Here is a 61,397-nt window from a genome sequence, read left to right on the forward strand (position 1 = left end):
GGTGGGATGACTCTTCTTCGGAAGTAACATCTTCCGAAGTGGTATTTCGCTTGAGCGATTTTCCTCCTGCCGTTTGCACAACTGAAGGGGTGTTATATCAGGAAACTCTCTTCCCCCTTCTGCCATGATTATGCGGCAGTTAAAAAAACAATTTTTTTTTCAAATCTTAAAACTATCCAATCTTAAAAACTAATAATTCTTAAATACCTAAACGCACCCACCGGTGCAGCTGAACTTGTCGCTCGGTTGATCGCGTGCTGGGCGCTCGGCACAAGAGAGATCGTAATCCAACACCACCACTACCAAGAAGTGCTTCTTCACGTTTTCGTCAGTGAGCGACGAATCACACTGATTGATCACTGGTATCCGATGCCAATAGTAATGGCGATGATTTGGTGAAAACCAAAATTCAGCTGATTTGATAGTCTTAGCTGAGGGGAGCTTTTCTTCTGCTTATGCTATCGCGGAAACTATTTTTAATTCACGCGCGACACCAATAAGCACCAATGCGGGAAAAAACAACTGCACTAATGGTATCCGATCACGCTAACGGGAACGTACACAGAGCGCGTGTGACTTCTCAAAGCTGTCGGCGTGGAATGAAAAAAAAAATATTTTGGATAAAAAAAAGAAACCATACAAACCATGACATACATACATACATTCATATGCAATGGTGCTTTCGATAATGCTTCTCATCTATCAATAGCACAGGCTATGTCTCCCAACAGGCTATGAAGATGACTATATAGTAAAATGGATCCAAGACATGCTCACAAATAGGCAAATTACCTCGGAGTTGGGCGGGTCTCAAAAGGACTTCCCCTTTGATCCCTCGTAGACCTTCTGAGAAGCTTAGAGGCAAAAGGTTTCAAAGTCGTGGGCTTTGCCGATTATCTAGTCGTAATCGTACGTGGCAAATTTAAGTACGTGGCATAATATGAATGACCCTCTTAAAAGCATAGTATTATGTTTGCTTCCGATTGTGAGAACATTTTTGAAAGAAAAATGTGGTTTTTTAGCAGCGTTCATTTCCCTCGATGCCTGATTCAGTGCAAGAGGTCAAGGATTTGACCACTGTAATACAGTGGAATTGCAGAAGCATCATACCTAAACTAGATCTATTTAAATTTTTAGTTCATAGTTCTAACTGTGATGTATTTTCCCTCTGTGAAACATGGCTTTCTTCAGCCGACGAGCTGAATTTCCACGATTTCAACGTTATTCGCCTCGATCGAAATGACTCGTTTGGTGGCGTACTATTGGGGATCAAAAAATGTCACTCCTTCTATAGAGTCACTCTCCCATCGATCACAGGCATTGAAGTTGTCTTTTGCCAGACCCAAATCAATGGCAAAGACTTCTGCATTGCCTCGATATATATTCCTCCAAGAACCATGGTCGGCTGCCATCAGTTTTTTGATATCATGGAGGCATTGCCGGAGCCGTGGCTAATCTCAGGTGACCTCAACTCCCATGGAACAGCATGGGGGTCACACTACGATGACAGAAGTGCCACGTTGATTTATGATCTGTGCGACAACTTCAACATGACAGTTTTAAATACAGGGGAAGCAACTAGGATAGCCAACCCTCCTGCACGGGCATGTATGCTAGACTTTGCTCTTCTTCGTTATCCCTGGAGTGCACGTGGAAGGTAATCCAAGATACCCACGGTAGTGATCACCTGCCAATAATTTTATCGATCGCCAATGAATCAGGTTCTCGTGAGTCAGTCGATATTGCGTATGACCTCACGAAAAATATTGACTGGAGAAAATTTGCAGAAATAATATCTGAAGCACTTGTTTCAATGCATGAACTTCCTCCACTCGAAAAGTATAACATTATATCGAGTTTGATTTACGAAAGCGCACTTCAAGCTCAAAAGAAACGTGTTTCTGCTACCACTTTCCGACGTCGTCCTCCATCACTTTGGTGGGACAAGGAGTGTTCAAAGGTCTACCTTGAAAAATCATCCGCTTTCAAAAAATTCAGGAAAACTGGATTAGTGGAATGGTTTCGAAAGTACCAAGCTCTAGAAGTCAAACTAAAAGGTCTGATTAAAGCAAAAAAGCGTGGATATTGGCGGAAGTTCGTCAATGGTTTGTCAAGGGATGCAGCTATGAGCACTCTTTGGAATACGGCTAGGAGAATGCGTGGCTGGAACCATACAAATGAAAGTGAGGAATACTCTGACCGTTGGATTTTCAAATTTGCAAGAAAGGTTCGTCCCGATTCCGTTCCTGCACAAAACGTCGACATTCCGCTCCAAGGCGATTATGAGAATTTTTCGATGGTAGAATTCTCAATTGCCCTCCTCTCATGTAACAATTCAGCTCCGGGGTCGGACAAGATTAAATTCAACTTGTTGAAGAATCTTCCCGACTTGGCGAAACAGCGTTTTCTGAACTTGTTCAACAAGTTTCTAGAGCTGAATATAGTCCCACACGACTGGAGACAAGTGAGAGTGATAGTCATACGAAAACCCAACAAGCCGGCTTGCGATCACAATTCGTATAGGCCGATTGCAATGTTATCCTGTATTCGTAAATTGTTAGAGAAAATGATACTACTTCGTTTGGACAAGTGGGTCGAAACGAACAATTTCCTGTCAAATACGCAGTTTGGCTTCCGCCGGGGTAAAGGGACGAATGATTGTCTCGCGTTGCTATCTTCTGAAATCCAAATCGCATTTGCTCGTAAAGAACAAATGGCTTCCGTTTTTCTCGATATCAAAGAGGCATTTGATTCAGTTTCCATGGAAATTCTCTCAGAGAAACTTCATAATCGTGGACTTTCGCCAATTCTGAATAATTTCCTGTACAATTTACTCTCAGAAAAGCACATGTTTTTCAATCATGGCAGCTTGAAATCTTGTCGATACAGTTTTATGGGCCTACCACAAGGCTCCTGCCTAAGCCCCCTCTTGTATAGTTTTTACGTCAATTATATGGATGATTATCTAACTAGAAACTGCACGCTGAGACAACTTTCAGACGATGGAGTTATTTCCATCACGGGTACTAATCCCGCCGTTCTGCAAAAATCCTTGCAAGATACCCTGAACAACCTGTTCACGTGGGCTCTCAAGCTGGGTATCGAATTCTCTACGGAGAAAACCGAAATGGTCGTTTTTTCTAGGAAGCACGAACCCGCCCAATTCCAGCTTCACCTATCCGGCAAAGCGATCAGGCACTCGATGTTTTTCAAATACCTTGGAGTATATTTTGACTCTAAATGTACCTGGGGAATACACATTGCGTATTTGAAACAGAAATGCCAGCAAAGAATCAATTTTCTCCAAACAATAACCGGAACATGGTGGGGTGCCATCCAGGAGACCTCATTCAGTTGTACAAAACAACGATATTATCAGTGTTAGAATATGGCAGTTTTTGCTTCCGATCAGCTGCCAGGATTCATATTCTCAAGCTGGACAGGATAAAATATCGTTGCTTGCGTATAGCCATGGGGTGTTTGCATTCGACACATACGATGAGTCTCGAAGTCTTGGCAGGAGTACCCCAGCTTACTCTTCGGTTCACAAAATTATCCTACAGATTTTTCATTCGTTGCAAGATCATGAATCCATTGGTGATTGATAACTTCGAAAATCTGCTCCAACTGACTCCTCAGTCAAGTTTTATGTCTTTGTACCATGATTTCCTTACCCATGAAGTGCACCCTTCACCGAGCATCTCCAACCAAGTTTGCTTCCCATACTTTTGCAATTCCTCTGTCAATTTTGATCTGTCCATGCGACAAAAAATCCATGGAATTCCAGATCATCTACGCTCCGATTCTATTCCGCCGATATTTTCGGCAGAATATGGGAAAGTTAGATCTGATAAAATGTTCTTTACTGACGGTTCATGCATAAACGGGTCCACTGGCTTCGGCATCTTCAATGAGAATTCCAGTGCCTCTTTCAAACTCAAAGATCCTTTTTCCGTGTATGTCGCTGAACTGGGTGCGATATACTACGTACTAGGGATCATTGAAACATTGCCTATCGACCATTATTTTATTTTTTCAGACAGTCTCAGCTCAATAGAGGCAATCCGCTCAATGAAAGTTGATAAACGCTCATCTTATTTCCTAACAAGAATAAGACTTTCAACTTTCACTGTTTTTTCGACACTGTATCGTTGTCATCGCGGATACAATTCATTTCGTTTTCACCGTGAAGTGTATACAGGAATAAGGCTTTATAATTGAACTTTGATATCGTTCAAACACTAACAGTACTGAAATATTGATAAAATAATATATTTCCAAAATATAACATAGCGTTTATTCAGGTTTTTATTTGTTGGTATGTATGTTTTATTCAGGTACCAACATGATTCTATTGTTTTCGAGTGTTGAGTGTTTTGGTCGAAAAATTATTCAAGATTACCATTGCTCGATTCCGGGGAATGAGAAAGCGGACTCGCTAGCTAAGGTGGGCGCTTCAGAAGGCACACTTTTTGAAAGACAAATTGCCTATAACGAATTTTTTCACATTCCTCGTCAGGACACACTCGTTAGTTGGCAACGCATGTGGAGTGAAGATGAGTTCGGTCGCTGGTTACACACGATTATCCCTAAGGTTTCGACGAAAGCTTGGTTTAAGGGATTGAATGTAGGTCGTGATTTCATTCGCGTGATATCTCGGCTTATGTCCAATCACTACAACCTAATCGCGCATCTATATCGCATTGGGCTCACAGCAAACAATCTATGTGATTGTGGCGATGGCTACCACGACATCGAGCATATTATCTGGTCGTGTATCCGATTCCATGCTGCTCGCTCTCAGCTCTCTAGAGCACTGAGAGTAAAAGGCAGACAATCGGATATCCCCGTCCGGAATATCTTAGGTAGCCGTGATCCTGATCTTCAGCTTCATCTATACCTGTTCCTCAGAAACGCCGATGTCAACGTTTAATAATGTTTCCTTCGTTGTGTCCCTGTTTCATATCCCTCCTATCCGATCTATAAACTTTTACTTAGTCGCGGCAATACATACACACACTCTTTACAGATACACGGGCCAAAGGTTGTGCAGTCCACTGATCATTCAACAAGAGCCAAAGGTTGTACCGCTCATGACAACTCTACACGAGCTGATCTAAGACAAGACGTGACAACTGGCTTCTTACTCTTCTTTCTGCATTTTCGTCGACCAAGTGCTAGATAACAGGAAAGCGAGATGTGAAATGTTATAAAAGGCGAGGTTGCCAAATGTTATAAAATTTCGGAAGATTATTTTCCCATGAAAAACATGTGTTCTTCGTATCATGTATTTTCTGAGCTGCACATTTTTTTTGTATTAATTGTTCAACCGAATGTCACATATTTCAAACAATAAGTACTTTCCTGTTATTTTGGTATGCAAAAAAATAAATGTGAAAAATTAAATAGAAAACGTAGATTTGATAGTTGGAGTATGATATTTTATTTATCAAGAGATTATGGGACTTACCGTTTACACTTCACGATGAAATCGAAATGAACGACACGCCATTAAATTTCGTTTCACGAATTAAAGAAAATGATGAGTTTTCAGGTGGAATTGAACCTTTTCAAATAGAAATTATGAATAAAAATTAACTTTTTTCGTATCAAATTAGTGTTCAATGTGAATGAAAAACTTTGCTTGCTTCATTTGGTAAAATAATCTCGTACAAAAATTGTATCTGAAGATAATTTTATATTATAATGATAAGTTTTAGTGAGAATTTCGGAAAGTGTATAGAAAATTGCTCAAGTTAGGGTAAGAAAGACGTGCTTCAAGTAAATAAATAACGCCAAGTAAAAATTTTCATTCAGATTTTAACAATTTAAAAGTGCCTTCGGGCCGAGTAGTTAGACTTGTTAAAAACCAATTTCGTATCCATATGTCGACACTGTATCGTTGTCATCGCGGATACAATTCATTTCGTTTTCACCGTGAAGTGTATACAGGAATAAGGCTTTATAATTGAACTTTGATATCGTTCAAACACTAACAGTACTGAAATATTGATAAAATAATATATTTCCAAAATATAACATAGCGTTTATTCAGGTTTTTATTTGTTGGTATGTATGTTTTATTCAGGTACCAACATGATTTATGCTTTACGGTTGGAAAATAATTGAATGTTCATCTCTGCTAGGCCGCTGCTATTATGCTATGCTAGAATGCAAGAGAATCACAAAAAGATGTAGGGTGGAAATTCCGATGCAATGTTTCCCTCTTCAGGAACTGAACACCGGACGTAATAGAAACGAAAACTTACAAAGAATCCATAATAGAAATTTTCGCTAAAATGAAATGTGAATGCAACTATTATTCAATTTTGAATATATTTGGCAACACTGTGAAAATGTTGGAAATCCCATTTCTGTATATTTATCTTTGTCAATTATTTTCCTCGTCAACTAATCAGAAGCCGAGTTGCAAGTGGTCCGAGTTTGACAGACATGGTGGTCCGGAATCGGCCCCTATTGTCATGTCTCGTCTCAGAAGCTGATGTTTGCGCCGGCTAGTGACCATTCTATCCTGGATTCCTCGAGTCGAGAAGACGCACCACGCTAGATATGGGATACAGACTAGGGGGGCGTTGCTGATTAATGGTCAGCTGCATCCCAATAGGAAGTATCCCGTGTCGGGCACACGTACAGAGCATTGAAGACAGCAACATCACAATTACGAAAACACTTGTAATACTAACCTCGAGCCAACCGCGAGTAATCGGTTACATATTACTAACATAGTTATAAGGCAAACATTGTCGAAATATTGAACTCCCGGCCCCGTCAGGTTGACGCCATATGAGCCTTAATAAAAATATATATTTTGGATAAAAAATAATAAAAAAAGTCTTTGACTGTTATCAAGACACACCGAAGATTGTGCAGGCCACTGATCATTCACCAAGAGCTGAGGATTGTACCGCTCATGACAACTCTACACGAGCTGATGATTGTCCCAGATAATGATCATACCACAGACTAGGAGGGCGTTGCTGCGTCCCAATAGGAAGTATCTAGTGTCGGACACACACTACACGTACAGAGCATTGGAGACTTCAATATCTTAATTATGAGAACGCTTTGTAATACCAACCTCGAACCAACCGCGAGTAATCGGTTATATATTACTGATATAGATGATAAGAAAAATTGTCAAAATATTGAACTCCCGGCCCCGTCAGGCTAACTCTTGAATACAGCTTTTTTGATTTTTAACTTTTGTTTTTGACCATCTTGTAACTATTCTAATTTTGAATATTTTTCCCGTGTATTCCTTGTTGTATTGTTAAAACATAAAGAAACGAAGCGTGAAATAATGGACAGTGAAAATATTCCTTGCTCATTTGTTCAGAGTTCGTAAAAACGCCCGAAATTTGTTCACTTTGAGAGGGTGACACCCGGGGCGGACCTCAACACCTTCCTCAACGTTGGAGGGCGCTTCCTAATCGGCTCACGTCTCAGGTTAGAAACCCCGCGAGTGTGGCTGTGACGGGTTGCGCGTCAAGTTGGAGGGCAATTCCTAATCGGTACACGCCTCGACGGGTAAACGAATACTGACGAGATGGAAAGAAAACGGCGTGGAGAACAACATAATGCCTGCTTGGCAACCCCTGATCTTGGCCTGGGTGAAGGAACACTGCTAACTGTGAGCGAGTGCACGTCATTCCTAATGGAGGGCACTACTAAATCGGCGCTCCATTGGGAAGAGAAATTCCGCGAGGGTTGCTGTGACGGATTGCGTGTTACGTTGGAGGGCAATCCGTCACGACGGGTCTTTGAACCAACATATTCAGCTAGAGGCTAAGAAAAGTGCTCTAAAGCTTAAAAGATGGAACAAAATATTACACGGGAACAAAATTGGTCTATTAAGCATCCTGAATCTCTTACCCGTAGGATTATCCTCAGAGATGAACAGTGGTTGGATGGAACCTAGAGCAAATTACAACATTCCATATAGTGTAATCGAACCTTTTTGTTCAGTATGGGATGGAGGTGGTCCCAGTGTTCATAATGGTTCAATCATTTTCTACACTGATGGGTCGAAAATGGGAATCAAAACAGGTGCCGAAGTGTATGGTCCCAGAACAAACATTTCTTCAGCTATGGGAAACTGGCCAACACTTTTCCAGGCAGAAATAGCTGCCTAAGAGAATGTTTAAAAGTCTGCCTCAAAAAAAAAAAATAAATAAATAAAAATAAAGATATGCCAACATCTGTATATTCTCAGACAGTCAAGCGGCACTTAAAGCTCTTAATGCTTTTAAATATTTTTTCGAAAATTGTCTGGAAATGCATTTGTCTTTTATGGCAACTAAGTCAGATAAGTTCGGCACAACTGTACTGGATTCCTGGCCATTGCGGTATAGAATGAAATGAACAAGCAGATGAACTTGCCAGAAGTGGCTCAAGTTCACCCTCAACTGATCCAGAGTGAGCTGAAGAAATGGGAAGACCGGGACCGGGCACCTTTTTCGCTGTAGCTTTTAGTCTACTCCTTGATCAATAAGTCGTAGATAAGCAACTATCAAACATCAAAATAATACCGAAAGCGTTCATAAAGTGTTTACAAAAGTGAATTTTATTAAAGAATATTAAGTTCACAAAGCAATGAAATGAAAAACCTTCGCGAACCTTTGATTTTACTCCACTCATCAAATTCTGAACAGTAGTTTTTGTGCACTTACTGGACGCTGAAGACCAATCTTCTTGAACTGTGACATATTTTTAGACATTGTCCCTTCCTTCTTGAATTTGGCCTGGACAATTGCCCAGTAACGTTCAATTGGCCGCAGCTAGGGACAGTTAAGTGGGTTGAGGTCTTTTTCGACGAACATGATGTTGTTCATAAAAAATCATTCCAAATCCATTGTAGAGTGGATTTGGCATAATTTGCCAAGGCCAAATCCGGCCAGAATAAAGGAGGAACCTCGAGCTTTCTATAAATTGAAAGCAATCTTTTCTTCAAGCATTCTTCCACATTCCACATTTATATTCCTTTTTGTGAAAAAAGTTGACGATCGCATGCCACACGTGCAAATGGCTTGCCAAACGATTTGGTATAAAATTGAGGTCCCGGCAGGTTCTGGAATCTTCTTTGACGTATATTTCGTCATCCATGAGAATGCACTGGTTGGGATTGTTCAAAATACGCTCATATAGCTTTCGAGCTCGTGTTTTAGCGCAATCTTGATGCTCTGTAACTCTAAGGATGGGAACAAGGTTCTTGCGTCACTTATTCAGCAATCGGTTGCCTTAGAATATTTTCCTCACTCGCAAACTTTGATACGAGTTACACTGCCAGGGGATCTCACGCACCTATAGGTGCCACCTACTGTACCCACACGCTGAATTCACTCAATTGCCGTGCAGTGCTAACATACGCACTTTTGGCCGATTGAGAACGAGGGCTGATGACTCCTTTCGAGTCCGGAGGTCGACTACAATAAAGGGATAGTAGTATAAGTATAAGTATAAGTATAAGTAGTATAGTATAAGAGCACGGTTATGTTTTTTTATATGTACAATGTTTCTTCTCTCTTTATTTTTCTATTCTCTATTTCTTTTCACATGTCCCTATTTCCTCTTTCTCCTTACTATTTGTGACGTCACAATCTTTCAACAGTTTGCATGCGAATACTTGCGGTAACTATGACTTAGGTTTTTCTTTCTCTCTCCGTGTTCTGGTACACCGTCTCCAATGCTTAACCTTCCAGCTGCCCCTTGCAACATCATCGGGGACTTCTGCGCTTTTAGCATCTCTTCTGCGCGATGGCGGAAACGGAATTCAGACTTCCAACAAAATGGATGGCTGAGCTGTTGCTGGAAATAAATCAGCACGTAAAATAAAGGGCCCGCTGGACGGACCGGTCCTGCGTATTAGTATTCGGGCTAGTTTTGCGTGAGAGACCAGACCAGATTACCTTTTCTCCCACTTTTTCAGCTCTCCTCTTTCTACTTTCCTTATCCTTCTATTGTCCTTTAATCCTGTTTTCTGTGAACCGGAACTAAACTTTACTAACATTGTTTTCCCATTTCAAATTTTCAACGAACCTTACGTAGATTCTATTCGTTTTCCGCTACAACCTTTATTCACCTTTTTCCAATAATTCAATTTTAAATTTAATTTTCCGTCGTGCACTTTTGACTTCCTGAAACGGTTGAAGTCGTTCGCCGGCACTGCTTATTCACCGAGCTTTTCTTTTTTCCCAGCTTTTGTGTGGTGAAACAATTCATTTTTCTTTCTCTGTCCAGTTGGTAGATCCTTTTGATGACGGTAGATCAACTGGATAGTGTGTCAATGACAAGACTCAAACCGTCTGTGAATTTATGAAAATCATCCAGTGACCGACGGTTTGGAATAAGTATATGAAAAATTATTTTTAATACATTTATTTGAATTTGGTTGGAGCAAAAATTGCGCTTTTAACCAACGGTTACAGCTCCGGTTTTTGTTTGACCAATTTTTGTTTTTTATAGGCAAAAATGGCTCTGTTTATCTGTGGCTCTGTTTAATCCGGTAAATCAACACTGGTTTTGAACTTCCTGGCCAAATCACGAATAGATGCAGACCTGTTCTGAATATAATTTACAACTTTTCGGTCCAATTCGGGATTATTTGGTCTGGAGTTTCGTCCACTTTTGCTGAAATCCTCGGAAGAACAGTCATTACCGAACTTTGCGATGATTCGTTTAACACTTTCTGGACAAACTTTGATTCTTTTTGGTATTTTGTGGTATGTAACACCCGGTGCACCAATTGTGCAGAATTTTCTTTTTAGTTTCCAAATCAATCCACGACATTTTGAAAACAACTTTATGACCGCTACTAAATGACTTGTATTTCGATTTTTGACATGTAAACAAAGCGTGCTCTGATTATACGACTAAAAAAAGTTCACCCGTTTGTGTGTAATAACGTGTTAAAGTTTTAAGGCTTTTCGATACACTTCTTAGTAGAAAAAAATGAGGCATACCACAATAGTTCAAAATGATGAACACAGTGGTTTACACTGTGAAAGATAAAACTATAATTTTTTTATTTCCCCCTTTTCTTAAAATGAAAAATTTGGTCTGTCAACTAACACTAGTGTCTTATCCTTGGGAGGGAAAAAATTGTAATGGGTTGCATCTGTGTGGCACCATAAGCTATTATAATAACCTTGCCGATATCGCCTATTACACTGGAGAAATAGTTTAGTAAAAGCAGCTATCAAATCTTTAGTAGCCAAAACATTGATAAAATATACAAATGTTTTGTAAATATTACCAAAATTGCGTAAAAGCGATGTCAGACGCAATGAACGTTCCTACCAGAGATTCGTAGATTTTACTTCATACCATTAGTAACTTTGTTTTTTTGTCATACCTAACATCTGTGATGTGCGCACTTTGCAATCGCCATTTCTATTTTGGAGATGAAGCGATTCGGAGGTAAGCATTTTGTTGATGTTACGTTTCATTACATATATACATATTTAATATTATTAACATATGTACTTGGAGGCGATCTGGCGTAGTGGTCACATCCATACCTCTCACGCAGAGATCACGAGTTCAATTCTCACTCCCGACATTCTTCCAAAAATGGAAGTAAAAGTGACGAACCAGCCGAAATGTGCTGAAAATCACTATAATAGAGAAAAAAAAACATATGTACTTCTTTTCTTCATAGAGATATGAGAGAACAAAATGCGAATGAAACGTGCTGGTGCTACCGACACTCCCTAAATAATGCAAACTAGAGCGATGCAGCAGGAAGAGGGAACTTTCCTCGTGTACGCTGCTCATAGAATAAGTTATATATTATTATTATTATGTATTCTAAGTATGTGAAGTTAAATGTAATCAAATAGAATTTTTTAAATTAAAAATAATTATTAAAAAACATTTTTACTATCCCTGATGATTATCTCTCCCAAATGAGAAGCAAAATTTTCACTGTTATTGCACCAATGTTGGACCAACAAATCGAAGTTTGTTTGACGTTTGTGCCTACCAATTTCTTTCGTAATATGTACCAATGATTAGTAGGGTAGAAAATGACTAGAGAATTGGTAACATGTACCAAAGAATTCGTCATATTTTCTAAATTTTGCTCTCAGTGAACATGGCTGAAAGTGCATTTCATATGATTGTTTCACCTGGTATATATATAGAGATCCTTGGTCCATACATTCCCGTCTTATGGCGGGTTTACATTAGGGAGATCTATAACTATAGATGGATTTATTCACCCGAACATAGATGTAAATGGGTGAGAATATATATGATACACTTCTCCGAGGTATATATGTATACGATGCATAGAATAAATTCAGGCATATGTAAACGCAGGTGAATTTCTCACTGGTGAGAAATCACTTAAGTTGGATGCAGTTCTACTTCAGGTGAATAAATTCACCAAAAATATGAATATATTCATTATATAAGTTCGCGCTAGTGTAAACGGTTAATGCGATTTCTATAAATCTCATCATATTTCTTCACACGAATATATCACTAGTCTAAACTCACCCTTAGAGGCGAATGATCTGAAAAGTTTAAAGCCTCTTAAATCATCATCATTCCCGACATTTATACTGAAACTTTCAATTATAAAATTGTTTTCAAAAACAATTTTCGTATGAGATTTTTTAATCGCCTGCAAAAAAAGTGTTTTTCATTTGAATATAATACTAATTTGATACAGAGAGTTAATTTTCATTCATAATTTTAATTTTAAAAGTGTGTTCATTCCGCCAGAAAATCAATTATTATTTTTGACGCTCCCCTAAATTCGTAGACGAAACTCAATGCCATCAATGCGAATTGACATATGTTTTCTTGCTTTTATTGCTATTAGAACCCCTCTCATTTATAGGTCTCTAGAGAAACAGGGTGACAACAATTCTCGGTGGAGATATTTTGTCCCCCTATCTTTTGTTTTGATGAATTCTCGTCCGAAACCAGATAGAAGTCGCTGAAAGTGATATGCTTCGAACTTGTTGTTGGTAGGAGTGTTTGTTTGAATAAACGTGGAATGAATGCGCACGGCAAGCGCCTAACAAATATTGTCAAAAATTTTCATTCATGCAGTGTCTGGTCTGCAAAGCAGATTGTTTCATTCGTGTACGAGTTGATTGGATGTTCCGCGAGTGAAAGTAGATGTAACATTAAGCTCCGTTTTCCAATGAATCACTATTATCAGACGCATTGTGTTTTACTTGGCCCCGATGTCACAAAAATGTGGAGATCCTTTTATTAATCTGAAGCATTACTCCAGTGCAAGATTAGCTACCGCGGCACATTTACGTGAAAAAATGGCAAACGAGTTAAGTGTTATTAACTGGACGAGAGAGAATGTGGTGGAATGGGCCCGAAAAGATAGCCTGAGTCGAATAGTGATCGAATGCATAGTGAAGGAAGACATCGACGGGAAATGTTTGTTGACATTGTGTGAAAATGATATCAAAAATCTGAGAGAGAAATACGCGTATACCCTTACGCTTGGGGATATGAAACGATTCTGGTTTTCGGTACGCGTCATTCAAAAGCAAAACGCTACGACATTGGCGTATTTGGGAATACTATCGGTCGGTAGTGGTACAAATGGAACGGAAGGATTGTGTTCAACAGTGGGACATCATCACCACCCACTGTTGTCGAGTTTAGGGACCAGTTATGCATCCGCGGACATAAACTACAGTGATATCGAGAGGATTTCACCGCCAATGTCCATCGATGGAAGGGCGACCTGCATTCAGCCGGAGTTCTTCAAAACTATGATAAGTTTAGGTAGGTTGATACCAAAATTCAGATGAATTAAATTTTACCAGAATATTTGAACTGCAGTTTACAGTCATCCTTGAAATATAGATTTTTGTTGTATTTTTGGATTGTTTTCGTGATGACGTGAAATATGTTCTTGTTTTCTGTGATGCAATATTCTCGAGTTTTCACACAGTGGCTTTGTTTACATTCGGCATGTACGGTATTTGATGTGAAAGCATCGAAATGTATTGTATTGCGTTCTAAATATAATGGAATTCTTAATCATTAATGAGATCCCCTGAATCGAAAATATCTTTGCATATTTTCGAAGTCGCCCTGTTTTATTGATTCAAGGGTAAATACTTTTATTCAATGTAATGAACTATATAAAAACCCACAACACGTCGCGCTGTTTATGCGAAAACGCTGAAAAGAAATGCGATCTTACGTTTGAATTGTCTCGGTGTCATCCTTAGCAATAGGGCACTTAAATGATACAATGTAATGCGGTTATTCTGTCGTCGATTCCGCAAGTTTAAAAAGTTGATGTAGCGGTTGATGAAACCCAAGTGCTTTCTTCTATCGATTTCGGGACCAAGACCATGGCTGAGATAAAACAGGACAACTGGTTTCTTTGTTTAGTCACTACTTTTCTCCATCTTTGTGACGATTTACGGATTCCGTCTCGAAAGAAGCATTCATCTTTTGAATCCAAAAATGAATCCAGTCTATTTTCGATACCCTGTTCTGAAGTAAAGCGTACTCAAAGCGTGTTGCACCGATCGCAACAAATTATATCTGGAAGGGCCAAAGTCTGGGCTATAAGGTGGATGAACCAGAAGTTCCTATCCACTATTTTTCCAAATTCAGCGGTTGTCCGCTAACTGGGCGGAGATCAGAGCCCAGCTAGGGACTGTCCACATACCACGTGGACAGAAAAAGCACGATTTTAGACACCCCCTCCCCCTGCGTGGACAAGCGTGAACATTTTCTATACCTCTACCTCTGTTGTCCACGTAGACATTTTTAAAATATAAATCGGGAAAGTAATTGAACTGTGGGTAAATTCCCTTTTAAGTTTGTTTCTATTTTCTATGCTATGTTTTAACATTGATAAAAATAGTTTAATAATAGTAGCGGTTTGTACACATATCATCACGCTGTACAAGATAATAAAATGCTATGTTGTGTTATGTGATCGTTTGCGCAACTTGAAAATTCCATCATCGTTGAACTTCTTTTTTTTGTCCAAAGACTGCGCAACGTGCTTCTCATTATATCCAATAAGTCGAAGTTCTTGTCGTTTCATTATTTTTTCCACCTGCCTGGATAAATGATAATCTGTAGATGAAGATGAAGATGCAATATCTGGGAAATACAGTGGGTGAAAAATCCCATCGCAGCCAAACTCCTAAAATTTTTCGGGCTTTTAAAGAGACATGAGGTTTGGCATTATTCTGATGGAACAGGACGCCTATCATGATGGCTAATCACTGGATCGCTAATTTTGATTCTTCTAGTTGCGAACTGTGCTTGTTGGAATCTATCGACTGGTTGCTTGGTAGGAACCCATAATACAGAATTTCTTTCCAATAACTCAGACACAAAGATTTACTTTCTCCTGGTTAAGACAGACTTTGCGGAGCTAACGGAGTTTATTTGACTGGCCTAAAGATTTTTTTTCACATTGCTGTGAAGGCTTAGATTTTGCATCACCAGTTGTAAGCGTGCGAACGAAGCAGCAAACTCGGTTGCGCGAAGGAATCAATCGTTATGAGTTTGGCTTGCACGTTACAGATTTCGAAGTAGAGTGTTGTGTGAATTTATCAAGAATAAACTGCATAGACCGCCTTCGCACTAATTCCCTACGGAACGCGTAACGAACGGAGGTCGATCAATCTATCGAAATTATTCCCTCAACAAGTTGATTCAACTGCCTTCGCACTAATTCCTTACGGAACGCGTGACGAACGGGAGTTTGAACAATTTGTTGGAATCTACTAAGCGGGAGGATCAACGAGAACAAGATCTTCACGAACTCCGAGCGTAAATTATACAACTATTGCATCGAACGTTGGAAGTCTGGACGCTGCTGATCTCTCGTTAGCGGACTAAAGACTGTGGTATATTCAAGGTACAACACGGGTCTCAATTCTACTTAAGAGAACTTCTGGTTGCAGAATGCAGCCTAATACTACTTACTTTATTTAATTTTGGTCGAGTTTTTATACAGAACTAGCTGACCCGACAAACTTCGTCCCGCCCAAAATTTGTTTTTTGTTATCAATACCTTCAAACATTCACGTTTTCTTGCTATGAGCAAGTTCATGGGCCCAATCGCAGAACTGTTCATTGATTGATCTTCTAATCGACCCCGTTGAATTTACCTTTTACTATAAAATTCCCAGTATTTCTAACAAAATTTATCATTATAATATCAGATTATTTTCAGACACAGTTCTCAATTGTCATTGTCATGTTTGGTTGAAATATGTGTAATATGATTGTTGTTGATTGTTGCGTGGACGTAGTTATTCTGTAACAACACAAAGATGGTCAAAGAGGGCCCCGAGTTTTGAACTCACAATCGATCGCTTACTAAGCGAACGCGCAACCAATATGGCTACGGGCTACGGAGACCCCCTAGTCTTGTTTCGAAAAATATCGTTTCGGGACCACGGGCGCAATATTTTTTTAATATTTTTCATGAAAGCTGAGGTTTTTTCACATAATATATCCAAATACCAGAGGTGTTATTTTTTTTTTTTTTTTTTTTTTACAACAAGGCAACAACATAAGAAAAGATAGCTTAGTACCCGTGCGGAAAATCAAATTGCTATCTATAGAATTTTGGCTTCGGTAACGTTAATACGTAAGTACTTGATTTAATCAACATGTTCATGCGACTCACAAACTGCAACAGCCTGATATGCATATATGATTTCGTATAGATCGATTTTACGATGGTGTATATCATAAAAACGATGTTTGTTATACCGATTTAAGCCCTAATCTGTAGTGATAAATAAGATAGTAGTTTTCGCATTTTAAATATACACATCGACATTGTATACGATTTTAATTCGATCTCACTTTATATGCGACTTTTAATATGCCAAGTTATGCGATTTAATGTTTGCTGGGGTATGTAAAATTAATGTCAGATTCAATGGACATGCCTTACGGAGGTTGGTATATTTTACTCGAAAGCATAAGTGAACTTGAATCATATCTGAAGATATTCGGCTCACGAATTATGATGCTTGGCATATATATTTACCAATTTCTCCTCGTAAACAATAATAAAAATAAATATATATATATATATATATATATATATATATATATATATAAATTACGTCCCGAGGGTTTTCGAAGGGTTTTTTAAAAAAAAGAACACGCGATGTAATCACTACTTGGTTGGAAAAAGAACTAACTCTAATTTATTTTTCACACGTTTATATATGGGTAGCTAATCTAAATGGAACTTATTGATAAAGCACTTTCTGGGATTCCTAGGTGTTATGTTCGGCTCGCCGTCGCTCGTGTATGTCGAGTCTGCATTCTTGGTGCCGGTGCTGGTTCTGGCGTCGGGTTACGGAGTGCAGAATTGTGTGTCTGTTGACTTGTTGCCTGATTCTAACGATGCCAATGATGTCGCTATCTGTTGTTGTTGTTGTTGTATTTGCTCGAGCCTTTGCGATATGTGTTGTTCCTGGGATTTAGGGTTGAAGTCGGTTGCCTCGGTAACTGGTCTCTCCCTAAGTGAGGATCGTCCCGATCCGTTTGCTCTATTCTTGAAGTAAATTTTGATGATCATGAGAACAATGAATAGAGAAGTAATGCTGGTTAATGAGAATCCGCCGAATAAGGTCCAAACTTTCAGATTCAAGCTATGTTGTTGTAAGTAGACATGTTCCAATTCCTTCCGGTTTTTTGATGTTTCATTACCAATTGTTGATATGTCGAAATAGTGATGTTTGTTCCAGGTCGTTCTGACGTTATGGAGTGCCCCGTGGATGACGTCCATTTCGTGTACTACTTCGTTGTTCTGGAATGATTGGTTGTTCAAGTTGATAGTACAATTTGAAAATGTTATTAAGAAATTTCCAACTAAAGTGCGATCATCTGGTCCGCAGTTGCTTCGTAGGAGGTTGTCTTTTGCGTTTTGAATCAAGAGCGTACCTTCGGTGATTAACTCTTGAGTTGTTCTGTCATAAAACGTAGAGTTGCACTCGGATTTCTTACCAAAAATCAGTGGGTAAATGCAAGCGTCGTTTATTGCTTTCAAATATGCTGCTTTCTGAACGAACTGCTGCGGATTGCTAGTAGCGTAAAGGGTGTTTCCGATTTTGACGACATGCTCCGGATAGTTGTTGATGATTTGGTTCCTGTGTACTAAGGGGTGCAGCTGAATAACGGAGGATGTCTTGTTGTCCAGTCGAGGAACATGAAGGATGTACAGAAGGGTCCCTTGGTTTACTGCAAATTTGGGAATTACATGTTGAAAGGCGTCGTCTGGGAGGTCTATTGTCACGCCTTGATTTTGTAATAATGACTTTATAAAAGAGATTTCTTGAATCGAAAGTATTTTATTTGTTGATATTGACGTCTTAGATAGGATGATGGCCTCTTGAATGTCTTCTAATAGTTTATTGATGATATCGATATTAATTATCGTGATTATTGATGTGATCTCGTTGGTTAATAATTCATTCGTTTTCATGTTCTCGATGATTCTGTTGATGGTCCCCGTCAGGTTTGAAATCCTTTCGTTGATATGATTGTTTACTTCAAACTGTTGGTTGTTCTGTGTGATTAACTCATTGAGCGTGGAGTTTATAATGCGGAGGTCCTGCGCGTCCGGCGACCCTGCGATCCATTTCCATGTTGCACCCAGCGTATCCCATCTTCTAAGTCGGTGATGTTGGAGTGGTTTTATTTGGAGGAAATTGTTATAAAGTTTCTTCACTTTTAGTTTAACTACATCTCCTAATGGATTTCTAATATCTACTTTATCATAAAAGGAAGTGGTTAGGTAGTCTATAGACTCCTGAATGTGGGTCAGATTTATGGGATGTATGATTTTTAAGGTTCCTGTTTGGATTTTACAATTTCCTACGTTTAGTAGTAACAAGGGGTCTTCGTTGAGATTTCTCATCGAAAGAAAGGATGCTGTTGTCGGAATAGGGATCGTAGTGAATATCAGGAAAAGGATCTGGAAAAGGGGTTTACAATGTTAGGTGCTTCTATGCTGGCGTAAAACTAGTGATATATAATAGAATATATTTTTTTTTTTTATAATGGTCATTCATGTTTCCTTTTCCTTTTGATTTTTGATTTGTGTAGTTTTATGTCTCTGTAATCTACAAAGGTTTTTCTTCTATTGCGTTTTACTGTTTGGGACTTATATCTCGGTTTTTTCTTGTTTCTTATACCCTGAATTCTGTTGTAAATAACTTCTCCTCTTGAGAAATTCGGTTCGTTTTCTCTATTTTTATTTCTGGTTTCCAATGTTTTTTCCTGATTTGTTTTAGTTTTTGTGATTATCTCGTCAAAGATTTTGTTCCTGTTTTCGAGGATTGTTTCCAAATTCAAGGGTCTTTCTTCCCCTTCTTTAATACCGAAAAATATTTCGATGGGTTTCATTTTCGTAACGCTGTGTATGGTCGAATTGTATAGACTTGTTGCAATTTTGTAAATTTCTTTATGCGAAAGGTCGTTATATTTAGCCTTTATACAGAGAAATATTTCCGACAGGGTTGAGTGAAAACGCTCTACCATGCCGTTAGTTTCGCTATGGTTAGAGGGGGTAAAATACATTTCTGCTCCTACTCTTTGGAGCAGTCCTCTAATTTCTATAGAACGGAATGCCACTTCATTATCGCAAACGAGTAGGTTTGGAGTTCCATAAGTCGAAATCAATTTCACTATGCCTCGCTTGACATCGGGAATTGACCTGGACTTAATTGGAATAAGCATTGCGTATTTCGATAGTTTATCTATCGCCGAAATAAAGAGATTTGGGGAAGATATAAAAATATCTACATGAAGAATGTTAAGTGGCTTTTCTGGGATAGGAGTCTCTGCAAATTTAATTTTATAGGGACTCCTTTCGTATTTGTTCTGAAGACAGGTATCGCATAAGTTGATAAAAAGTTGAATTTTCTTACGCATTTGGGGGAAATAGTGTCTCCTGATGACTTCAGCATGATTTTCCTCTGCGCCTCGGTGAGCTCTTCCATGGACCTCTTCGATCAGGGCGTTCTGTTCCTCAAGTGTTCTGACGTCCTGCAGAAGAGTTTGCGTTAGTTTAATTTTAAAAGATTTGTTGCGGGAAAAATGATTTTTGTATGTGATCTGTAAAGTATTAATCCATCTCTCGGGACAGAGTATACAGTTGATCTTACTGGGGTGCATGTAATCTCTCAGTATCCTTATCGCCAGTGGTACTCCAAATGCGAACCTGGTTATTGTACGACGTGTGACACCTGGAAAGATCTCATCAAACTCTTCAGAATTTTCGTCTCCTATTTTAATTATTATTTGGTTCTTGAAAAAATTTAGTAGGTGCTCTGTCATTTGTATAAGTTCCTCGGCATCCGAGTCTGCCGAATGGGCGGCTTCAGTATCAGAAGATGATTCCTGTTCATTATTGTTAATTTCGGGTAAAATTCTTGACAAACCGTCGGCAACAACGTTTTGTTTGCCGGGTCGATATTTGATATCATAGTCAAACTCTTCCAATCTCAATTTCCATCGGATTAGGCGGTCATTCGGAGTTTTTAAACTCAAAGCGTAAGTTAACGGCTTATGATCCGTAAACAGAGTAAATTTTCGGCCATACAAATATGGACGGAAATATTTACAACCCCAATCGATAGCAAGGAGTTCCTTTTCTATCGTGGAGTATTTCTCCTCTGTTTTGGTCAGCGTTCGGGATGCATAGGCAATGGGTTTATCATGTCCGATAGGGCCCTGTGATAAAACCGCGCCTAATGCGAAATTGGATGCATCAGTAGTAAGGACGAATCGCTTATCAAAGTCTGGGTACTGCAGTATTTGACTGCTGCTCAGTATACTCTTGCATTTTTCAAAGGCCGAAATGAATTCCTTTGTATGCTTTATAGTTTCTTCCTTCCGTAGCTGTTGAGTTAGGGGTTTGGCAATTTTTGCAAAGTCCTTAATGAACTTCCTGTAGTAGCCAATAACTCCCAAAAACCCTCTTAGCTCTTTCTCATTTTTAGGCAATGGCCATTTTCTTATAGCATCTATCTTTTCCGGGTTAGGTTTTACTCCTTCGGGTGTAACTACATGCCCTAGGAACGCAACTTCCTTCCGGAGAAACTCACACTTGTCGAGTTGTACCTTCATATTATAATTTTTTAACGTTTCTAAAATCAATTTTAAATTAATTATATGCTCTTGAAGGCTAGTCGAAAAGATGATAATATCATCCATATAGACTAGACATCTCACTCCAATATGTTCCCTGAGAATGTTATCCATTACTCTCTGGAACGTGGCTGGAGCATTCTTGAGGCCGAAAGGCATTCTGATGAACTCGTAGTGTCCCCCGTCGACACTGAACGCAGTTTTCTGGATGTCTTTCTTTTGGACCTCTATCTGGTGAAACCCTGAAGCAAGGTCAAGGGTTGAAAAATATTGGCATTTTCCTAATTTATCGAGTATATCCGTTATATTAGGAATAGGGTATCGATCATCTGCGGTCTTATGATTTAATTTGCGATAATCAATAACGAGCCGCCATTTCTTCGTGCCGGAAGCATCAATCTTCTTCGGTACGATCCAGATTGGTGATGACCAAGGACTCTGGGACGGTCGAATAATGCCTTGGTTGAGCATTTTAGTTATTTGTCGCTGGACCTCTTCTCTATGACAGAAGGGGTAGCGGTAATTTTTGGAGTAAATAGGTACATCGTCCTTTGTATTAATTTTGTGTCTCACAGCATTTGTGAATGTTAATTCCTCATCGTCGCTATAAAAAGCTTCAGGAAATAGTTTTAAAACACTAAGAAGTTTCTCTTTTTCTTCCGTGTTTAGGTGATCGGTTCTAATGCACCGTCCTAGTTCAATTTTGGCTTTATCCCGTTTCTCATTTGTGAGAAAAGATTCGGGAGAAACCTCTTCAAAATTATGAAGCTCTGTAAATAAGGCTTCTTTGTCTATGCAGACCGTTACTGGTTTATCGCCAGTGTTTATTAAAAGAAAAGTGGTCACACCATCTCGAGCACTGTATACCCCGCTAGGTATGACGACATCTTGTCCGATCACAATATCGTGTTCTATTAGGAAGTCTCCCTCCTGAAGCCGTACTGGAAACTGCTTCACAAGGGTTTCATTTTGGTGGAAATTCAATTGCTCCTTATCGGGGAATTTTTTCTTCAGCGGTATTCTAGTACCATTGATGGTGATTGTGTTGAATACCGTATCAATTATGGCCCCTATAGATCTCAATGATTCAAAACCAATGAGTCCATCAAAGTAATCATGAAATCGGAATAGAAAGAATTTTTGACTTGGCACACCTTTGGTAGTATTAAGGAAAGGATTCAAATACGTGAATTGATTAATAAAATGGGCGCCACTCACATTTTTTATTTTATGTTGTGGCCCTGATGCAATGCCTTTTGTGGGGACTAACTCAGGGGTTATATAATTTTTGTTGGCCCCCGTGTCTATTAAAAATTTCAATGGTCTACCTGATTTTCTCGGGACCTCTAAATACGGGAGGAAATTGTTCCCTACTCCATTATTTGTTGGTCTGGGACCATACAAAAATTTAACTCTTCGTGAGTTTCTTCTACTACGGGTGGCAATATTATTTCTTCATGATTTTGTTCCGGGGCACAGGCGTCCTGTGTTTGCTCCCAAAACTGTTCATAATTTTCGTCTGATGTTGCCTCACAATTATTCACTTGTGCTTCTCGTCTCTGGAAAGGCACCATTTGTTTCAAATGACCTGAGGGGTCGGGTTTAATGTAGGGTGCTGTCGGTTTTTGGAATTGGGGGTTTTGTTGGAGAGGTTTTTGGTAATAGGTGCTTTGGAAAGGTGGTCTTTGGTATGGGGGATTTTGTGCAGGTTGTCTTAGGAGTGGAGGATTTTGCGGCTGAATAGGCCTAGGGTAGGGGAACGATGGTTTGAAACTTGTGTGCACAATTGGTTTTTGTGGAGGCGTTAAAATTTTTGGGAATTTTTCCCGTCTACGCTGGGTAGCGTTATACTGATCCAATGCCCATTGAAATGCCATCAAAAGCGTATTTGGGCGAGATGTCCTTGTTAAAGTGGAGTAAGGCTCATTTAGCCCATCCACAAAAGAGTTCAATATCATGTCCTCGTAACTCTTAGAGAGAACTTTTAAACATGATTTAGTTTCATCGTCCAATAATAATTTTGCCACGATATCGGACAGTAGTTCCCTACACTCATTGTAGAAATCTGCTATACTTTTCGTACCCTGTCGTAGGTACGATATTCGAGTGACGAGAGTGCCTAAGTCTCTCTTGTCACCAAAGTATTCTATTAATACTAGTTTCATTTCTTCCCATGTCGTGGGATTGTTTCTTGAGGCCAATGCGTCACTAGCCTCATCAATAATTTTATCTCGGACTATGCCCACCCATAGTGCCATAATCTGAGCAACGTCCGCTTCCGCGGGCAGTAAATTTTTCGCGAAAGCTATTTTGCTTTCCACGGAATTGATCCAAGTGGAGAGCGATTTTTTGTCTTTACTATCCCCTCTATAGGGAACAATCATTTTGATTGCGTCCGGTATCCGAGACGCATCAAACCTAGCCGCTGTTGTTCCCGCTGCGCTTGGCGGGGGCGGGTTGGTGTTATTGCTGCTCCCCTCTGAGGCTCTTGCTTCCTCTAGGGTTGCAATCTTGAGGCGTTGGGCCTCTAGTTGAGAGCTTAGCTCTTCGATTAAATTTTCTAATGTTTCTAATGTCATGCTTCTGGTTTTCATGCACAATAATCTTATTCTCACTATTAATTCACTTATTAATTCACTTAGTAATTCACTTATTAATTAATTAGTTTGGGGGAAGGGTGTTAGAAGAAGCAGTTGGCGTACCTATGCCGGGTAGCCAGATAGTAGGAAGGCGAAAGTTTTAAATAAAAAAAAGGGGTTACTCACCTGATATCAACTAGTAAGCCGCTAGTGATTCCGATGATGGAAACGCCGGATCTTTCCAAGGCGCCAACGAGTTTCACTCACTTGTTTTGGTATCCCACCAAAACGGACACCGGACGAACACGCACACAATATTCTTCTCAAACCGCTTGATATTCACTCAAGGATGGTATCTGGACGAACACGCGTACAATATTCTTCACGAATCACTTGATGTACCGTCAAGGATGGTATCCAGAGTTCACTCGCGACAGCCCTGTACTTGATCCGCGCCGACTGCGCCAATTACGTCCCGAGGGTTTTCGAAGGGTTTTTTAAAAAAAAGAACACGCGATGTAATCACTACTTGGTTGGAAAAAGAACTAACTCTAATTTATTTTTCACACGTTTATATATGGGTAGCTAATCTAAATGGAACTTATTGATAGAGCACTTTCTGGGATTCCTAGGTGTTATGTTCGGCTCGCCGTCGCTCGTGTATGTCGAGTCTGCATTCTTGGTGCCGGTGCTGGTTCTGGCGTCGGGTTACGGAGTGCAGAATTGTGTGTCTGTTGACTTGTTGCCTGATTCTAACGATGCCAATGATGTCGCTATCTGTTGTTGTTGTTGTTGTATTTGCTCGAGCCTTTGCGATATGTGTTGTTCCTGGGATTTAGGGTTGAAGTCGGTTGCCTCGGTAACTTATATATATATATATATATATATATATGTATATATATATATATATATATATATATATATATATATATATATATATACAGTCAACTCTCCCTAACTCGATGGATTTCATGGCACCTTCGATACCTCCCTAACTCGATGGTCCCTTTGGATATCGAGTTAGGGAGAGTTGACTGAGTTGACTGTATATATATATATAACTCTCCCTAACTCGATATCCAAAGGGACCATCGAGTTAGGGAGGTATCGAGATATAGAACATTTTTTCCTAATTTTTTTTATGTCTTAAATTCTCATATATTAGGGTAAGTGTCCCAATTATGGTATTAATTTGAATTTTTGATTCATTCCCTTAAAGTGAAAAAACACCTTTCTCATATAAAAAAAAATTTTTTTTCCAGAATCTTTCAGGAGATGATACACGGTTATATTTCACGAAAAAAATCCTTCTACGCATATGTTAGAATTTCAACGATGACAGACTTATAGAACTTTTTCTTTGTTTCGAATTCTGTTGGCTCAAACTGACTCTACATTGAAAAGTATGCTACGTAATTCGATTTTGTTGCTTTCATTTGAAAGATGAGAAAATTTAGTACAGGATATAGTAGTGGAACATCTAAATTAGTGGATTAAAATAACATTTTTGAAGTGGAAAATTTAAAAGTTTTTTTTATTTGTAATTATTAATTTTATCCTAAAAATTCATACTAAACTTGATTGTTTCTATCAATTAAATTAAAGCTCTCTAACCTCTCTACAATTTGTTCTTTGACGCCCAACTTCTATCTCTCTTAATTTCGCTGCAATATCGATATAAACAATTCCTGATGAAGATTCAATCAAAATCTTCAAAAATCGCGATTTTTAATCCACTGTACTTATAAAAGCCACTTAAATTTCACCTTAATGCTGAAAGGTTAATTTTTTGACGTAGGACTACGTCTTTCATTTCTATACCGGGGTGTGAAACCAAAGTTTCGAGAACGAAAGCGTTACGCTGGAGACCGAGATTTTGAGCGTTAATAGCTCTTAAACAACTGAACGAAATGGTATGATAAACACTTCATTTGAAAGATAAAATGTCTACGCGTCATATACTTGTTACTTTTTCATCCAAAAACTTGTTTCAATAGTCTTAAAATAAAAAGCCGCCACACACACACACACACATACACGCGCGGAATTCTCGTTGCTATCATCGTTGCTGAAAAGCCAGTTCCCCTGGGAATTGAAAAATACATTCATTCGAAATACTTTATTTTAATGTTTTCTATCGATATAACACTGCAACCAAATACATTTGGTTTTGTTATTTTTCAATCAATCGCAATTAACAGGAAAGCTTCTGAATATTTTTTTCCCCATCAGTGGAAATTTTCGTATCCAATATTGGATGCATAACATGAAAAACGGGAAATGTTTCACATCGCGAAAATCAAGTCATTTGCGAGCGATTATTTGCTTTCTACTCATATAATGCTTCGACCAAATACATTTCGTTTTGGATTTTTTCAATCAAGTGCGATCAACGTAGGACCACGTCTTTCGGCAATTTATTAGAGGTGCAATGAATCTTTAGGAATTCCCGCTCTACGCGCACTGGCAAACAATGTTTACTCAACAATTTCTCAAACTAGAAATGGGTGTTGTGAGAGAGGATTAGCGAACGCGAAAACGACAAACGGGAGAAAGATACGTTTGGAGGTTGAAGGAAATTGGCAGAAAACTTCTTCATTCTATCATTCAAATAATGTGATTCATACCACATCGTTTTGCCAGAAAGAGATTATTAATGCTCAAAGGAGGAATCGAGTCCTCCGAGGAAATTACCCAGCGCAAATTAGAGTCGACTATCGATTGCGGCATTCGTACACAAATAATTTTATTATAATGCAGTTTCACCAAAGTGATTTCTTCGGATATATTCACTACATCATGTCATGTATTTCATATTCTTCATAAGGAAATCCATATTCATGGCACCTATCGGTAACGAATTATTATCGAAACCACGATTTTCGCTAAATGCTCCTATCAGTTCGGCCTGTAAAAAACTTTTCTAAACTCTAATCCATCAAATTTGGAGCCCTGAAAAGGGCCGTTGATTATATGCTAAGCTAATATAGCACGCTCTCCTCGGATGCGATGGGCCAGCTGGATGTCCTTGGGCATGATGTGACGCGTTTTGCATGGATAGCACACAAATTGGAATCTTCGAATAAGCCTCCTGCAGCGTCATAACCGCGGAACTTTGGAAGCGCAAGTCGGTTTTGAAGTCCTGAGCAATTCCACGAACCAAATTCTGCAAAGGTAGCTTGCGGATCAGCAATTCGGTCGATATCTGATAGCGACGAATTTCATGCGAAGTTCACGGTCGATAGCGATGTGGCTTCTCCACCTATCCTGCTACTGGTGCGCTTATCTGAGCTGACTTCGTGTGCCTTACCACCGAATGACTAACGAGCTGTCTGCGAAAGACTAACGAGCTCGAGTCCTCACGGTGCGAGAGTAGAGTAAGAAATGAACGAAAGCAAAGGAAGCGTCATTTTATAAACCATAAAAGTATAGAATCTAAATCCCACCCTTATTATATTCGTGAGTATACAGTAAGCTTATACAATAAAGAGGGTGGGGTTTACATTCGATTCTTTTATGTTTTATAAAATGACACTTCCCTTGCTTTCGTTCATTTCTTACTCTACTCTCGCACCGTGAGGACTCGTTTCATCGGGACTAAGCAGACAGCTCGTTAGTCTTTCGGTGGTAAGGCACCACGAAAGCAGCTCGGATAAGCGCATCAGCCGCAGGAAGCGTGAAGAAGCCACATCGCTATCGACCGGGAACTTCGCATGAAATTCGTCGCTATCAGAAGTCGACCGAATTGCTGATCCGCAAGCTACCTTTGCAGCATTTGGTTCGTGGAATTGCTCAGGACTTCAAAACACCGACTTGCGCTTCCAAAGTTCCGCGGTTATGACGCTGCAGGAGGCTTATTCGAAGATACAAATTTGTGTGCTATCCACGCAAAACGCGTCACATCATGCCCAAGGACATTCAGCTGGCCCATCGAATCCAAGGAGAGGGTGCTATATTAGCTTAGCATATAATCATCGGCCCTTTTCAGGGCTCCAAATTTGATGGATTAGAGTTTAGAAAAGTTTTTTGCAGGCCAAACTGAAACGAGAATTTTCGTTTGGATGCCATACAGCATCGAGAAAATTCCGGAAAGATCTAATCGTTGCTGAAAAATAATCTGCCAGTTCCCTGGGAATTGAAGAATACATCCATGCGAAAGAGTTTATTTTAATGTTTTCTAATTATATGTCGAACACAGCGACCAAATACATTTGATTTCGTAATTTTTCAATCAAGTGTAATTAGCTGGAAAGCTTCTGAAGATTATTCTTTCCCATCAGTAGGATATTTTCGTATCCAATATTGGATGCATAACATGAAAAACGGAAAATGTTTCGTATCGCGAAAATTATATAATTTTCAATCGATTATTGCTCAGTCGCCGAATTTTTTTTTGTGATTCTTGAGCTGATTGATGGTCTCTTTATCATCACTCCAAGCCATCGAATATATGCTAATTGGCTACCTTGAATTTATTGTAAACTATCTTGAAGTCGGTATTGGTATTCGCGATGTCTTCCTAGCATCACAGAATACATTGATCTTTTTACATAATGAAAAATTAACAAGTTATAATATGCTACGCAAGGCCTCAACATAAATGTCTACGTTATGTGTATTTTGTAGCACTTGTTGAGCATCTTGAACACAAATATTTGTTTAATTGGTAAGCATTGCACAAAAACACTAAGGTCAAATCAAACGATCCATGAATGCGCAACGAGTATTTCCACCTCGAACATTGGCATTCGATTGACGCACCATGATTGGTCCGTAGTGTATTCATAGAATATTTGCGCCTTATGCCTTTGCGCAAAACGTAATTCAAATTAAATCATGCTAACGGAGCGTTATCGTGGTTGTGACATTCAAAACGTGACGAGGATTATAAGTAATGGACACAGCGAACAAATATTTATATTTGAAATACAAATTAGCTGTCAATAGGTTGAAAAACAAACAAAAATCAGAATTTATCTGAATGCTTGCGTTGGACTTCTGTATCATTTTGAAATCGAACTGAAAACAACAATTAAACCATGCTTTGTTTGTTTAAATCGGTCAAAACTAATTATGTCCGATTATTTTCTTTGTCATCGCTTTGTCCAACTATGTTTGTTGTGTTTCTGGATCATGGTAATATTACTGTTCCGGGTGATGACTGCACGGCGCGTACACTAACAAAGACGTTTCATTACACAGTCTAATCACATCCGATAAGATAACAGAAAGTGATCGAAATGATCTGAAACAGCTGTTCAAGAAATGAACTACTAATGGTAGTGTTTGTTCGGGGGAAAATATTTCCTGAAGCTTTCTGATAGGAATCTCTGCTTGCCAGTAAACCATTATTCGCGAGCGAATAATACGCGTCGTGGATTACCCGCGAGTAATGGTCCATGGTAATGTTATAGGGCTTCCAGAAATTTGTCAGTGAGTTGTAGGCTCTTGCTCGGACTACTAGTGTAGATGACAGTATCAAAAAACAGTATCAACATTTTGAAACTTTAATGGCATTCAAAGTACAATTCTAACGTTCAACACGAAAAATAATTCGTATATCTTCCTTCTCATGTACCAATGCGTCTACAAAGATATACAGATGAATAATGTTCCAGTAAAACTAAAACATGAATGCACCATTTCACAGAAATCGAATGGTTGGCCAACATAGAAACATTGTAAACATGCAACGTTGTTGCTTCATATCATGCCTAATTCTCGGTATCTTATTACCATCTCTGCGTTTTGTTCCTGCCTCTCTTGCATTTCTTCGTATTGTGAAAACGTGAGCCGTTTGATCAAACACTTAAACACTTTTTGACTACGTTTATGTCGTTAGGAAACATAATTGCCTTCATAAAATAACCTCTGCGCAAAGAGGGTCCACCTTTGGTTTTAACGTTATATTACGACATAACCAATTACCGACTAACTGAGTACTTTATTGCACTTCTGTCCGTGCATTCGGGTTGATGACAAGCTATCTGAACCAGGCCTTTTTGAAAATATTTTCCTCAAACCATCAAACTGCCGCCTGCAAAGATATGAGTTGAAAAATTACGTAAACGTTCCGTAAGTCCTTCCTATATGAAGAAATTCTATTAAGGTTGAATTTCTTTTTATCAGAGAAGTTCTACTGAAATAGTGAAACCCATAGGATTAGTTTTCACATTAGTTTTTGGACCCGCAGCTTAGGAGATGGAATTTTTATGGTTTGGGGAGTATTTTCTCCAAAAGGCCTGGTTTAAATAGCTTACCGTCAACACGAAAGCACATTCAGAAGTGCAATGAAATACTCCAGAATCATTTACTTCTGTTTTTGCATCAACAACATTGTTACAATTGGGTAATTTGGCATCAATTCATAAAATCCGGATAGTCATGACATGGTTTAATAAATAGAGGTTCAGATTTTGGACTAATCAGCTTATTTACCAAATCGAAGAACTTATGAGAAGTGATCGTACGAATAGTAGATGCAGCTTACGAGCAGTATGAGTGATTTGAAGAGCTTTAACGAGCAGTATTCTCTGCGTAGAACAAGATACACACTACAACATGGCGCAGCTTGGTCGAAATCACCCCCAGTTATTTGAACTGATTGAGAACTAGAGATGACCTACGAATAAGAAACTTATTGTAATTCATATGGAATTGACGTTCATTTTGTAAAGGAGTGAGAGTTTTTCCATCTGGTCCTATAGTTATGAAACACTGGAATTTTAGTTTTTTGATTGTTTCGCGCCTGAACACAACAATTTAGTTCAAATGACCAGTCTGTAAATGAAGTAAATGAATATAGTTATTGTATTCTAAAAAAATGAAGATAGTTATTGTATTCTACACTATATACTTCAATTCACCCGACTTCTTACATATCTCTGGAAACTCAAAAAAAATGGAGTGGTTCTATAATTATGAAACGCAGTGTACATAAGGCCGATGAAACAGAATTTCCCATCCGCTATTTTTCAAATATTTAACTCGAACAGCAATTCTATTCTTTGTTTTGAAGATGCTTTAAACTTTTCAGTTCATTCGCCTCTGAATGACTTTGCATCGGTCGGGAAACTCGAACAGCAACATAAGACCGAGCGTTGTCATGAAGAAATATTAGGTTGGGGAAAAAGTAAGCCATTTTTGGGTGAAATTCAAACCTTTTTTTAATATGCTTCGGATTGTTCGATTTGAGTCAAATATCCACCGTTTTGTTGTTAAATTTGTTGTCATTGCAACTTCATACAGGTCGGACTCGATTATATATAATCGCAATTTCACTTTCAACGTTAATTTTCGAATCCAATACATAATCGAATCACAAAAAAGGTATTTTTCTATTAATGTTTGACATTCATACATTAATGAAAAAATTGTTTTCTTGAGATTCGATTATGTATAGGATATGAAAATAATTGTTTAAAAAAATGGTTGACTATATATAATCGAGTCCGACCTGTAATACCTCTCTCATAGTAGTCTTGGTCCTTATTGGCGAAAAATTTCTTATCACTTATGTAGTGCGAAAAAAATGTGGTACCAAGTTCGGACTATATGGTGGATGCATCCTACTCAAGCTCCCGGAGTTGTGTAATCTAGCGTTGTCCTGATCGAATATAGCACCTCCTCGAATGGCTAATTCTTGACGTTTCTGATCAATCGCTTACTTCAATCGGTCCACTTGTTGACAGCAGAGATCTGAATTTAGTGGATTGCATTATAATTTTTTTTTAATAATTGTTGCTACTGGCAACGCTTCCGATTACACATCCAATACCAACCAAACAGAACCGAAGTGACAGGTTCTTAGAACTGTCACAATTGTTGAATTAAACAATAGAAAAACGATTACTTAAAACTAGAGGAAGATAGGTTCTATTAATTGGCAATTTTCACTGATTGGTTTGTTTATAATAAAAATACGAGGTGAGCAATACATTATATAGAAATATAGAAATAACGATTATATTTCTAAATTGAACGTAAAAAATATTATATTTTCTAGTGTTCATACACAATCACATTCGCCATTGCTTAACCTAAAACTAATTTGTTCTGGAACAAGGAAACAAAAAGCACTGAATTTGTAAGGATTTTTTTATATATATCTTTAGATTACGTAAATTCCTGAAATAAATATTTTTTGTAGCTTAAAGCACTACGCTAACGAGAATCGTGCGTTATTCCATCCGTTCCCGAACAATAATTAAAAATAAAAAAAATGGAAAAAAATAAATTGCATCTATTTTATTGTTACAGTATCGGCACTAAAATCAAATAAGAATAGTCCGGTAATGATCTTATGCATTCTTGAATGGTAAATATTCCACGCCACTAACATTATGTTCAATTTTTATTGAACAATTTTCTAAAATAGGAAAAAAGTCAATTGTCCAAAAAAGGTGACTCCTATACTGGCGTCTGTGTCTCAGACCGAAAGTATTAAAAAAGTGAAACATGTCCCCTTGGTACTAACACATGCGATACACTAAACTAGGAAGAACGGCGAATGATGAAGTTAGAGAGAATTGTATTGGTAAGAAGGAGGCGTGTGTCGGTCTGAGACACCAACGCGAGTATAGGAGTAACTTTTCAGAACAAGTTTCCTATTTCAGAATATTGTTCAATGAAATGTATAAATTAATGTTATTGGCGTTGAATATTTATTGAATATAATGCATAACATCATTACCGGACTATTTTTATTTAGTTTTTTTTGTCACCAGATTAAACGGATTCATATATTATTCGTCGATATATTCGTCGTTGGATTCATACATGCAAAAGCAAAATACAAATGTTTGTATATTCACTCACTAAATACAATGATCACACATATACACACGTGTGAAAGAATTGCATTTGAGGAAGAATTGTAAACTGTAAACTATAAACTAATCGGTTATGGTTATTTTTTACAACCTAATAAACGTTTCGGGGATACATCATAATATCAACAAGAAAACAAGTTGCAGGAAGTTCCTAGAAATCTTTCTATATCATCTTTTTCAATCCCATAAAAAAACAGGCATTGATTTTTTGTTTACCAAGAACACATAGGCGAAGAATATTCGAAGTATGCAAACTCGATAATTCAGAACCTTTATCATCTGGCAACTATCTCGTTATACATTCTTCTCTTCGAAAATCGACCCAAAAAACCGCTACAACTGCAGGAAATTAAAAAAATTATGTTTGTCTCGAGCATGAAATTATGGTACGTTCTGATTCTTACACCAATGAAACCTCAATCTATTAATACGTTTGTATGTTATTTTTTAGCTTTTTATACTTTCATGAATTATATTCAGTTGCTTACTTTCAAATGATAACAGGAAAAAAGTTGAATTTAGTTATTTGTGTTGGGGTATCAAAAATTACTCTGCTTTAAGGAGTTTTAATTAGATGACTATTAAAACTGAATGAAGGCGAAGAAACAATATTTTCTGGAGTTTTTCCATTCAATCATACCCTCTTCTTCAAATAAATACCAAATAAGCCTAAAAAATACACAATAGCAATGTTACAGAGAAGTTCAACTTTCGGTCTGGTACAAATTTCTTATTTGTTTCGAGCTCTGTTGGCTTACACAGGCTCTACTTCAAAAAGTACGCGTATGGGGATTAAGAGGATTCTGTTGCTTCCATTTTACATATGAGAAAATTTATTGGAGGACATAGTTGTGAGATATCTGAGTTAGTGGATTTAAATAACATTTTGGAAGTGAATAACTTAGAAATTAGTTTTGTGATTTTACCACAAAAATGCATAATAAACATGATTTTTCTTTCAGCCAAATAAAAGCTCTCTAACCGCTCTATAATTGGTTAGTTGACACCTGACTTCTATCTTTTTTTTCTCAAACTCTATATAATCGAGTCTAAAATTATATAATAATCGATAATATATAATCGAGTCCGATCAGAATATAATTTTCCAAATCTTCTAGGTTACGCCTTCTTGGTCACATGGATAACCGCATTCGTGATGGTGGTGGTGCACGAGCGGGTCCCAGACATGAAGAAATATCCTCCACTGCCGGACATTTTCCTCGATAATGTACCGCATATTCCGTGGGCTTTCAACATGTGCGAAGTTACCGGTACTTTGCTGTTCTGTATATGGATGTGTGTGATGGTAGTACATAAACATCGGTATGTATGCAAATGCTCATTAAGACTCGGTGCCCTATTATTTAATCTATTCTTGTTCACGTTTTTTTCTTCCAGAATGGTACTATTGCGGAGGTTTTTCGCACTGGCGGGCACAGTGTTCTTGCTCCGCTGCGTAACAATGTTGATTACATCGCTCAGTGTTCCTGGGACGCATCTGGAATGCACTCCTCATGATCACAAGTTTGACGATAGCTCGAGTGAGCGAATCACGGAAATGATCTCTCTTCGGATAAGTAGAGCGTATACCATCTGGAGCGGGTTAGGAATGTCAATTCAGGGCGTCAGGACGTGTGGCGATTATATGTTTAGTGGTCACACAGTAGCGCTGACGTTGTTGAACTTTTTCATTACTGAATGTGAGCATACATAGATCATGATTGAGGAACATCATTATTATTAGTGTTGTTATTTTCAGACACTCCGCGCAATTTATACTTTCTTCACACGTTGACCTGGCTTCTCAATATGTTTGGAATATTCTTCATTCTCGCTGCCCACGAACATTACTCAATCGATGTTTTCGTTGCGTTCTACATAACGTCCAGATTGTTCCTCTATTATCATACATTGGCTAATAATCAGGTAAGCCTTCGTGTTTTGGAAAATTCACTATGAATAGTTTTTGAAAAATGTACTAAATAATCTATACTTTTATTTTCGCAGGCACTTATGTCCCACGATTCCAACCGAACACGCATCTGGTTCCCCATGTTTAGCTACTTCGAGAGTTCAGTTGATGGAATCATCCCCAACGAGTACGACACCATGAACGAGGTGTTATGCAAGCTTTTCGAGTGCGTTCTCTACGTGAAAGATGTTTGTATGCTGACGGCGCGAAGGTTCTGGATTGCTCACGGTAACATCGAGGTACTGAAAGAAACGCAAAAACATTTCCTCCGAGTTAGTACTCCGTTGCTCCTGTCGAACAATCTCAACCAAAGTCGTGAGAACTCCAATGCGCAGAAAGAACCCATCAAATGCAATAACCTCGACGTCGACATGAATGCCTCTGTGAGACGTAAAACATTCGGCGGTGTTGCAACAGGTAAATCTTTGAACGAAACGGACGACAAACCCCGAAGAACTTCCAAAGAAAAATTTGTGAAGGACATGTAAAGTATCCGTGCGACTGATTTTTCCGTCTTTGTGCAGGCCAAACACATAACGCTCGGTATTGATGGTTTGTGGGAAAATGATAAGTTTCTTGAGTTGTTTTATTTTCTTAAAACTTCGTAGAGTACATTTATTGTTGCGACAATTGGATTAGTCCAATAACACATGTTTATATATATAAATTATGAATTACGAAATTACAACGTTAGGTCTACTATATTGTTATTGTATGATAGATACAAAGTATTATGATTAACCAATTTCTTTAGAGTATAATTTGATTGAAATGAAAATAACTTCCCTTGAACTTATTCTTGTAGCGAATTACGGCATCAAAATTTACCTTCATGTCCAGTGTTAAGATGTTCAATATCATGACGAATCTAATGCTTCCTAGAATAATGGGGAAGCAAACATTTTGAACCATTGACATGGTATAGACATCGGGTATTATTTGTTTTGAATGCCTGCACTGCGTAGCTTTTCCGAGCGCAGTTTTCAAAAATAATAATTGATAGTAATAATTGTTGTACTCTATATAAATCATTCGCAATGATTTCAAATAATTTCGGAATATATTACATATATTTGAACGTTTTTTTTTGATTCAACAGAATAAACAGAATGGCAATGATCATCCTACGTATGATCAATTTTGCTCCTATATGGTTTCACACTGCCGTGTTATTCGTTAGTTCTGGTAAAAATTAGGAACAAATATTCAGTCTATTTTGCATGAAACATACTCTGGCAATAATTATCAATGATGTTGGTTTGGTTTTCAAATGTTTCATCGTGGAAACAAGATGACGTGGATAAAAATGCAATTTTCCTGCAAAACCTTTAATATCGTACGGTTTTTGTTGATCCTAACACAACATGATAAGTTCAAGCCACAACCGAACAAAATGCTCGTTGAGATGTTAGACATTTAAATATTCTATTCAGTAGAAATCTATAGTTAACATGTTGAAGAGGCTCAATCGATGAAGTGTTGGTAGTTTGTTACAAGTAAGATAATTATTTATTTCTGTCAATTAAAACATGTGATATTATTTCGGACACAAATGAAACTCTATTATATTTTCGTTTAAAATTAAAACAAAAAAATATTTTACGAATCTTCCGATCCAGGTAAATATGATCACTGAACTGAACACATTTCTTCCCATCAAATATTACGATTCCACTCTTTATGACAAAGTTATTTATCTAGCTTGAGCCATGAACAATTTTAGATAGCTTAGTGGAATGAAAAATAAACTCGAATGAAGAACAGTAGTATTACATTACAAGACATACAAAGATAATTATTAAGAACTTTATACGATTTTAGGCTGAAGCAGCTAAAATATTTTCCTTCCTAGCCTGTTTAAAGAGTACCAGTATAAGAACTGAGAAAGTGTCATTCATCAAATATTTCAGTTGAAGTGTGTTATGAAGTGGACGTTTATCTAGTCTAGAATGTATCAAGGGGCAACATAATTGTACCAAAAAATGTCGTTTTGGGATTTGCCTGCTTTTAAAGAACTCGGAGCAAAATGACTCAAATGAATACACTATTCATAGTAAATCGGAAAAGTTTCTGAAACTTGCAAATTTTTCGACGCACATTTCGTAAAACAACAACTATGTTTCTTGTTTCAGTCCAATTCGTCGTTAGTGTGTAAGATGATGATACGGAGGAGAAATTTACTGAAACTTACCTATATTTTATACATAAAAAACAAAAACGCAATGCTGGCAGTAACCATCTATCTATTTTCTTATCATACATCTCCGAAATCCTTTCCTTCTATCATGAGTTGCACGATGTTGAAATGTACGGCCGAGTGGGTCTAGTTTTTGAAGGACATCGCGCATGGGATCAATAGTACATATATAGGAACATCGGCCTTTATTCTGCACTCAAATTATTTCAGACGTTTCGAGTCACAGTATTCCCTAGGGTGAATGATGTGACTAAAGTTTGTCATTAGATAAGATAAGAAGTTATTGGGTAGGGGTATTTTAAATTGGAGCTGAAAAAAAAGGGTGACCTTCAGAATAAAGCGAGTGATTTTTCTATCCACGTCACTCGCGGTGCAGAACAAAGGGGATAGTGGAAGCAATTTCAATTGAATTTAAAGTATATTTGAATGCTACAAGGATATTTGAGTAGAGCAAAAGCCTTCTCGCTACAGTCGTTATTGAGGTGAAAGTGGAACGAAGTCAATGTAGTAGTATGGGTAAAACCACGTGTTTTCATGGGGTAATAGTGTTTGTGAGAGAACAGCAAAGCACACCGTTTGTTTTGGTTGTGGTCAGGGCCCGAAATCTTCGACGGTGAAAAATGAAGACCGACTCCGCGGTAGCTCCGCTTCGACTAGAGCTGCTTCGGCAGTTACCGCCAACAAAAAAATTACTTGACTAGAAAATGAATTGACTAGCGTTGACTAGCGAGGATGACTGGTGAACTAGTCCAGTCAGTGGGGTTGATTCTCCTGCGCGAATGGAATGTGACAGCAATGAACTCCTCAAAGTCACATGACTTAAGCCGGGTTCAGACGGTGCGAGTAAGCATACGAGTAGGTCTAGTCAGTTACTGCAGTGCAGCTACTCACACCGTGTGAACACATCATGCCAGTTAGTGTCATGTGTAATCCGGCGTGCGAGCTACTTCAAAGTTTTTTGAATTCACTCGCACTCGCAACTCTCAAAACGTCAAAAACAGAATTTAGCCTCCGAATCAGGGATGCCAAATGTAAAGACATGTCTCTATTTTTAAGGTATTTGAAAATATGCGAAGATATTTATAGACTTGAAAATTATTGGAAAAACAAATAAAACCCTCATAGTTTCTAAACGAAATCGTTGTTATTTTGATATGCACGCTGGCTGGGCACGCTTTCTTTTTGAGATAGCTTTCTTGAGAATCTCTAATATAGAATCATTATCAGGCATAATTTTAATTCAAAATTTACTCACAACTTGCAAAGAAAGTATTGTTCTAAAAACATAATACACATCCGATTTTAAAAAGTACATTTTCATTCATTATTTCAATTTTGACGCGTATTTATTCCACCTGCAAATCTACCATCATTTTTATTTCAAAAATTGGTACACGAAGCTGCTGGCAAGGCAAACTAAATAAAATTTAAAAAAAATCTTTTAGGTTGTCATTTATAGCATCACATACTTCCGGAATTATCTTAGCTATGAATGCTTTCGAGATTCTAAAAAATATCGACAACAATCTGAACGATATTCCAGAAGCAAGGCACATCAATGTCGTTTTTTAATTTCACTCTTGCAGGTATAGCATCCCTCATGAGTGTATCTTGGCGTTGTATTTTTGGACCAATGGAATCCAACAGTGTTTCCTCTAATTCAGGTGTTTTTCTCAACACTGCTCTGTACTCCAGAGGATCATCATCAAAGAGTTCCTTCCATATTTTTTTTATTGCTCCTTTTCCTTGCATTCAATTCCTGGCCCAAATCATTTCGCCTTTCTGCTTTTTCGGATAGTACCTTCAGTTCGAAGAAATTCAGCACAAAGTATTTTTATTATAAAATTGTGCAACTAAATAAAATATATTCATCTGAAAACCTGAGACGAATACTGCCTATAGAGAAGTCGAATTCAGATCAATCATCTGTCAAATTCGGACCTGATTGCTGTTTCTGACTATTTGATGGACATTTCAAAAATCATCTGGCATCCCTGGTAAGCCAATGCTGCAGTATCTAGTTTCGCGTCAGCATCTCACACTGTGTGAACGGACAAGGCGAGTCAACCAATTGTCAAGCGAGTTCACCGGGTCAGTAGCTACTAATTCTCAAGTCAGCTACTAGCAACGTATAAATGGGCCTTTAGGTCACCGTATCGCCGAAGGCGATTGCCCTCGAGATGGAAAATGAAAGGTGGGAAGATTTTTAAATCTGTGACGTCACAGATTTTGTTTATGTATCTTACTTTTCTTATAATAGTCCACTACATAGGAAAAGTGTTGTTATTAAAAGTAAAAATAAGCAGATGAAATGAACAAATTAGTATTTTTTCTTAAATCAATGCTAGCGTTCGAAATCATAGGGGCCCAACTGAATTTTAGCAGAAACTGAAATTTCAGTATTGTTGAGGTGTTCTAAACTTTATTTCAATCTTATTTTACTTCTCGTTACATCGACCAAAAACGTAAATGAACAAAGTCAGAGTTACAAAATCGTTTTTTCCTTTGGCGGAAAACATTTTACAGCGCATGAGAAAAAAGTAGCAAGTTTTTTTTCCGTGTAAAATGCACTTGAAAAATAAATTGAATAGACTCCATATGACCTAAATTGAGACGAAAAGTTTTCTGCTTCCGTCCTAGTTTTAGACGAATGAAGTGTTCAGCACCCTAATTGTGAAAAAAAGGAATTACAATTGCTGACAAGAGATAAACTACCATGAAGATGCTCTAAAATCCAAACATAGTAAAAATTAGAATACTAATTCTGATATTAGAAGAAATAACAAAAATGAAACATTTTGGTTCGTGACATGTTCTGTTTATTTTTCAAATGATGAATGTAACGCGAAAAATATTTTTTGGAAACATGTAATTATTTTCTGTATATCCTCTTTCAACGTTATTCGTTGATACATTCAATTTTGTACCATTTGAGTAACTGACTGTTATGCCTGGTATGTGGACTTCTTATCTTCCTGGCTACTAATACAATCAAAGTTTAACACAAGCAAAACCCGTGAATCTTCCCACCTTCTATTTTTCATCCCGGATTGCCCTTACGTGAGAGGTTCATTTCGGAGTGAGATACCAAATGAATGACAAATGGTGCAGTGTTCATTGAAATATATGCCAAAGCTTGTGTTTTTGGCTCTATGCATTCAATATGTTTTATGAATATATATTTTTTTGATTTTAAAAATTTTCATTCCTTGTTACAAATATGTACAGGGAATAATTTCGTTCATCTTTATAAATTTTTTCCTCTTATTATAATTGATGAAAAATAATATCACTGGGATAAGAAGATAAAAAAAATATATTTGCAAATCTGTTTTTGCATAGTCCCTTTGCATTAATATGATTGTATGTTATTTCAATTGTTTTGATTTTGTATCCGTGTTTTGATTCTGCATTCGTGTTTTGATTTAGTGTCTGGTGCTTATTCCGTAATATTTACGCTAAAAGTTTGGTGAAAAGGTTTTTAATTTTATAGTCTCCTCACATAAAAGCCATGCAGGTAAGATATATTTATTATCGCATTTAATAAAATTCCAAAAGCTAAATTTTATCCATAGATAACGAGCAGTTTCGCCTTTTGGATGGATGATGACATGCAGCTGAAGAAGATCGCCAACTCAACAAGGAGAATAAGCCAGCAGACAAGAAAATTACCATCTCAAGTTTGCCATGTCCCAGCTGATCACGAAGGATCTTCAGCCTGCCTTCATCGAGCATAACGTACTAAACGTTTTTACGGATTAATAAGCTCCGTTACAGAACAAATCGTTGCCTTGTTTGCAGATTCGAGAATCTATTCTGGAACTTCTTTTCGATGTAAGATTGTCGGAGAGATTGCAGTGTTTAGACTACCATTAAGTAATGTTTGGATTTCAGTTTCCTTGTATTGAAAAGTCCTATTTCAAATAGCCAGGAATTGAAAAGGCCGTGATGTACCTCTACAAGCACCCTCGAGAATCCAAACCGATAGCGCGCTGGAAAATTGATATCCGAATGGGCTCGACCTATATTCAACCTGAGCACCGATTTCAAAGCGATATCACGTGAGGAACGCCAGGAACGAGACTTGCAGCAGATGTCCAAAAAACGCAAAACCTCGCCGGACCCACAGGGCCAGAGCAGTACCAGCAAAAAGGGCTTACCGTTCACCGAGGCTAATAAGTAAGAATTATGATAATAGGAAGCAACTTCTTTATTATAATCAAATTCGTTCATTTTTAGGGGTGTATTACGATCCGGAAGCAAAGGATGGGTACAATGGGCTCGCGTTGCCATGCCTTCGGGTAAGGAGTACATTGTTCGGCCAAAATCAACAAGTGATATTGATATGAGTCGGGTAATTATTGCTACATCTTTGAAGCTGCAGTTCCAGAGAAAAAAACGATAAAAGTAGAATAATATAAGGATAATAAAATTAGGCTGCAAAAGTGGACTTCGACATTTTTTATATCTCAGAAAATTTGAGGTTCCTAGTCACAATAGGATTTTTCTCCATCCTCCTTATCAACTCCTGAAACTGCTTCCGATTTGTCACATGTAACCTGAAATATATAATTCTATCATAAATCGAGACGCAAATCGCACTCATTTTTTGGCTTCCATTGTTCGTACTAGTCGATAACAAAAGAGGATACGACTTCAAAAGTCACAAAATGGCATGTTTTTCCACTGCAATCGCCCACGAGAATTGAGTGAGTGTTCATGAGAGTTCATTCAAGGTAAAAATCTCACCATAGTCGCCTTCGGAAATTGAGTGAGACAATTTTTCCGAGCTGTCACTTCTCATTCACATTCCTCGCTAACAACTTGATGGAGCTGGATGTGCTATTCATCACTCCTCAAGCATTGTTCTCGAAGTTTTTTTTTCTCTTCTCCCCAACGAGTTGGTTTTTTTTTTCTCGTGTGTTCTGTGGTGAATTAGTGCCCAAAGTGCCCAAAGCAGCCAGAACCGAGGAAGCAGCGCCTCTGCAGTGGTCTGGATCGGCGTCTGTAGTGGATCAATAACCATAACGGCATCGTCAACACGTGGTTGACGCTCAGTTGAGTACAACAATAACTTCTGCTATTGTGTTGTCTCCGTAGCGCGTGACTTTTGTGTCTCCCTTAATAGGGTAACAGAGCGCATATCGGAACAACAAATTTATGTGATTATTTTTATTTTATTTAAGTTTTTTTTTTTTTTTTACAAGTGAGATAAAAAAATTGTAAAGATAATAATCGTTCGTTCTAAGAATGGAGGAGGGTGGGGGTCTAGACATGGACATTTCAGACTCCCCCTCGCTTGCTCAAGCAGGGTGTAGTAAGTCCCTTAAACGGACTCCTATGCCCGAAGATTCTTCTTCTGGGGACGAGTCAACTCACACTACCAAGCCCCCCTCCAAAAAAAAGATTGCAAACCTTTCCCCTGATTCCTTCAATACTTCCACCCAATCATCGACATCCCTTCCCCCCTCTGATGTTACTGTCCCCACTCAAACCTTGTCCTCGAATTCCTCTCCTATTGTTTCCGCTCCCCGTGTCAGGGTTTATCCGGACGATGCGCCTGACGCTGGTCCTTGGGTTGTTTTTTTCCGGCCCAAACCTAATGGTAAAGCCTTGAGGGTCGTACAGATTATGACAGATCTGAAAAGATACACCTCTGTTTCGGAAATTTGCAAAGTAAGACCGAACAAACTGCGAGTTGTCGTGACTAACCGAAAGGACGCGAACGATATTGTTGCTGATAAGCATTTCATCCTCGAATATCGAGTTTTTATTCCCTCCCATAACGTAGAAATTGGGGGCGTTATATCTGAAACGGGTCTGACGTGCAAAACTATAGAAAGTATGGGAGTTGGCAGGTTCAAGAGGCTTCCTTCGATGGAAGTCAAAATCTTGGAATGTCGCCAACTTGGAAAAGTTACCCAGGAAGGAGTAGAAAAGAAATTTACGCCGTACGACTCGTTTCGAGTCACTTTTGCTGGTGCCGCCCTCCCTGACTACGTTATGGTGGACAAATTGAGGCTGCCGGTGCGACTCTTCGTGCCAAAGCCCATGACTTGCAACAAATGCAAGTCAGTTGGTCATACAGCAGCTTATTGCGCCAACAAGGAGCGCTGTGCCACATGCGGAGAGCAACATGAGGGGAAATCCTGCAGTGCGACTGAGCATAAGTGTCCATATTGCGGGGGATCCCCACACGTGCTCTCAGCTTGTGAAACTTACAAGAGTCGCTGGGATAAACAAAAGCGCTCTTTGAAGGAACGCTCGAAACGCACTTTCGCGGATATCTTAAAGGGCGCTTCCCCACTGGCTCAACAACCATTACCAACAAACAATGTCTTTGCTTCACTGCCAGTTGACGAATTGGAAGCGGATACAGCTAACGAGGGCACACCGTTTATTTTCAAAGGGAATTCCCGGCGCAAAAATGTGTCCACTCCCAAAGTTCAACGACAAGTCCCATCGGTGGTACCCCATGTTAGCTTGCCTAAAATATCGAGTGCAGCGGACAAGCAAAATCAGGTTCCTCCTGGCTTCCGTGGGAATAGTTCACCTTCGAACGACCCAGCACTCGAGGGGACATCAAAAACCCCAACTGTCCCTTTTTTTGCGTCCAGCTCAACTTCCCAATCGGGATTTATAAAGTTGACTGACCTTGTGGATCAAATCTTCACGTGTTTTAATGTTTCCGATTCCATCAGAACCATTGTCATACCAATGCTTCCAGTACTAAAGACAATTTTGCAACAATTGATGCAAACATGGCCCCTCCTTGCAATGATTATCTCTCTTGATGTCTAATTTGAATAGAGAGGTCGGAGATATCACTGTTTTACAGTGGAATTGTCGTAGTCTTATCCCTAAATTGGATGCATTCAAATTTTTAATTCATAAGTTCAATTGTGATGTTTTTGCTCTGTCCGAAACTTGGCTTTCTTCGCGAGATGATCTCTCTTTCCACGATTTTAATATTATACGCTTGGACCGTGATGACAGATACGGAGGGGTGCTATTGGGGATCAATAAGTGCCACTCATTTTTCCGAATTGACCTTCCACCTATTGGAGGGATCGAAGCTGTTGCTTGTCATGCAATCATTAAAGGCAAAGACCTCTGTATTGTCAGCTTGTATTGGCCTCCGAGAGCTGCGGTTAGCCGCAAACAACTTGTTGACATGTGCTCACTCCTTCCTGAGCCACGATTGATCTTGGGAGACTTCAACTCTCACGGAACTGCCTGGGGGGAACAGTACGACGACAATCGTTCATTGTTGATATATGACCTTTGTAACAGCTTCAATATGACCGTTTTGAACACTGGGGAAACAACACGTGTGCCTAAACCTCCTGCTAACCCAAGTGCTCTTGACCTCTCGCTTTGCTCGAGTTCACTATCGTTAGATTGCAAGTGGAATGTAATCCAGGATCCCAACGGTAGTGATCACTTGCCAATCAAAATTTCCATCACCATTGGGTCGAATTCTTCTGAATCTATAAACATGGCATATGACCTCACAAGACACATTGACTGGAAAAAATATGCGGACGCGATTACTCTAGCCATCAATTCCAGAGATGGTTTACCTCCATTGGAGGAGTATAACTTCCTTTCTCGTTTGATCCATGACAGCGCGGTTCGCGCTCAAACGAAACCCATCCCAGGTTCCACCATTCACCGAAGGCCTCCCAATCCATGGTGGGATAGCCAATGTTCAAAGCTTTATGTAGAAAAATCGAATGCATTTAAAGCTTTTCGGAAACGAGGAACCATTGACAATTTTTAAACGTATTTAGACCTTGAAAATCAATTTAAAAACTTGATCAAAGGTAAAAAACGTGCTTATTGGCGAAATTTCGTGGGAGGTTTGTCACGAGAAACGTCAATGAAAAAATTATGGAAAGTGGCTCGAAACATGAGAAATCGCTCTTCATCGAATGAAAGCGAGGAACATTCACATCGATGGATTTTTAATTTTGCGCGAAAGGTTTGTCCCGATTTCGCTCCCGTGCAAAGAATTGTTCGAGATATACCACAAGATAGGTGCGATCTTGATTCCGAGTTTTCGATGGTAGAATTCTCTCTTGCTCTCCTTTCAAGTAACAATTCGGCTCCAGGATCGGATAGAATTAAGTTCAACTTGTTGAAAAACCTTCCCGATGTGGCCAAACATCGCTTGTTGAATTTATTCAATAAGTTTCTGGAGCATAATGTTGTTCCGGATGATTGGAGACAAGTACGAGTTATAGCTATTCAAAAACCCGGAAAACCCGCGTCCGACTTCAATTCGTACCGCCCAATAGCAATGCTGTCTTGTATACGGAAATTGTTGGAGAAAATGATCTTGTTTCGCCTTGATCGTTGGGTTGAAACGAATGCCTTACTCTCAGATACACAATATGGGTTCCGCAGGGGCAAGGGGACGAATGATTGTCTTGCGTTGCTTTCTTCAGAAATTCAAATGGCTTACGCCGAAAAAAAACAAATGGCTTCAGTATTCTTGGACATAAAGGGGGCCTTTGATTCTGTTTCAATAGAGGTTTTGTCAGACAAATTACACTCTCGGGGTCTGCCGCCTCTATTGAATAATATGTTATATAACTTGCTTTGTGAGAAACATTTGAACTTTTCTCACGGAGATTCGGCAGTAAGTCGGTTCTCTTACATGGGCCTCCCCCAGGGCTCATGTTTAAGCCCCCTTTTGTACAACTTCTATGTAAGCGACATCGACAATTGCCTTACACAAAATTGCAGCCTAAGACAACTTGCAGATGATGGAGTGGTGTCTGTCGTAGGATCAAACGAATCCGACCTGCAAGGACCCTTACAAGATACTTTGAACAATTTTTCAACCTGGGCCATTGGGCTAGGGATCGAATTCTCCACGGAGAAAACAGAGATGGTGGTTTTTTCTAGGAAGCATAGACCAGCAAAACCAAAGCTTCAACTTTTGGGTAAACCGATCACTCATGCTATGTCATTCAAGTATCTTGGGGTCTGGTTCGACTCCAAATGTACTTGGGGGGTCCATATTAGGTATCTGAGTAAAAAATGTCAACAAAGAATAAACTTTCTCCGTACAATTACCGGCACCTGGTGGGGAGCCCATCCCGAAGATCTTATAATGTTGTATCGAACAACTATTCTCTCAGTGATGGAGTATGGCAGTTTCTGTTTTCAATCAGCTGCCAAAACACACCTCATTAAACTCGAGCGAATTCAGTATCTTTGTCTCCGTATTGCGTTGGGATGTATGCCCTCAACGCATACCATGAGTCTCGAGGTTTTGGCAGGCCTACTCCCACTAAAAGATCGCTTCAATTTATTATCTCTTCGGTTCCTCATCCGGTGTAAGGTTATGAACCCATTGGTGATCGGGAATTTTGAGCAGCTGATCGAGCTAAATTTTCACTCCGGATTCATGAGTTCATATCATGAATTCATCTCCATGCAGGTTGATCCTTCTTCGTATATTCCCAACCGTGTTTGTTTTCCTGACTACATCAATTCCTCTGTGCATTTTGATCTGTCCATGAAACAGGATATCCATGGATATTCAGATTATCAACGATCGAGGATCGCTCCAACGATCTTCGATTCAAAGTATGGGGGTATCAATTGTGATAATATGTACTTTACTGATGGGTCCTCTATGAATGAGTCCACAGGATTTGGAGTGTTCAACGAAATTTTTAGCACCTCCCACAGTCTTCAGAATCCTTGCTCAGTGTATATTGCTGAATTGGCAGCGATATACTGGGCGCTGGACAGCGTCGCCTCACGACCTGTTGAACACTATTACATTGTAACGGATAGTCTTAGCTCTGTCGAAGCTATCCGTTCAGTGAGGCCGGAAAAGCACTCGCCGTACTTCCTTGAGAGAATACGAGAAATTTTGAGTGCTTTATCCAGACGCTGTTATGTCATTACCTTTGTCTGGGTCCCTTCACATTGCTCAATTCCGGGTAATGAGAGGGCTGACTCATTAGCAAAGGTAGGTGCGATTGAAGGCGACATTTACCAGCGTCAAATCGCCTTCAATGAATTTTTTTCTTTAGTCCGTAAAAATACCATCGCTAACTGGCAACGCAAATGGAACGAAGATGAATTGGGCCGGTGGTTTCACTCGATTATCCCTAAGGTTAGCCTCAAACCGTGGTTCAAAAGTCTGGACTTGAGTCGGGACTTTATTCGCACCTTCTCCCGACTCATGTCCAATCACTGTTCGTTAGATGCGCTTCTCTTTCGTTTCAATCTTTCCAGCAACAATCTCTGCGTCTGTGGTCAAGGTTATCACGACATCGAGCATGTTGTTTGGTCGTGCGAGATGTATCTTGTCGCCAGATCGAATTTAGAAAACTCCCTTCGGGCCCGAGGAAGACAGCCCAATGTGCCGGTGAGAGATGTGTTGGCTCGGTTAGACCTTGATTACATGACCCAAATATATGTTTTCCTTAAAGCTATCGATCTTCGTGTGTGATTGTACCTATGTCCTTATACCCTCCTTTTCATCCATTGCGAGCGATTGGCCCCCTTGGTATAAACAGTAAAATAAGTTGAAATGTAAATATACAATAGATTTAAGAATCGAGTGTGATCATCAACATTGTAACAATTCCCTTATATCCCATCCCTTTCCTGAAAGATGTCACCCTCTAAACTCGAGTAAACCGCGAGTAATCGGTTTTCCACCTTACTAACCATAGTGTTAGGTAAATTATTTATGTATAGTTTTAAAACATATACTTAAGAATTCGGCTCCTTTAAACTAATGTAACTGAGCCTGTAAAAATAAACGATTTATATAAAAAAAATAAAACTTCTCATTCGCGCATCAGAATCAGCCCCAGTGGTTATTTTAACTGACTCGACTAATGAATACAAATCTGAATACAAAATCACACAACACGCTTTTTTATACGTGTGAGTAATTTTCGTGTACGATACAAAAAAATTTAGCTCACTTGTAGCGTTTGTCAAACCATGGTGAACTCAAACATCGATGCATGCATAAAGATACATGGGAAAGAGAGAGGAACGAATTCGTTTTGGGGGAAGTCACTTCAAAATGCAATGAGGACAATTTGACTGGGAAGAATGAAATGATATAGTCGAGTCGGTAGAGGGAGATAGCGACTAAACGCCCGACTGACTGTTCAGTCGTTTTAGCGGAGAAATTGCGTGAAGAGGCCGAAAGCCATTACTAACTGACTACAGATATAGTCAGTCGGTTAGTCAGCCGACTATCCTCAGTTGACTATGACTATGCCGGACCCTGGTTGTGGTACGTAAATAGATCAATTCACTTATCAGACTGTGTGGCGCTTCACTGACACGAGTCTTAGAATACATTTGAAAAAAATAACAGTTCAATACTGAAGTAGATGTATGAACGATGTGTTCCGATGAACAATTGCAAATATAAATATATATAGAAGGTGTATTTGCATATGAAGTAAAATTCTGATCATATGCAAGCGTAACATGAACAAATTCATAACACATGCGAATTGGGGCTCTTTTGGTATTAACAAGTTCTTCCGCACAGTATCTCGATGTTGATAATTCCTTAGTATTTCCCTTCGTTGATCGTTTTTTTCACATATACGGTTACACACAGGTGAGAACATGATGTTTTTCATTTTGTAAACATTGACAGATAACCTATTCGAGGAAAAAAAATCATTAAAATTTAAAAAACGTTGAAATTAAAAATACGAAATCTAATTGCAAGTTAAAACGAGGTCTATTCAATAATTAATTCAGATTTCATCCACATTTTCCGAAGACGTTTGACGCTCTACAACCTAACCCCGCCTTCAGACGGGTTTCACGGTTTTTTTTTAAATTATTCAAACATTATTTTCACTAGAAATTTGTTGCATGAAAAGGCTACAGTATGCATTGTTTATTACCGCTACCAAATTAAATGATAATAACATAGTTCCACTCTTGGTTTTAAAAATGATATTTACGAAGATTTTTTATTTTATATATAAAGCCTACATAGAATATTTTGTACGTATTAAACAGTAAGTAAAAGTTTCAAAAATAAACATCGAACAGTTTGGATATCAAGAAACCATAATACTCGCCATACTCTATATCCCTTTATGATCACGCAAGGTGTCGTCAGTGCACTCTGTAGTCATTATTTGTTGGTTTTCAATGCTTCTTGCGCATTGACAATTCGCTAAAACTCTGTGATGACCAATTTTTACTTTACACAGAAACAGATAAGCGATCTACTCCTATGTTTTATATGAGTAAGCTGTTTCATAGGATTCCTTCATTCCAGTAGCCACATTGTTGTTATTCTTGCACATGCTTTTGCTAGGTGTACCACTCAGTATGGTGTTATTACCGCTGCCTTCAATAATGAATTCTCGAAAGTATAAAATATAGTACTATCCTGGTTCATAGGTCCGATTGGTAATGCTAAAAGTGAAATGCATTGTGAATATCATTTTAAAATTTGAGTTTCCTGCCACACCATTTATATCCGTCAAAAATGAAAGAGCTCTACCGGTCTATCTAATAAAGCGCGATTCACATACAACATCCACGTCACGTTGCGTCATTATTTTTCCATGCAATTTCTATTGAAGCATTCACATGAACCAGCAATGGCAAGTCGAAGTTGCCGTTACCGGTGTATGTGAATGTTCGCATAAGAACTGCTTGGAAGAATAATTGACGCAACGTGACGTGGATGTTGTATGTGAATCGCACTTAAAACATTTCAATGAAACTCGTGTACTGGAATGGGATATTTCACTCGTCGAGACAGTGACTGAAGCCGAGACGAGACGAGACGAATTGCTCGTTTCGTTTTCTGGAATAGGGCCCACAGAGAGGAGAATTAAAGTTAATAAAACTTAGCCTTTCGCCTGCATATCGGACACTTACGAAAAAACAGATACACTTTTCTAAACAAAAAGCATAACCCTTTTGATCCACTCTCAGTATCCGAAATCTGAATCAAAATCAGGAATATAGTTAAGAATTTACAGTTTCTCTCGGGAGTCTTCAATCGGAATACTCCATCAGAAATATGAATTAGTGAATTGTAAACCAAAATTGAGATACACAATTTTATAATAAACAATTCACAGGATATATTTGAAGTTGCATCAATTATGGGCCCTATTCCAGAAAACGAGACGAACAGACGAGCACTCGTCTCGTTTGTTTTCATATTCCAGAAGCCGAGCTCGACTAAAAACATACGAGTAGCTCGTTTGGCTCGACGACCGTTTGACCGCGCTCGTCAATGAATCAGTCGAATCGTCTAGTTTATTTGATGTGTTTGTTCACCTTGTTGATTGAAAACAACGGTATTCTCCTGCTCCGGCTTTATCTTCAAAAATTGTTGTTTTGTTTGTATGTATGTTTTCAACTGCAACCATCAAATTCAATTCAGTAATTGCAAGATTTTACAGATTTTCAAATGGACCTCTCTCAAACAACACAACCAAATGTAAACATTGAACTCATCCAGGGATGCTAGATAACTGTCTTGAATATATGAACACGGCACGAAAAGGGTCTTCACATATTGAACGAAAATGAGTAATTCAAAACAACTACTTTATTGGAAATACGTATATATAGATTTAAAACTTTTCTTGATAAATCGTTGATTAGGTGAACAAACATTGCCCCCAATAAATCCATAATAAAAAAAAATAAATGGGTTATATTTATGATATAACCGCAAAGTTAACGTGGGACTATCTTAGCTTAGCAATCATTTGTTTGTATTGATTAAATTTTTGATTAAATGAAACAATTTCCCAATTCAATTAAATGTGAGTAAAACGATTGAACAAAGGTTATGTAAGGTCGATTCATGCATTGTGATAGATTATGTTCTTCGTTTCAAGTAAATTTAATGACAATCCTTTTACATTAGGTATGATACCTAGGACAAAATATGTGAACGGAAGAATTATCAAACGATTATTTATTTTACTTTTACCCCTGAAGTTTGCATCTCTCAAGTGTATGTAGTTCTCGAACTGCGAATTTGCTTGATTTGATGAACTTCAGGCACTCAGTGTCGGACATGTACCTTAAACGCATATTGTTTAATCAATAGGCGTTATCGCAGCAAATGGTTATCAACATTTTGCCTAATCATCAAATGGTGTGCGTAGAAATTCTGTGAGCAGAACATATGAAGGCATATCCTTCAATGCAATCTTGAATAACCGAGCGAAAACGTTGTGTTCGTACCTGCTATGCAAAACAAAAATGCGGGTGTATGAATCAACAAGTTCAACTTCTCTAAAACAAAAATACCCCCGACCTGCATGAATTTGCAATGCCAATTTCCCCAGGCACATTAGTTTTGAAATCTCTGTTAGGGAACACATTTCGGTGGAAACAAAAGTTCCCCCTTCTTTCATGTATTTCAATGCCGATTTCTCCAACGCTGCTTGGTTTTGAAGTCAGTGTTAGGGAACATATTTCAGTGAGAACAAAAGTCTCCATACTTTCATGTATTTGCAATGCCGATTTCCAGAGGGCTGCTTGGTTTTGATGGTCGTGTTGGGGAAACCGTAAATCGGGCCAATCAAAACGAGGCAGTTAGGGCGTTTAGATAACGCTCAACATTTCACAGTTATTCAATTGTTTATGTAATGAAACATAACATTTTATTAATTGCGATAGATGCGTAGGAATATTCCCTATCAATTGATGCAAACATCTATCCGATCCAGTAAGAAATGTTCGAGTTATAAGCATTCGAAATCTTGCATTTTTTTCCTGCATGTTCTGTGTTTAGGTTTTCATTTTACCCCCCGTATATTCCGGTTAGACGTAGTCCCACGTCAAAACGTCTGAGTGATAAAACCATAAGCTCAATGAAAAATATCAATGAAACCAAAAGATATATGAAACTTCTTCCTTTTTGTTATGTTTTTTTAAATATTTTGGCACTGAGAAAAGAGTATCGATTGATCAATTTTAAAACTGTTTGTTGTTTTTTTCAAAACAAAAACATGTCTTCTCATCTGACATCACTGATCATGCCGAGAAAAACTGACTGAAGTCTCTCCAGTCTACCAAATAAAACATTTCAATGAAACTCGTGTACTGGAATGGGATATTTTGCTCGTCTCGAATCGTGTAGCGCCCGCATTACCAAATTTATTGCGCAATATACCCATCGTTTCTTGTGCTGTGTAGCATGTAGCACTGTCTTGTTGAAACTATATATTAACCAGACTAGGTTCGTGTATTTTGGATAATGAAAAGTTGGAAATTATTGCACGATTGGCGATCTAACGCAAAACGTAAACGATCGGTGAGACATATGGATTTTGTTTTTGAACTAATAAAATGATGCTAATGTAACCTAAAACTCGACGGCGCCAGTGGTTGTGTGGTTAGCGTAACAGCCTCACAATCCGATCGGCCTGGGTTCAATCCCAGCTGGCGTCGTTGGGATTTTCTGAGGCGAAAAATCTCTGGTTACGTCTTCCTTCGGAGGGGAAGTAAAAGAAGTTGGCCCGGCTCATGAGTTGTTGAGTCTGATAGGTAGGAACAGGTGGAGTCGCCTCCCTGATGTCGGTGATTGGCACTAAAGTGGCGGAAATAGGCCGACGAAAAATAAGCGAAGATAAAAAAAAAAAAAAACCTAAAACTCAAAAACAAATCACGTATATTTTACTTCCGGGCTTTCCAAGGTAGTTCTCACATGCAGGAATCGTACATTTTTCTACTTGTGTTTGATTGTGCTCTCGAATTTCCTTCTTTAATTCAACCATTGTCAACATTTTTATAGTTTTCACTACTGAAAGAGGTAAATAAATAACATCTTATATATAAAATTGCGCAGAATAAAATTTCTTACAAACTCATCGCAATCAAATAATCTTTTATGATTATAACATTGTAATTTATGGAAAAAACTACAAACCTTCCATAAGCTCACATGGCAAAATTTGAAACCATCATCACTTTCACCGCAGCGCCGCGTAGGTGTAGATTTGTACGTTAGATCGCCAATAGCGACCACCATTGACGGTAAGGTTGTTCCCATCTTTATCTTCAAAGATGTAAGGGTCATTGATTCCTACGGAGCACAAACTGCACCAAACTATACATTTTTGCAATTTTGCTTATTAGAGGGGGGGCGTCCACATTATGCCGAATGATGCCGATCGGTCTGTACCAGGCGGCATATTCGGTTCGTTATGTAATGTGGACGCCACATCGGGTGCACGAAGCCGAAGTCCCATCGGATGTACGAAGCTGTCACGAACAAACGAAGCACCATGTCGTCAATTCTAATTTACTTCGTTTTGTTTTGGTTCGATTTTCTCGAACCGGACCCACTTGTTTCGGGTTGCTAAATGGCAATGAAAGCTACACAACTTGATTTTTGACACATGTCATGAATCACGTGTGATCTGTCAAAAACAGTATGTTGAAAAATCAAACGAAAAAATCACCAGTGACAGGAGCTAATGGCACGGTAATTACGTACACCAAATTTAGTGCATGATTTCAAAATAAGTATCAAAAAAATCGTTCCCTTTTTTCTGAGAGTATTTCTAGCACTGTATTAAACGCTGATTTTCCCGGTCGCACTCTTTATGGACATGGAGCACATACGCTGAAGTAAGCTGATCGACGGGCACTTGGTGTTTTTGAGCGTAAAGTGATGCGTTCAATACTCGGCGGTAAACTTGAAGATAGAACGTGGCGCAGACGCATAGATCACGAGCTGTATCAAGTCTATAAATACGCTGATATAGTAAATGTAAACGCAATTCGGCAGGGCTGGACAGGTGACCTGAATGTTGGATGAAAGAGCTGCCAATACTATTTACAGCAGAGAGCCAGGAAGAGGGTGTAGACTCTGGGGTAAACCCCGTACCCGATGTTTATATGCTATTGGCGATCTAACGCAAAACGTAAACGATCGGTGATACATCTGGATTTTGTTTTTGAACTAAGAAAATGATGATAATGTAACCTAAAGACGCGTCCAAATTACGCCAATCGGCCTTGGCCGCCCGGTAAAGCCGACTAAATGTGGACGTACCGCCCGGGCTTGCCGACGTGCCGAAAACCGACTCGAATCAAACCGAACCCAACCCGAAACAAGTGGGTCCGGTTCGAGAAAGTCGAACCAAAACAAAACGAAGTAAATTAGCGTTGATGACATTGTGCTTCGTGTGTTCGTGACGGCTTCGTGCATCCGATGGGACTTCGGCTTCGTGCACCCGATGGGACGTCCACATTACATAACGAACCGAATATGCCGCTTGGTACATGCCGATCGGCATCATTCGGCATAATGTGGACGCGCCTTAGAACTCAAATAACAAATCACGTATATTTTACTTCCGGACTTTCCGATGTAGTTCTCACATGCATAAACCATGCATTTTTCAACTTGTTTTTGATTGTGCTTTCGAATTTCTTTTTTTAAACAACCATTGTCAACATCTATACAGTTTTGCCTACGGGAAGAGGTAAGAAAATAGTATGTTATATATAAAATTGCGCAGAATTAAATTTCTTCCAAACTCATCGCAATCAAAAAATCTTTTATGATTTTAACATTGTAATTCATGGAATGAACTACAAACCTTCCGTAAACTCACATGGCAAAATTTGAAACCATCATCACTTTCACCGCAGCGACGCCTATGTGTAGATTTGTACGTTAGATCGCCAATTGGCGTTTTTTTTTTTTATTTTTAATTCGTTTATTTTTACAAGCTCAGTTACTTAAGTTTAAAGGAGCCGATTTTTTAAATATAATTTTAAAACTATATATATAAACAATTTTCTTACATCTATGGTTAGTAAGGTGGAAAACCGATTACTCGCGGTGTACTCGAGTTTAGGAGGGTGACATCTTTTTAGGAGAAGGATGGGATATAAGGAAATTGTAACAATGTTGATGAACACTCAATTTATAAATCTATTCGTATATCTATAGTGTATTTACATTTCAACTTATTCTACTATTTATAGCAAGGGGACGAATTACCCGCAAAGGAAGGAAAGGAGGGTATAAGGATGTAGGAGCAATCACACACGAAGATCTATAGCTTTAAGGAAAACATATATATGGGACATGTAATCAAGGTCTAACCGAGCCAACACATCTCTCACCGGCACATTGGGCTGTCTTCCTCGGGCCCGAAGGGAGTTTTTTAAATTCGATCTGGCGACCAGATACACCTCGCACGACCAAACAATGTGCTCGATGTCGTGATAACCTTGGCCACAAACGCAGAGATTGCTGCTGGCAAGATTGAAACGGAGGAGTAGTGCATCTAACGAACAGTGATTGGACATGAGTCGGGAGAAGGTGCGAATAAAGTCCCGACTCAAGTCCAGACTTTTGAACCACGGTTTGAGGCTAACCTTAGGGATAATCGAGTGAAACCACCGGCCCAATTCATCTTCATTCCACTTGCGTTGCCAGTTAGCGATGGTATTTTTGCGGACTAAAGAATAAAATTCATTGAAGGCGATTTGACGCTGATAAATATCGTCTTCAATTGCACCTACCTTTGCTAATGAGTCAGCCCTCTCATTACCCGGAATGGAGCAATGTGAAGGGACCCAGATAAAGGTAATGACATAGCAGCGTCTGGATAAAGCACTCAAAATTTCTCGTATTCTCTCAAGGAAGTACGGCGAGTGCTTTTCCGGCCTCACTGAACGGATAGCTTCGACAGAGCTAAGACTATCCGTTACAATGTAATAGTGTTCAACAGGTCGTGAGGCGACGCTGTCCAGTGCCCAGTGTATCGCTGCCAATTCAGCAATATACACTAAGCAAGGATTCTGAAGACTGTGTGAGGTGCTAAAAAATTCGTTGAACACTCCAAATCCTGTGGACTCGTTTATAGTGGACCCATCAGTAAAGTACATATTATCACAATTGATACCCCCATACTTTTCATCGAAGATCGTTGGAGCGATCCTCGATCGTTGGTAATCTGAATATCCATGGATATCTTGCTTCATGGACAGATCAAAATGCACAGAGGAATTGATGTAGTCAGGGAAACAAACACGGTTGGGAATATACGAAGAAGGATCAACCTGCATGGAGATGAATTCATGATATGAACTCATGAATCCGGAGTGAAAATTTAGCTCGATCAGCTGCTCAAAATTTCCGATCACCAATGGGTTCATGACCTTACACCGGATGAAGAACCGAAGAGATAATAAATTGAAGCGATCTTTTAGTGGGAGTAGGCCTGCCAAAACCTCGAGACTCATGGTATGCGTTGAGGGCATACATCCCAACGCGATACGGAGACAAAGATACTGAATTCGCTCGAGTTTAATGAGGTGTGTTTTGGCAGCTGATTGAAAACAGAAACTGCCATACTCCATCACTGAGAGAATAGTTGTTCGATACAACATTATAAGATCTTCTGGGTGGGCTCCCCACCAGGTGCCGGTAATTGTACGGAGAAAGTTTATTCTTTGTTGGCATTTTTTACTCAGATACCTAATATGGGCCCCCCAAGTACATTTGGAGTCGAACCAGACCCCAAGATACTTGAATGACATAGCATGAGTGATCGGTTTACCCAAAAGTTGAAGCTTTGGTTTTGCTGGTCTATGCTTCCTAGAAAAAACCACCATCTCTGTTTTCTCCGTGGAGAATTCGATCCCTAGCCCAATGGCCCAGGTTGAAAAATTGTTCAAAGTATCTTATAAGGGTCCTTGCAGGTCGGATTCGTTTGGTCCTACGACAGACACCACTCCATCATCTGCAAGTTGTCTTAGGCTGCAATTTTGTGTAAGGCAATTGTCGATGTCGCTTACATAGAAGTTGTACAAAAGGGGGCTTAAACATGAGCCCTGGGGGAGGCCCATGTAAGAGACCCAACTTACTGCCGAATCTCCGTGAGAAAAGTTCAAATGTTTCTCACAAAGCAAGTTATATAACATATTATTCAATAGAGGCGGCAGACCCCGAGAGTGTAATTTGTCCGACAAAACCTCTATTGAAACAGAATCGAAGGCCCCCTTTATGTCCAAGAATACTGAAGCCATTTGTTTTTTTTCGGCGTAAGCCATTTGAATTTCTGAAGAAAGCAACGCAAGACAATCATTCGTCCCCTTGCCCCTGCGGAACCCATATTGTGTATCTGAGAGTAGGCCATTCGTTTCAACCCATCGATCAAGGCGAAACAAGATCATTTTCTCCAACAATTTCCGTATACAAGACAGCATTGCTATTGAGCGGTACGAATTGAAGTCGGACGCGGGTTATCCGGGTTTTTGAATAGCTATAACTCGTACTTGTCTCCAATCATCTGGAACAATATTATGTTCCAGAAACCGATTGAATAAATTCAACAAGCGATGTTTCGCCACATCAGGGAGGTTTTTCAGCAAGTTGAACTCAATTCTATCCGATCCCGGAGCAGAATTGTTACATGAGAGCAGAGCAAGAGAGAATTCTACCATCGAAAACTCGGAATCAAGATCGCACCTACCTTGTGGTATATCTCGAACAATTTTTTGCACAGGAGCGGAATCAGGACAAACCTTCCGTGCAAAATTAAAAATCCATCGATGTGAATATTCTTCGCTTTCATTCGATGAAGAGCGATTTCTCATGTTTCAAGCCACTTTCCATAATTTTTTCATTGACGTTTCTCGTGACAAACCTCCCACGAAATTTCGCCAGTAAGCACGTTTTTTCCCTTTGATTAAGTTTTTAAATTGATCTTCAAGGGCTAAATACGTTTGAAAATTTTCAGGGGTTCCACGTTTCCGAAAAGCTTTAAATGCATTCGATTTTTCTACATAAAGCTTGGAACATTGGCTATCCCACCATAGATTGGGAGGCCTTCGGGAAATGGTGGAACCTGGGATGGGTTTCGTTTGAGCGCGAACCGCGCTGTCATAGATCAAACGAGAAAGGAAGTTATACTCCTCCAATGGAGCTAAACCATCTCTGGAATTGATGGCTAGAGTAATCGCGTCCGCATATTTTTTCCAGTCAATGTGTCTTGTGAGGTCATATGCCATGTTCATAGATTCAGAAGAATACGACCCAATGGTGATGGAAATTTTGATTGGCAAGTGATCACTATCGTTGGGGTTCTAGATTACATTCCACTTGCAATCTAACGATAGTGAATTCGAGCAAAGCGAGAGGTCAAGAGCACTTGGGTTAGCAGGAGGTTTAGGTAAACGTGTTGTTTCCCCAGTGTTCAAAGCGGTCATATTGAAGTTGTTACAAAGGTCATATATCAACAATGAACGATTGTCGTCGTACTGTTCCCCCCAGGCAGTTCCATGAGAGTTGAAGTCTCCCAAGATCAATCGTGGCTCAGGAAGGAGTGAGCACATGTCATCAAGTTGTTTGCGGTTAACCGCAGCTCTCGGAGGCCAATACAAGCTGACTATACAGAGGTCTTTGCCTCTGATGTTTGCATGACAAGCAACAGCTTCGATCCCTCCAATAGGTGGAAGGTCAATTCTAAAAAATGAGTGGCACTTATTGATCCCTAAAAGCACCCCTCCGTATCTATCATCACGGTCCAAGCGTATAATATTAAAATCGTGGAAAGAGATATCATCTCGCGAAGAAAGCCAAGTTTCGGACAGAGCAAAAACATCACAATTGTAGTTATGAATTAAAATTTTGAATGTATCCAATTTAGGGATAAGACTACTACAATTCCACTGTAAAACAGTGATATCTCCGACCTCTCTATTTGAATTAGACATCAAGAGAGATAATCATTGCAAGGAGGGGCCATGTTTGCATCAATTGTTGCAAAATTGTCTTTAATACTGGAAGCATTGAGATGACAAGGGTTCTGATGGAGTCGGAAACATTAAAACACTTGAAGATTTGGTCCTAAAGGTCAGACAACTTTATAAATCCCGATTGGGAAGTTGAACTGGACGGAAAAACAGGGACAGTTGGGGTTTTTGATGTCCCCTCGAGTGCTGGGCCATTCGAAGGTGAATTATTCCCACGGAAACCAGGAGGAACCTGATTTTGCTTGTCCGCTGCACTCGATTTTTTAGGCATGCTAACAGGGGGTATCACCGGAGGGGCTTGTCCTTGAACTTTGGGAGTGGTCACATTTTTGCGCCGGGGATTCCCTTGGAAAATGAACGGTGTGCCTCCGTTAGCTGTGTCCGCTTCTATTTCGTCAACGGGCAACGTGGCGAAGACATTTTGTGTGTTGATTGGTTGTTGTTGTTGGGCCAGTGGAGAAGCGCCCTTTAAAATATCCGCAAAAGTGCGTTTCGAACGTTCCTTCAAAGAGCGCTTCTGTTTCTCCCAGCGACTCTTGTAATTTTCACAAACTGAGAGCACGTGTGGGGATCCCCCGCAATATGGACATTTATGCTCAGTCGCACTGCAGGATTTCCCCTCATGTTGCTCTCCGCAAGTGGCACAGCGCTCCTTGTTGGCACAATAATCCGAAGTGTGACCAACTGACTTGCATTTGTTGCAAGTCATGGGCTTTGGCACGAAGAGTCGCACAGGTAGTCTCAATTTGTCCACCATAACGTAGTCAGGGAGGGCGGCACCAGCAAAGGTGACTCGAAACGAGTCGGACGGCGTAAATTTAGTTTGGTCCCCATCATGGGAAAGTTTCCCGAGTTGGCGGTAGTCCAAGATTTTCACTTCCATTGAGGGGAGCTTCTTAAACTTGCCTTTTCCTTCTGCTTTTATTTGTTCGCTCGTCAGACCCGTTTCAGTTATCACCCCCTCAATTTCTACGTTATGGGAGGGTATAAATGTTCGATATTCGAGAGTGAAATGTTGATCAGCAACAATCTCGTTTGCGTGTTTCCGTTCATTCACGACAACTCGCAATTTGTTCGGTCTAACCCTGCGAATTTCAGATACAGAAGTGTATCTGGCCAGATCTTTCATGATCTGAATCACGTTAAGGTTTTTTCCTTTCGGTTTTGGCCGGAGGAAAACAACCCAAGGGCCAGTTCCAGGTGCATCTTCTGGATAAACTCTGACACGTGGAGCGGAGACAACAGAGGGGGAAGACGAGGACGAGGACGAGGATTGGGTTGGATCGGAAGCATCAGAAGGGGGAAGCGAAATCGATGATGGGAGAGGGGGAGTGGAAGTAACAGTGGGTTGAGAAGGGAGGCTTGCAATTTTCTTAGAGGGGGGCTTGGTAGGATGAGCGGATTCGTCCCCAGAAGAATTATCTTCCTTATGAGGGACTCGTTTATGTTTTTTCCCAGATCTTGTATGAGATTCATTATCGGAGATCTCCATCTCTGGAGATCCTCCACTATTCACCATTTTACAAAAATTTCTGTCTTATTTCTAAATTATTATTGATTTTAACAATAATCTTAAAAAAAAATAGCAAAAAAAAAAAATTATGATAATAATATCAAACAATGAACAAATGAATTGAATAATAATATTAATAATAAATATGTGTACCTTAATATATAAGTTGTTCCAATAATGCGCTCTACTGCCCTAATCAGGGAGAGACAGAGGCTACGCGCTACGGAGACAACACAATAGCGCAAGAATAGCTTACGCAGCCACGTGATGATGAATCCCGTTTGCGACAGTCACGCGATGGCGATCCCGTTATGCCGAATCAGTTCAACAGCCGCAATCCGGCTCGCTGCAAGAGCGCTGCTTCCTTTGTTCCTTCGTTCCACTTCACAAAAGGTCAGGTCGAAAGCGGACAGCAATGACCTTCACTCGTACCAATAGCACAATAGCAAAAGTGGCAACGCACAATACCGACATTGAACTTTACTCGTCAAGAGTTGGATAGCGAATGCCAATTGGCGTTCTAACGTACAAATCTACACCTAGGTGCGGTAAAAGTGATGATGGTTTTGCAATGTGAGTTTATGGAAGGTTTGTAGTTTTTTTCAATGTTACAATCATAAAAGATTATTTGATTACAATGAGTCTGGAAGAAATTTTATTCTGCGCAATTTTATATATAACATGTTATTTTCTACTCTCTTCCAGTAGAAAAAACTGTATAAATATTGACAAATTGATTCAACCAAAAACGAAATTCGAGAGCACAATCAAAAACAAGTTGAAAAATGCATAGTTCCTGCATGTGAGAACTACCTTGGAAAGCCCTGAAGTAAAATATACGTGATTTGTTTTTGAGTTTTAGGTTACATTATCATCATTTTCTGTTCTGGTTTTCGCGCCTTGCATTTCGCATTTCAAATACTAGTGTATCATAATTTATGCTGCCCCTTACATATAGGATTTGCTTATCTCTTCCGAAATCCAACGAGACAATGATTCAGTGATGAACTGTATGATAAAAACGGTATAATACTACTTGTATCTCGCTGCAATTTTTACGTCACTAATTGTGTTTACATTGAAAAAGTTTCTTCTTTTGGAATGAAAACACTATTTTTAGATTTATCAATCTAAAATAGTCAGTTTGTTCAAATGTTCAAGTGTTAACTGAATATGAAAAAGTATGACGCAACGGTTTGCAATGAATATTTGCGGAATCAAGTCGGAGAAGACGAATACGAGTGTTATGTTCAGGGCTCGGCATTGTCATAGTCAACTGAGGATAGTCATCTGACTATCTGACTGACTATATCCGTATTCAGTTGGAAATGATGTTTGGCTTCTTCACGCAGCTTCTCCGCTAAAACGACTAAACAGT

The 61,397-nt window shown here is 39.0% G+C and overlaps 2 protein-coding genes and 1 pseudogene across 3 annotated transcripts; 2 read left to right on the forward strand and 1 right to left on the reverse strand.

Moving 5' to 3' along the window:
- The first annotated feature begins 13,071 nt into the window (after positions 1-13,071).
- On the forward strand, positions 13,072-36,758 carry LOC129764765 (ceramide phosphoethanolamine synthase-like). Its single transcript, XM_055764234.1, has 5 exons — positions 13,072-13,779; positions 33,679-33,883; positions 33,959-34,260; positions 34,320-34,486; positions 34,568-36,758. The coding sequence occupies exons 1-5, from the start codon at positions 13,218-13,220 to the stop codon at positions 35,018-35,020; spliced, it is 1,689 nt and encodes a 562-aa protein (XP_055620209.1). The 5' UTR covers positions 13,072-13,217; the 3' UTR covers positions 35,021-36,758.
- LOC129764771 (uncharacterized) lies at positions 17,410-18,916 on the reverse strand. 2 transcript variants are annotated; one of them, XM_055764241.1, is made up of 2 exons: positions 18,004-18,916; positions 17,410-17,806 (listed from the first exon to the last, which is right to left on the reverse strand). In XM_055764241.1, exons 1-2 carry the CDS (start codon positions 18,914-18,916, stop codon positions 17,757-17,759), a joined length of 963 nt encoding a protein of 320 aa, XP_055620216.1. In that variant the 3' UTR covers positions 17,410-17,756. The 2 variants fall into 2 exon arrangements, with proteins under 2 accessions (XP_055620216.1, XP_055620217.1); XM_055764242.1 differs by having other exon boundaries at positions 17,532-17,551.
- LOC129766550 (protein IWS1 homolog) lies at positions 35,642-41,137 on the forward strand (annotated as a pseudogene).
- The last annotated feature ends 20,260 nt before the right edge of the window (positions 41,138-61,397 follow it).

Source organism: Toxorhynchites rutilus, chromosome 2 (genome assembly GCF_029784135.1).
Source record: "Toxorhynchites rutilus septentrionalis strain SRP chromosome 2, ASM2978413v1, whole genome shotgun sequence".
NCBI classification, from domain to species: Eukaryota; Metazoa; Arthropoda; class Insecta; order Diptera; family Culicidae; genus Toxorhynchites; species Toxorhynchites rutilus.

Coding starts and splice junctions, on each gene's coding strand:
- LOC129764765 (XM_055764234.1), top strand. CDS start 13,218: ATGTCACAAAAATGTGGAGATCCTTTTATTAATCTGAAGCATTACTCC. Junction 34,261..34,319: donor GAACTTTTTCATTACTGAAT/GTGAGCATACAT, acceptor TGTTATTTTCAG/ACACTCCGCGCAATTTATAC. Junction 34,487..34,567: donor ATACATTGGCTAATAATCAG/GTAAGCCTTCGT, acceptor TTATTTTCGCAG/GCACTTATGTCCCACGATTC.
- LOC129764771 (XM_055764241.1), bottom strand. CDS start 18,916: ATGAGAAATCTCAACGAAGACCCCTTGTTACTACTAAACGTAGGAAAT. Junction 17,807..18,003: donor CATTTACCCACTGATTTTTG/GTAAGAAATCCG, acceptor CAATCATTCCAG/AACAACGAAGTAGTACACGA.